The following is a 71,943-nucleotide window of genomic DNA, read 5'->3' on the forward strand; positions in this document are numbered from 1 at the left end:
ATATTAATATGGTTATATATTTTCTTCGAAAGTTCATGAGTGCTATATAAAATTAAATAGGATTATAAATAGAATTAGATATTTAGATACGGAACGGATAGTTGTTAATCCATATCCATATTCATTTTTTTTATGGATAAAGATAAGGATATCATGGAGAAATTAATGACACTTCTTTATCTTTCGAGTTGTTCTGCTAGATTAGTCGCTCAAGATCTTTGGTCTTCATCCGAATCCGATGAAAAAAATGGATCACTTCTTATGGATTTTTTGAAAGTGATTCTGATCTAGTGCATGGCCTATCGAAAGTAGAAAGCGCTCTGGTGGGATCCTTACAGACAAAAATAAGATTACTGTCAGTTTGATAATATTCGAGTGACATTATTTTTTTGGTCTAAACTAAAAAATCAATTAGATATGATGCTCGGATACGAAATTAGATCTGGATAAATATTATTCGATCTACTTTCACCCCGATGCTTGTGGATATGCTTATACAAGGGTGCCATTGGAAATAAACTTGTAAGCTGGCAATGGGACCTCAATCTCCAAGCAACAATCGAAGAGGCTCACACCCACCATCATGCCATCCTCGAGGACTCCTTTGCAGACATTGCAAGTACCCTCTCGTGACTAAAGTTGCTGCTTTAGTATCAGCCCTCCATGCCGGTGAAAACATTGTTCCTTTAGCTTGATTAGTGCTCATTTCTTCAGCGCAGAATAGAACCATAGCCTGCAGAAGAACGTCTCTCCAATGTCCAAACCAGCGCCTGCCATATAATAGGGCAAACAATTAGGGCACTTATACTAAACTCAATGGTTGATAAATTAAATTTAAGAATGATTGAATGGTGACTACGTGATAGCTCTTGCTTAGTACCTAAAATCGCTTCAATGCCATGGAAGATCTTTTTACACCCAGATCTATTGGTTTTTGGAGTCGGGTCGATCCGCTCATGATGGGTCGACCTAATCCGTTTTATTTGAAGGTAAACAACTTTTCAAGATATCTGTTGGATATCTGATAACTGCCAAAGGCAGTTGATTTCTACCTCTATATATATAGGTAGCTGCCAAAAAAAAATATTGATCTTTTTTCATATTTTTTGGCAAAAATGGTCCTTAAGTTATGATCAATAAGTATTTTTCAATTCTGTAATGACGCTTACGACTTGTGATCGACCGAAAGCTGATGATACAACTCGATTTACAACAAGTAAGTTCGTTCGGATCTATTTTGATTATGATAAATTTTCCTACATTAGTATCATGGCCTTTAGGGTTGTGTTCTAGCACAGCTATGAATTAAAATAATGATTTGGTCACTGTTTTGAGAATAATTCACATAAACTAGAGTTTTAGATCAAAAATCATAACTTTTTGTATACATGTTATTTTGATATGAAATTTACATGGATGTAGCCAACATATAGCAGAAGCTACTATAAAAGTTTCAGGACCCAACTCTCACTGTGGTGAGAGAAAAATCAAACCTAAGTTACAGGATCCAAAACTTTGAAGATTTGTAACTTTGTGTATGATGCATATTTTTATATGATTTTGGTGTCATTGGATAAATATTTTCACAAGCTTTCTGTGCATATAAAATTCATAATTTTTGGACAAGAATTGAAAAAGTTATGAGATCTGAAAATTTATTTTGGTTTCTGAAATTTTGGTGGTTTAAGAAGGAAGAAGATGAATAGTAACTTAGACTATTCCACTTGCGGTCCTAGAGAGTGTGATTCACTCTCTATTAGAGTTGGGCACTGGGCCGGGCCGCCCACGGCCCGGCACGGCCTGGCACGAAGCGGGCCGTGCCTGGCACGGCCCGCTTGCTACAGTGCCGGGCCGTGCCTGGCACGGCCCATTTGAGAGGGCCGTGCTGGGTCACAGGGTACTGGCCCGCGGGCCGAGCCCGGCACGGCCCGCTTCGGGCCTGGGCCGGCACGGCCCGCTCTAGGCCCGCGGGCCAAGCACGGCACGGCCCGCGGGCCAGCCCGGCACGGCCCATAAGGGCCTGGGCCGGCACGGCCCGCGGGCCTGGCACGGTCCGGGCCTGGGCCCGGCCCGGCCCGATAAAAATTAATGCTTCGTAAATTTTCTAAAAAAATTAATAAATATTGAAAACTAAGGATTTATGAATATAAAGCCACCTTAATGGTGGGGGGTTTGGCATAGACCCCTACCAGTTTATTAATTTAAATCAAAATGGTACATGAAGGGAGGTTTGGACCTTGGTCTGACCTCTAGAATACAATAAGAAACTAAGAAAGGGCCGAGGTTTGGACCTTGGTCTGACCTCTAGAATACAATAAAAATGTACAATTATAAAAAATTAAGAAATCTTACTAATCATCAGTGATTCAGTGAATCAGTATTCACTCTTCAGTTTTCAGTCTTCAGTCTTCAGTAGTGTTTGTATCATCATCATCAGAGGATGTTGTATTATGTCCACCTTTATCTTGAAGTCTTGCCTCAGCATCCAACCAATCCTTGAAGCAGAGAAGCATCTCCACCGTTTCGCCCGTCATCCTACTTCTCTTTTCGTCAAGAACACGCCGACCTGCACTAAAAGCGGATTCCGATGCTACCGTGGACATCGGCACAGCTAAAATATCGCGTGCAATTGCAGACATAACAGGATATTGATTTCTAACACTCTTCCACCAAGATAATACATCTAGATTCTCTATTTGATTTTCATCATATGCAGACTGAAGATCATTTCGTAAATAAAATTCTAGTTCACTACTTAAAGATGAAGAAGATGAAGAGGAACTTGAAGCATGTATGTGTCTTCTCTGTGCAATGAATGAGAAAATAGATGACGAACGAGAACTACTAGAAGAAGAAATAGAGGTTTGTATTTGTGTTCTAGATCCACGAATTTTTTCATCATATATAGCATAAATATCATAAAGAAGTTGTTTTACCTCATCTTTAGCAGATTCAGAATCTTGATTCATATTTTCAGAATATGCATCAAGTAAAATTAGCACGCCATTTAATTTAACTCTAGGATCAAATACAGCAGCTAAGTTATGCATAGGACATATCTTGTCCCAATACTCATTCCATTTAGATTCCATTAGGTCAATAATAGGCATTAAAACATCATCATATCTATGTTCTGCAAATTTTTGACTAATTATATATGCTTGTTGTAAAAATGAACATGAAGTAGGGTAATAAATACCAAAAAGAACATTGGTAGCATTATAAAAACTAAGCAAAAAATCTTTCAAAATTTTTCCTTTATTCCAATCAGTTTCAGACAATGTAAAGCCTAATCCACGATCATTAATATATGCACTTAATAAGTTTTTATATAGGTATGCATCATGTATCATGCTATATGTGGAGTTCCAACGAGTAATTACATCAAGTTTAAATTTTTTAAAATGTTTACCATGATTTATGCATAATTTCTTAAATTTTTGAAGTCTTGATCTTGAAGCATGAATAAAAGAAACTGCATTTCTAATTTTTGAAATCACATCTTGAATCATGCCCATGCCAGCTTGAACAGAAAGATTTAAGATATGACATGCACATCTAATATGCAGTAAATTTCCATCTAATATGGGATGCAATGAGTCTTTTAATAATGCAACAGCAGAATTATTATTAGATGCATTATCAAAAGTAATAGACATAATTTTATTATTAATATTATATGAACATGCAGTTTGATAAATAATATTTGAAATTTGTTGCCCAGAATGTGAAAAATCAAAAGCACGAAAAGCAAGAATACGTTTATTTAATTGCCAATCATTATCAATATAATGAGCAGTAATGGCAATAAAACAATTACTACCTACAGATGCTGACCAAATATCAGAAGTTAATGAAATTTTTACATTTAAAGTAGAAAGTGTTTCAATTAAATTTTGTTTCATTGCAAAAAAGTTGGTCATAGCTACTCTTCTAAATGTACGCCTACTAGTTCTTTTGTAAGCAGGTTGTAGGTTTAATTGAACATATTCTTCAAAATTAAAAGATTCACATAAACTAAAAGGTAATTCATCCTTAACTATCCATTTTACAAGTGCTTTTCTTTGATTTTCATGATTATATGCAAAATTACCTACAAGTAATCCCCCTTGTATATTAAGGGTACTTTGAGTTTGAGCATGAGAATCATACATCCTATGACTCTCTTGATGTCTTTTTAAATGCCCTGTTCCCCCACTACTACTAGAACTATAAAGTTTGGCACATTTTTTACATCTAGCTTTCCAGACTCCATCAACCATAACTCTATCAAATTCATTCCATACAGCACTAGTCCTCTTACGAGAAGAGGTTTGATCTTCACTCGGTTCACCAGTTCTAGAGGAACTAGGAACATGGGGTTGGGGATTAGTTTCTTCTCCCTCAGAAACAGGAATGCCAAACTGACTTTCCTCAAAAGATGACATATCTATGATTAATTCAAAAAATAAAAACTAACCGCAAGGAGGAATTGAGTAGAGGGTCGGAGGGCAGAGGCAGAGCCGAGATTCCGAGCTTCCTCTTGTGCTCTCAACAGAAGCGACCTTCTCTTCTCAACAGGAACCTCCTCTTGTGTAGCACTTGAACAAACTAAAAATTAAATTGCTAGAAGAGCACTTTAGAAGAGAAAAATAATAGCAGTAGAGAAGGAGAGAATGAGAGGTTTGGTGTGGTGAGAATGAGGGAGGAATGGGCTATTTATAGAAGCCCAAAATTTTTTTTCCCAAAATACCCCTCAATTCAGCCGTTATTGGACTGTTGGGAGGGGTAAAATGGACTTTTTTCCGAAAATAGCCGTTGGAAACGGCTATTTTCCTCCCCCCTCTCCAGACGGGCCGTGCCGGCACGGCCCGTCTGGAGCCGTTGCGGGCCGTGCCAGGCACGGCCCGTTTGACGCCGTTGCGGGCCGTGCCTGGCACGGCCCGTTTGCGCCCATGGCGTGCCGTGCCCGGCCCGGCCCGCCAATAGACGGGCCTGGGGCCGGGCCAAGCACGGCCCGTTTAGTCCTTTGGCCCGGTGGGCCTGGGCCGGGCCGGCCCGGCACGGCCCGTTGCCCAACACTACTCTCTATCATAGAGACATCAAAATCAAATTTTGACCACACCAATGGACTCATCTCAATTTACTAGATTTTTTTTGTGTCATTTATTTTATTTTTCTGAACACAAAATAAATTATTATTATTTTTTGTTTTGGAATGAGAAGAAAATGGAAGAAAAATTATTTTTAGAAATTATAAAAATTTTGAAAATTTTTTGGTGGCTTGTGGTCTTAGTATTTTCTTAAGTGGGGTAGATGGCATCTTTACCACATAGTAAAAGCAGAAAAAGAGGCCGGAGAACTGAAGCCGAGAAGCCGAATTGGAAATGGTTATTACTAAGAAAGCAAAAGCTGAGAATGCTTTAAAGGCTGCTGCCGAGTATAATAGAAGAATGTTTTTCTATGAGTTTAAGAAATTATACTACACCTTGATGTGTTATGAAATGGACTCAAATCACACAATTAGGCAATACTTTAAAGAAGTGGATAAATTAATAATGAACATTGAGATAGCTAGTTTTACTCTATTAGAAGAAAAAAAGGTTGAAGGGTTACATAGGTTTTTATTGGCCTGTTGGGCTACAATGGTTAACGATATTTGGGCTCTATTGGAGTTCCTTAAAAGGAGTACAAAGTTGTGAAACGAATTTTGTGCTATGAGTGGAAACTTGATATAGAATTTAATGTGCAAAATGATGCAAAGCGAGCTGCAACATTCTCCATTTGTTCAAATCCTCGAAGTACAAAAGGTTGCATTGGCCTATACCCTTGGATAGAAAAAATTGAACCTAAACTTGCAAATAATTTAATCAATAGGAAAATACCAATGTCTCGAAGTTTTAAAGATGGAGATTAATATATAGATATTGTTTGTGCATTTTATAGAACTTATGTATGAAGTAGGATGAAATTTGTATTATCTGTGAACGCATGTAGTTTAATGTGTATGCTATATGTGAATTGTCTTATTTGGTATGTTCGTAACTAAATGTTATGTGCATTAATTAATGTTGATTATATGGAAATATCATTTTAAGGGGGAGCTGAAATAACATTGGGATGGAAACTCTCATTTGAGAATTGTTCTTTGTGCAATGCAATTAAATACATGATGATGGAGCGTTTGTTTTACAGATGATAATTGGGAACATAGTGAACTTTCGAATCTGTACTTATGTAAAATTATCATTGATTTAATGTACATGTGCACAAAGTTAGATGAGTGTGTGTATTTTGAGTATTGATTAATGTCTTTTATTACTTAGTAGACCATGGCATCAAAAAATATAATAGCTGATCTGAATAAAAATGAAAAACTGGATGGTGATAATTACAATATATGGTACCATAAGATCCAATATATTCTTGAGGAACAACAAGTACTTGAATCCATTCATCAACAAATGGATGATCCTGGTAAAGGGAATAGTGCTCAACATATAAGAGATCTAGAGGCTTATCAAGCATGGGAACAAAAGGATACTTTAGCTCGTGGAATTTTAATAAGCTCCATGATTGATGATCTCATCTGTGAATGTGAGCAATTCCCAACTACTCATGAAATATGGGTATATTTTAAAGATAAGTTTGGAGAAACCATTGTGACCAAACTCTGATAGCTGACTATAAAGTTTGACACATACAAAAAGCATCTCAATTGTACAATTAAACAACATCTGAGAGGGATGGCTAATATGATTAGGGAGTTAAAATCAGCTGGTCATGTACTCACGGATGAGCAACAAGTGCAAGCTTTAATCCGGTCTTTTTTCGATAGTTGGGAACATATGAAGATAAATCTAACCCATAATGATAGCATAAAGACCTTTGTTGATACTGTCCACCATATTGAGCTAGAAGATGAGCGACTTGGAGCAGCAAGGGCTCCTAGTCTTGCATATGTGGTTGAAAATGATGCATAGGGAGTTTCGGACTCTAATCGTAAGCGCGCTAGAACAAGGGCAGGAAGGGAAAGGAGACTGGAAGAGGATCCAAAAAGAACAAAACTGATCACCATAAAGATGGCAAGCGTTTTGGCAAAAAGAGAGACAAGACCAAAATAAGGTGTTACCATTGCCAAAAGTTGGGCCATTTTGCTTGTGAGTGCAACGAGCTGAAGAAGCTAACATCATTAAACTTTGCTTCTTATGGTGTTGTTTATGTTTCTAGCTCTGTTATGTTAGTGGAATTTAATCCTATGTGGACTGTAGACTCAGCAGCCACTGACCATATAGCTAGAGACTAAGAAGCATATGTGGAGTACCATTGAGTGGGAGCTGGTACAAGGTAGATACATGTGGGAAACAACTCTAGAATTGCAGTTAAGGGTATTGGCACTTGCAACCTCATGTTGCATAGTGGTTGAACCTTATACCTATATAATGTTCTTTAGGCACCGGACATGCGATGGAACGTGGTCTCTGTTTCTATTCTAATAGGTTTAGGATATAAGCTTGTATTTGATGGATCTATGGTAAACTTATTTTATGGTACTATGTTTCACGGATCTAGATATTTAAATAATGGTTTGATAGTTTTTGATGTGGATAATATATCGAGTTATATTAATCCTAGTTGTTTTTCGTTAATAGCATCTTCTACTAATCAAGATGATTTGGATGCTAATATTTGGCATGCTAGACTAGGACATATTGGGCAAGATGGAATAAATCGACTAACTAGAGAATGTCTCCTTGGGATGCTCTCTAAAGTTAATTTGCCCACTTGTGAACATTATCTAGTTGGAAAACAACGAGAAAACCATTTGGCCAAGGATCCAAAGCCAAATTTCCATTGCAATTAATCCATTCAGACATCTGTGGTCCATTGAATGTGAGGGTGAGGGATGGAGTCTCATATTTCATTACATTCATAGATGATTTTACACATTATGGTCATGTCTTCTTGATTTCTCATAAGTCAGAAGCACTAGAGTGTTTCAGATATTACATGAATAAGGTTGAGAATCAATTAGATAGAAGGATTAAGACATTAAGGACTGACCGTGGATGTGAATATCTATCTGATCAATTCAAAAAATCATGTAATGAAAAAGGGATAATTAGATAATTAACTATTCTTGGTACAATACAATAGAATGGTGTAGCCGAACGAAAGAATAGGGTATTATTGAAAGTGGTTAGGTCAATGATAGCCCAAGCAAATTTACCAATGTCCTTTTGGAGGATGCTTTGCTTACCGCAGCCTACATTGTTGACCGTGTACATTCTAAATTAGTACCTTCCACCCCATATGAGCTATGGACAGGTAGAAAACCTGACTTAAGTTATTTACGACCTTGGGGGTCAGCTGCCTATGTTCTTAATTTCTCTAGAAAATATGGTAAATTGGGTTCTAGAGGAAGGAAATATATCTTCATAAGATACTCAAAACACTCCCAATGGTATGTGTTTATTAGAGAATAGACTGATGGAAGTGTAACTGAAATTGAATCACGAGATGTTACATTTTTGGAGGATGAATTTCCTAGTAGGGGTGAGATTAACAAAAAAGAATCCTTATATGAAGTGGTGGACAATGGTACAAATAATGAATTTATTGAGGAGCAAGAGCAATTGCTTTAACCACTTGAACCAAGTGGGGGTACCATACCTCGAGATGAATTTTATTTATCTGAAACCTAGTTACAATGGAGTATGCAAAAAAGTGTTCCCCAGTGCCGATTTGAAATCAAAGAGAAAGTTTATATGGTAACTCTACAAAATAATGAAGTGCCCAAATCAGTGACCGAGGCACTCTCATGCTTTGCGAAGGACGAGTGGAAGAAAGCAATGGAAGAAGAAATTGAGTCAATGAGATCAAACTAAGTATGAGATTTGGTTAATCTTCCATTAGGGCGTAAGGCCATAGGGAACAAGTGGGTTCTCAAGATAAAATGCAAAGCGGATGGATCCATTGAAAGGTATAAAGCTCGCTTAGTAGCGAAAGGCTTTACCCAATAAGAAGGGATAGATTCTGAGAAAACTTTTTTGCCAGTTGTAAGATTTACTTCCATTCGATTGATTTTAGCCATCGTAGCACATATGGATTTAGAATTGCATCAAATGGACGTTAAAACATCTTTCCTAAATGGCGAGTTGGAAGAAGAAATCTACAAGCAACAGCCTGTAGGTTTATTCCTTCTGGCCAATAGCACAAAGTGTGCAAATTAAAGAAATTTATATATGGCCTAAAGCAATCATCAAGATAGTGGTACTTGAGATTTCATAAGGCAAAAGCTAGATGTGAGTTCTTGGTTGTTTGTTGTGATAAAGAGCATTTAGAAGTGGAACTCAAGTTAGGCATTGGAGTATGCCCGAACTAAAGTCTGTAAGATGTTTGTTGAAAAAAATGACATACGCTTAATGGGGACAGAGAATAACACCGTAGCACTTGATTCATACCATGTGTGCTATTTCGACCAATAAAAAAAGTGAGAGAATGGATCCCTGCTTCCTCACTGTGTGAGTCTTTATGAGCTTTTTGTATAACCTCATATGATACTCTTATGACTTTTGATTGTTTGTTTATATTTTAGTTTGATATTTGCTACTTTAACGTGTTATCTACAGCTATGAATGATTCGGCTATATGAGGCATGCCTAGAAAAGCAATCAAATTGAAATTGAGATATTCGAATAGGAAAGAAAGACTATTTTGCTTTGCATCCTTACTTATATTCACCACCGGGACAATTATATCGTATTTGAGAAAGTTAGGTATAATTGTGAATATATGCAGTGAGAATGATTAAGCATGCTTTCATATGGTTTGAGGGATCAGATATGCTAAAAATCAATGTAAAGAGATAAACATGAGGTATGGTGAGATATAACTTAATGCTCTTAATTGGTGAGTTGTTATGTATCCCTAATAGGTGCATAGCATAAAAGCTCAATTTCATACACTCACTTGTCGCACGACTCACTTACAAAGTATAAATTGCCATGAGAGAAATATGAAAAAAGATCTATATTGCTATGGAGATCGTGTCAAGCCCATCATGTGCGAGTGAAAGATATTGGTTCTTAGAGTCGGGTCGATCCGCCCATGATGGGTCGACCCGATCCGTTTTATTTGAAGGGAAACAACCCTTCAAGACACCTATTGGATATGCCAAAGGCAGTTAATTTCTGCCTCTATATATATAGGCAGTTGCAAAACAAAAAAAAATAGAGCGATCTTTCTTCATATTTTTTAGCAAAAAGAGTTCTTGAGTTGTGATCAACAAATATTTTTTAATTCTGTAATTATGCTTACGACTTGTGATTCGACCGAAAGCTGGTGATTCAACCCGATCTACAACAAGTAAGTTTGTTTCAATCCATTTTGATTATGATAAATTTTCCTACAAGATCCATGCAAGGTTCCATCTCAAGTACTACCCCATGGGCATTTGCATTTATATCCAGAGAATTTATTAATTTATTACAAATAAATAAAATTGAATAGCTGTGCAGATCTACTCACAAGAACAACATAACTAAACCAATTAATGAATTAGATGTTGTACCTTGGCAACTAATGGAGCTATCAAGATTGGGATTCCTAGCATACCCTCTAAGCAATTGCTAGATATTGACATAATCAGACACATTGCGAGTGCTACGATTTTGATCTTGTTCTTTTTAAAAGAGAAATTAAAAGTAGGATACCCCAAGTATAGGGTGTAGCGAAGTAATATTCTCGGTGAGTCCGAGATTGTATCCACAGGGATTTGACTATGAACAAAAACTAAAGGCTAATTTATATTCAGCTTGGGATAACTAAGGCATCGGGATTCAACTTAGTACTTCTTCATGCATTTCTTTTAATCACCTATTACCTCAGTTAGATCTGAGTGAAGACCTAACTGAAAAATAAAGCGGTGAAAATCATAAATAAATGGATCTTTATGGATAGTATTGCATTAATTTTACTTTGGACTACAGGGATTTCTAAGCATCTGTTATACCCTGAGGGAAATAACAGATCAAACAAATGTATAAGTTTAAAGTAATTCCTAAACATTCACTGCACATAAATGATATTAAAATTTTAATTGATGATTAAAAGAATACATGAAAGAATACTAGGCTATTCCCTAGCCTTAGCTAAGAGAGATTTAGCTATCCATATGAGATGCAAGCATTTTTATAAAAGGAATTAGCATAGAATAAATAAAATAAAGCATAAATCCCTTTCTTTTCTTTCTTTGGTTTAGAAAATAGGGCACTCTGTTTTCTCTCCGTGGCCTCTTCTCCTCTCTCGCTCGGCTGGGAAAGGTGTGGATGTTGGCTCCCCCTTGCTCCGTGTCCTTCTCCTTTTCCTTCACCGGATGATCCCCAAAAATGGAAGGCCTCCTCCTTCTCTTGCCCGGCTGGGAAAATCGGAAGAGGAGATGCTCCCGGATGGATCCTGCTGGCCGCCCTCTCTCTTCTGTCGGCTGCTTCTCGCCTCCACCCGATGGTTCTCCTCCTCCTCCTTCTTTGCTTCGTCCTCCCTCTCCTTCATCCGTCCTCTCCCTTTGGTTCCTCCCCCTCCTTTTATAGACACCTTAAGCCTGTTGAAGGTGTGGCTGGGAATACGGATCGGGGTCGCAACTGAAACGCATGGATTTGAATGCAGAACCCGTGGCCTCCCTCTGTTTGCTTGAGATGCGGGATGAATGAAGTTGAATCGACTTTGGGAGATCGCAGAAGCTGGAACGCTGCTGAGGCGGGATGCGGATGAGATGCCACGCTGCTTGGAAGATCCACGGTCGGTTGGGAAGATGAGATTGGAGCATTGTCTGTTCGTTGGAAGCCACGGACGATGGGATGAAGGAAACGTGGATGACCGTTGGGAAGCTCCTCACGGCCGCTGGCTCGAACAGATGGAATGTGGCGACGGTTGGGAAGCTGAGAAGACTCCTCTAATGGCTGGAATTCATTTGCTGTAAAGGAAGTGGAGGGATGTTGAGAAGTTGAAGATTTGGGCAGATGATCGGATGCCGCTTGGAATACGTGGGACGCGGACGGTTTGGGAGCTGTTCAGCTGCTGGGATGAACCGAACGGATGCATGGAATACGTGGATGGCCGTTGTGGATGAGCTGGGATCTTCATGATGCGGGCACTAATGCTAGCTGAATCAGCTGGACGCAGTGATATGGATTGCATGATGGATGACGGGCAACGTGAGGCTCAGATGAGACGCTAGGGATTTGTTAAGCACGGGCTGCCAGGCATTGAGCTCAAATCCAACGATATTGGGTCTTTTGAATTACATGCACCCAGACACAAATAAAACATTAATTAATCAATTTTATTAATAAAGATTAGCTATAATACTAATTAAGATAATATGAAAATTTTACTTTTGTACTCTCATCAGCGAGCACCTATGCACAGGCACCTCCTTCCTCTAGGCATGTCTTTTTGATTCATTACGAACATCCACCGCATTTAGATAGGTATTGGATACTTATGCCAAATCCAAAAACTCCTATAACACCTCTCTAATCTTTTTAGACGAGTTCTTGAGTTGATACCGATGAATTTGGGGGTATTGTAGTACATGCTCATTTAGACTGACAATGAATAGATCGTGGTGTTTGTGAATAGATTTCTAATACTTATGATTGCATTTAGAGCATTTTTGATTGGAGAGAGTTGGGCTATAAAATGAGAAATTAAATGAGTGACTTCCACTCTAGTTGGTGAGAGTTCCATCCCTATTCCTATTTTAGTAGGAATGGAAATGTCCCAATCCTCCAAAATCCAATCTTGGATCTCCTTGCAATATCTAAATCTATTCCATCATATTTTGAAAATTTGATTTTCCAAAAATATTTCTCTATTTGATGGAATTTCCAAAAATGCCCTAATCAATTAATTCTGATTCTAAGTCCGATTCTAGTTACGAACCAAACACATTAGGAAATATAGCCATTCTTATTTCCATTCTAATCCATTCCAATTATGGTTCGGTCACGAACTAAATGAACCCTTAATGAATTTGAAGCCTTAGCTTGGCTAGGATGCAAGGGCTTAAATAGTGGGGAGCATGTGAGGATCCATGCATGTGAGAATATATTTAGTCCCATATTGATTATATACTAGGTACATCTTGGATACTTATACAAGGTCAAAGAATTCAAATAACATATTTTGGCTATCCTTTTTAGATGAGATCCTAGGTTATTACATGAGCCTTTAGCTTAATAGACAGCAATCAAGCATTTGAGTTCTGATCCTTTGTGATGCATGTTTTGCATTAAAGTGCTATATGTATAGGTTCAAATAATCGCTACATCATCCATCTCGGAGATGGATGGCTATGGATTCTAAGCATGACGCATTAAGCTATAATTGTTAGTCTTTGATGTGGATGATATAGCAGCTATCCAAGCCTATACAGAATCTCAGTAGTGTAGATACCGACTACAAGTGTTTTGGTGTGGTATCTTACAAAAAAAACCTAAGAATGGTGTCAAGGTACTTAGATCTTAGGATAGAGCTGAGGTTGGCTAGAAGCTGAGAATTTTGTTGGTATTTTATTAATAAAATTTTGCTGCAATTCTCTCTTCAATATTATTTTATTTTTGTAACACATATTTTTGTGGTGTTGGTGTTTGTGATCCTAGGCCGACTCATTTGGTGTTCATCATAAATCATACATAATGTGGATTTTTTCTATGACGGCCGCCTAGCAGTAGCCAAAACCTAAACAAGTGCCACGAGGGCTTAACACGTGCTCTCTGGTCGAGCAATGTGACACGCAATTGCTCGTGAACGTGCCACATCGGGAGCCACTGCCACTGTGTCGCACTCTGATGGTCCCAAAGTGGTCGGACACGCCAGAGATGGTGAAGGGTGAGTTGAAGGGGAGGGAGATGGTGGGGACCGGCTTCACCTAGCAGGGACTCAGCGATGTTGATTGGGTGGATCCAAGGTTATGCTAGGACTGGTGACGAGCCCCCATTGCTGCAGAACATTTGTAATCTGTTGAGGAAATGTGCGGCTACCCAGGTCACCCATGTATATCATAAGGTGGATGAGGCTGCTGATTGGGGTGCATCGTCTGTTGCATAACACTCTGGTGCCTGGAGTTGCAATGGCTATGAAGACTTCACCATTCCCTCCCCCTCGACAACCTATTTTTTTTTTTACTTTTTTAGATGTATCCATATTAGGACTGTATGATATATCTAGTTTACCAAAAAAAAAAAAACATGCCATCAACCATGAAAAAGATAATAATAAGACAAGCAACGTTGATATAGGATGTAAACCCCTCCCACCCTCGAACCTGACCCTAATATACCCTAATGCATGTATGTATGTATATATATCTCTTCATAAATTCTTTTCTTGCGATAAAAAAGAATGATTTGTTTAAAAAAAAATTGATTTTTGCAATTTTAGCTTACCGGATCTATCCAACCCATCCTATCCTATGCCAAGACTATTTATTCCACTCTGCCCTGCCCCAAGGCAAGTTTAGGATGGATATAGATAATGGTCCATACGATGTATACTGTATCCAGTGCCATCCCTAATAAGGGGAGGTAACAATTAACAAATAGAGGAAGGTAAGTCATGTGTATAGGAAGAAAAAAAAATTGACGGATTTTTGCAATGAAATCCTGACCGTTGGAAGTCCGATCATTTTGGTTTTGTAGTCTCTCTTATCTTTGCCCGAGTTTCTAGAATGTGAGAATTTTTTCTTCCATCTTATCATCCGTCCTTAAAAGTAGATGATTGCCTCGGACGTTCTTTGCATGACTTTCTGGAATTTTGAATTTTCTCTTTGCTTTGGTTGATAGAATGGATAGAAGAAAATCTGGTTTGCCCTCCGATTCCATTTGCCGTTCGTTCCTGTCTCCCGTTTTCAATGGCTCTTCTCTCCAGGACCTCCCGCCTAACCCTTCTCTCCGGCCACCGGGCGGCGGCGGCGGCGACTAGGATCCCGGCGGCCCTCCCGTACTCGCCGTCATCATCGTCGTCCTCCTCCCCGGTCTCGGATCCCCGGGCGGCGCAGCCTGCGCCGACGACGGGGCTGTCAAAAACGGCGGAATACGTGATATCGAAGGTGGACAGCCTGATAAACTGGGCTCGGCGGGGATCGGTCTGGCCGATGACGTTCGGGCTGGCGTGCTGCGCGGTGGAGATGATGCACACCAGCGCCTCCCGCTACGACTTCGACCGCTTCGGCGTCATCTTCCGCGCCTCCCCCCGCCCGTCATGATCGTCGCCGGCACCCTCACCAACAAATGGCCCCCGCTCTCCGCAAGTATGCGCCTCTCCCCACCCCTTTCATACGCCATTCTTCACCTCTTCTTCTTTGTTTCTTTCTTTCTCATAGCAATTCTTTGTCCCTTGTTTCATCTTTTCTATAGCTTTGCTTGAGGTGGTCGATGACCGTGACTCATCGTTTCGTTTTGGCTATTGATCGGATGCTACGTTAAAAGAAAATTTTTCCTTAGTTTTGGGTTTTCAAGCATATAATTTAGGTTTTTTTTTTGTTTTTTTGCTTGAACACATTAAATTTTTTATGAATACCTTCTCAAAATTGATATTTATATATATACTCTCGTAAAACATTTTCTTTTGCTATTCTACCTATTTTTTATTCTTATTTTTGCTTATGTACCTATATCTTCTAACGCCGTTAAAAAATTAACGGTTTCAAATTAAAATGACTAAAAAATTCTTAATGGATAAATATATAAAAAGGAATATTTATAAGGTGATCGCAATGGAAGATAAAAAATAATTTTAAAATTTTATTTCATTTCAATTAAAATAAATATAGTTTTTATTAATGATATTAGAAGAACCGTTATATTAGGAATATTTGTGTAAAAACAGTATTTTATAAGAGTACGGATATAAATATAAATTTTAAGAGAGTATTCACGCAAATTTAAATTTTTAGAAAAATATTCATGCAAAAAATATTCTATAATTTATTCACATTTAATTAAATCCTATTATAATAGCAGTTTAGTTTGAAACTTAGAGTTTATAACCAACAGAAAGCTTCCCTTAAAACTTTTTTTTTAAAGTTATTAATGGAAAATGATGCGTACAGTTTGAGCACTAAACCCGAGCCTAGAAATACTTCCCATCCAAAAAAAGAAAAAAAGAAATCTAGAAACCATCATATATCTTTTTATTTGTGTCCGAGATATATAACAATTAATTATTTTCCTAATTTACAGGGTTTACGACCAAATGCCTGAGCCTCGCTGGGTGATTTCTATGGGCAGCTGTGCAAATGGTGGCGGATACTACCATTACTCATACTCTGTAGTTCGTGGTTGTGACCGGATTGTTCCGGTTGACATCTATGTCCCTGGATGCCCTCCCACAGCCGAAGCTCTACTTTATGGTGTTCTTCAGCTCAAAAAGAAGATTTATAGACGACAGGATTTTCTTCTCTGGTGGACCAAGTGAATCTTTTATGCCCATTCACAAGGGGTCGTATGATTTGTTACTTGGCTTCTGTTTCTCCTATGCAACATTGAAAAAAAAAAAAAAAAAACCCAATGCTCATGTTGCTGCTAAATACTGCGTAGAAATTATGATGAAAGATTTCTGGTTTGCAATCACCATATCCATCTGAGAAAACGAATGTCTCTAGTATCTTTAATTTGGATTGTATCCATCACTAGATGTTGCTTGCCAAATTTTTGCTCGTAGCTTCTGATGAGCAATGCATAAATATGTATTAATGAACTTTTGTGAAGCTGCGGTCTTCATCTGTTTCCAGCTTTCTTCTCATGACTTCTATGTCAACTGCTGCAGTATCTCTAATATTTACTTGGTTATTCATTTGCTGCAGCCTTTTCTCCCTAAATTTGCTTTGTTTACTAGGAGATTAACCCATTGATCCAGGAATGGAGACGCTGCTATCAGTCCTCTGTTTATTCAATAATTTATATCCACCTTATCAAATGTTTCCTCTAGAGATATTATTATGATGATGATGCAATGACTGTTGAACTATCACTTCTTCTACGAGTTCAATAATGAAAGTTGATAGCTGAATCGGATAATTTTCATGGTTAATTATGGTGGATCGTAGCTAGGATCTCCTTGTAAGGTTCCCACCTGAAATGATGAGGAGCACAAACAAAAGTTTGAATTGGTATTGAAATGATGAGGATCTTGGTTTTATAGCTAGTTGTATGGATTATTTTTTTAAGGATTAAAAAGCTTGCGAGTTCTGGGCTTTATCCAGTGATGAAAAAAAAAAAATCATATCTTATACAACTCGCTCCTAGATGATGTCGTGTAAGCTATGACTGTGACATATCCCTCTTATTTGCAAGTGTTTAGTTTGTGATGAAGAAGGAAGGCCAAATGAGTTTTGGAACACTCTGTTTCATGTTAAACTAGTGGACACAGATGAGGATATTTGTTGAAATATTTGTAGAAGAAGAGAAAAATAAAAAAAGAGAGAAAAAATTGATTTTATTTTTCTGTTCCATTACATTCGATACATCTCAAAAATTATATATATTCGTATACAGAGTCCATATAAGAAAAATAATATAGGTTGATATAAAATTATGCTAATTAAAAAAAAATAATACTCACTGATATAAATTACTATATGATTTCTAAAACCACTCAAATAAAATTATGCTAATAAAGAAAAATAATACTAACCGATATATAATCATGCTAATAAAAAAAATTATTATGAATTGTTACATGATCACTAAAATTATACTAACAATATCAATACATATACACCCAAACTACTGCATATGAACCTGGAATGGTAGCCTCAGAGCATCCTTTTCCCTTCCTATGTGCGGACAACGGGAATGTAAAAATAGAGCACGCAAGAAATCAGAAATTGCCCAAAGACAACAAACCGCGATTTTAAGAGGAAAAAACCAAGGGGGAAAAATCCTCGAACCAATGTTCCTAGTTTGGAAGGATCAAAGTGCACACAGCTGGATGCACTTTGGAACTGCGTTGCTCTCAAACTTGGAAATGGAGATCAAATCGGATTTTGGCAAGATACTTGGCTTGGTTCCATCCCACTGTCATCTCTCTTGGAGGATCATCACACAAGGACGGTTAAGGTAAATTTATCCATGATATCTCATTGGAGGTGGACATCCTTGTTTTGGAAAATTAGATATCGAGGTCTTTTAAATAAAAAGGAGGAGAAGCAGCTCCGTATTCGTCTCTCTCATATCGCTGATGCTCCGGTGTGGAAGGTTGCTAAGAGTGGTATATTATTTATGGATTATTACTATAACTATTTAACAACGGAGGTTTGGTTGGCCCCTGCAGTAAACCATTTGGAAAGTGAACATATTTACAAAGAGGCTAATGGCTTGGTACATAGCCAAACATTCCGGAGGCCCTTGAGGGTTGGAGAAAAAAAACTGCTTAGAGCACTTCAAAATTTATTGTTCTTTGACTTTTTTTTGGATGTATCCATACTAAATATATATGAGCCATCCATTTTAGCGGAAAAAAATAAAACATTTCAGAGTAAAATTTTTATCTGGCTTGTCTTGAGAAACAAGTTGCATACAAAAGAGAAGAGATGGCTACCTCTATGTTGTTGCTATTTTAGCATATAAATTTTATTTTTAAGAAAAGATGGCTATCCATTTGATATAATTTTCATCCACTCTCCATGGTATATGTCTGATCATCAAGAATAATATGCTATCATTTCTTATTATTTTTATATTATATTGTATTAGATAGCTTGATAGCCTGTTAGCACGTGCATGGCATGTGCCTAAATTCCCTAGTTCCTGTATAAGCACAAATTCCGTATCGGATTCGGATCCGGGCCTGTACTGGAATCGGTCCAAACATTACTCGTTTACCTGCCGACCGCCTTATGGGATAAGAGGCGGTTAAGACTATGGGATAAGAGCGCTCGAGCTGCCCTACTCGGCGACCCTAAAGGCCTAAACCCTTTTCCCCGTTTCGATCTTGAGAGGGGAGAGTGGCAGCAGCGAAGAGAATCCAAAAGAAACCCTAGATTTTTTCCGAGGAGGAGGGAGGAGCGGCTTCGAATCGGTAAGACTCCATCAGTTCGATCGCTTCGTAGATCGTTAGTGAGAAGTAGGTCTAGGTTATTGTCTCTACACCGGGGATTAGGGTTCCATGCTATTTTTAATCATTCTCCATTTTCGATTTTGTATGCATTTCTCTTCGTAGATTCTTGTTTTTGGTTATGTGGATAGGGAAAGAGGAGGAACAATCAATAGTTCAGCCTCCATCTTAGTCCGGGATTTTATTTTTTAGATATTTCTGCGTAGATCCTTTCTGAATTATTGCTTCGGGAATGCTTTTAACTCGAATATGGGGTCTTTTTCATTGTTTTGATTGTTATTTTGATCCAATGTCTCGGTTTTACTTCGTTTCCATGTGTTATGTGGTAGGTTCAGGCCTTTGCTCGTTTTTTGAGCATAGAGGCCTTTGCTTTTCTATCACGGAAAAAAAGGTGATTTATATGGAAAAAAATGGAGAATAGTGTGTCTACCTCGTGTGCCCTTTCCTCTGGTATGCGTTCTGCTGCTTTATTCAGTTTATTTTGTGTGTTATTGCTGTATAAGTTTTCTTTTCCTTTGTAGACTAATTAGGTTCATGCAACGCCTTTTTTGTTAATTTCTGACGTCTTTTTCTTCGACAACTAGATTTATTTCTTTTTCCTTCTTGTGGATGTTTGGATATACTTTGCTGAAATTTTGGTTGGTCGTTATATGTGCAGCTGCAGTCGGCTTTTGAGCAACCATGGCCCATCTGGGAGGTGGTGCCGAAGCCCATGCTCGGTTCAAGCAGTATGAGTACCGTGCTAACTCATCTCTTGTTCTGACCACTGATTCTCGGCCCCGTGACACCCATGAACCCACCGGAGAGCCAGAGTCTCTGTGGGGCAAAATTGATCCTAAGCACTTTGGGGACCGGGCATACAGAGGGAAGCCTGCTGAGCTTGAGGAGAAGATCAAGAAGTCGAAGAAGAAGAAAGAGCGGGAGCCATCACTTGACACAGATCAGAGGAAGGACAGCAAGCGGCGGCGCATCCAGGAGGAGAGTGTCCTCTCGCTTGCTGATGATGCTGTGTACCAGCCAAAAACCAAGGAGACTCGTGCAGCATATGAAGCGCTGCTCAGTGTGATCCAGCAGCAGTTTGGTGGGCAGCCGCAGGACATCCTCAGTGGAGCAGCAGATGAGGTGTTGGCTGTTTTGAAGAATGAAAAGATTAAAAATCCTGACAAGAAAAAGGAGATCGAGAAACTCTTGAATCCCATTTCAAACCAGGTCTTTGATCAGCTCGTCTCGATTGGTAGGCTGATTACAGACTATCAGGATGGGGGTGATGCTGCTGGATCGGCTACTGCAAATGTTAATGATGAAGCACTGGATGATGATATTGGAGTGGCAGTGGAGTTTGAAGAGGATGAAGAGGAAGAAGAGAGTGATTTTGATCAGGTACTTACACGTAATAACATTTTTCTGTCCATATTTTTACCTCAATTTTCCCTTCGAATAAATTAATAAGTAATGATTGTTGCCTATATATGCTTAGGTCCAGGAAGAATCAGATGATGATGATGATGATGAAGGTCAGGAATCCAATGGTGCTGGAGCTATGCAGATGGGTGGAATAGATGATGATGAAATGGAAGAAGCCAATGAAGGGCTTATGATAAATGTTCAGGACATTGATGCCTATTGGCTTCAGAGGAAAATATCTCAGGCATATGAGGATATTGACCCACAGCACAGCCAGAAGCTTGCGGAGGACGTGCTCAAAATACTTGCTGAAGGTGACGATAGAGATGTTGAGAACCGGCTTGTGATGCTGCTGGACTATGATAAGTTTGACCTCATCAAATTACTTCTCCGAAACCGGCTCAAGATTGTGTGGTGCACTCGCCTGGCCAGGGCAGAAGATCAAGAGCAGCGGAAGAAGATTGAAGAAGAGATGACAGCTATGGGTCCAAGCCATACTGCCATCTTGGAGCAGCTGCATGCCACAAGAGCATCTGCAAAGGAGCGCCAGAAGAACTTGGAGAAGAGCATAAGAGAGGAGGCTAGGCGATTAAAAGATGACCGTGGCATCGGGGATGGGGATAGGGATCGGAGGGTCATTGACAGAGATATGGAGAATGGGTGGTTGAAGGGCCAGCGCCAGTTACTTGATCTCGATAGCATTGCTTTTCATCAAGGTGGCCTTCTGATGGCAAACAAGAAGTGTGAGCTCCCTCCAGGATCTTATCGAACTCCTCACAAGGGCTATGAGGAAGTCCATGTGCCAGCTTTGAAGCAAAAAGCATTTGCCCCTGGTGAGGAGCTCGTGAAGATATCTGCGATGCCTGATTGGGCACAACCAGCCTTTGAGGGGATGAAGCAACTGAATAGAGTGCAGAGCAAAGTTTATGAAACTGCCCTTTTTTCCCCTGAGAACCTACTTTTGTGTGCTCCAACTGGTGCTGGAAAGACTAATGTTGCTATGCTCACCATTCTTCAACAGATTGGTTTGAATAGAAAGGATGGGGTTTTAGACAACAGTAAATATAAGATTGTTTATGTGGCACCAATGAAAGCTTTGGTTGCTGAAGTTGTTGGAAACTTGTCTCATCGCCTGAAATCTTATAATGTAGTTGTAAAGGAACTCAGTGGAGACCAGACACTCACTCGCCAGCAGATTGAAGAAACTCAGATTATTGTTACCACACCTGAAAAGTGGGACATTGTCACCAGAAAATCTGGGGACAGAACGTATACACAGCTTGTGAAGCTGCTTATAATTGATGAAATTCATCTTCTACATGATAACCGAGGGCCAGTGCTTGAAAGTATTGTTGCAAGAACTGTTAGGCAGATTGAGACAACCAAGGAACATATTCGACTTGTTGGCTTGTCAGCTACTCTTCCAAACTATGAAGATGTAGGACTATTTTTACGTGTTGATCCGAAAAAGGGTCTTTTCCATTTTGACAATAGTTATAGACCCTGCCCTCTTGCACAACAGTATATTGGTATAACTGTCAAGAAACCTCTGCAGAGATTTCAGTTGATGAATGAAATCTGTTATGAGAAGGTTATGGCTGCTGCAGGAAAGCATCAAGTTCTTATCTTTGTTCACTCAAGGAAAGAAACAGCCAAGACTGCTCGTGCAATAAGAGACACAGCTCTGGCTAATGATACATTAGGTCGGTTTTTAAAGGATGACAGTGCAAGCCGTGAGATTCTTCACAGTCAAACAGAATTTGTTAAAAGCAATGATCTCAAAGATCTCTTGCCATATGGTTTTGCAATCCATCATGCTGGAATGGCAAGGGTGGACCGTGATCTTGTTGAGGAGCTTTTTGCAGATGGGCATGTACAAGTGTTGGTTTCAACCGCCACTCTCGCATGGGGTGTTAATCTACCGGCACATACAGTAATCATAAAGGGGACCCAAATTTATAATCCAGAGAAAGGAGCATGGACTGAACTAAGCCCTTTGGATGTCATGCAGATGCTTGGTCGTGCAGGAAGGCCTCAGTATGACTCGTATGGAGAAGGCATAATCTTAACAGGACATAGTGAATTGCAATATTACCTCTCACTTATGAACCAGCAGCTTCCTATTGAGAGTCAGTTTGTATCAAAATTGGCTGATCAGTTGAATGCAGAGATTGTTCTGGGAACAGTTCAGAATGCTAGAGAAGCGTGCACCTGGATTGGGTACACTTACCTGTACATTCGCATGCTCCGGAATCCTACTCTTTACGGTTTGCCAGCAGATATATTGGACAGAGACAAAACATTGGAAGAAAGAAGAGCAGATCTGGTAAGGCTTATCATTCCTTCACCCCCCCCCCCCACCCCCCTCCCCTTGCTCTTTCATATGCATGTAATCCTCACCATTTTTTGATAAACCTGGATGTAGTTGGGTGCCATTTGAACGTAGTCTGTCAGTGTCAAATGAAGAGTCTGCATAACTGGTTTAGGAGGGAAAAAGGAGAACATCTTCTGGCTGGGAGTGTCTATTTCTGTCTTTCGTTGGCTTTCAAACAAAGCATCATGTTTCTGTATACCAATTTACACGTTTGTGGAACCTTTTAATAAGGGTTTATTGTTAGTCCTGTGATGTGAACGGTACATTGCAGTTTAGAACTAGCATATTGTACAGAATTATGCATTGAAAGCCATATGATTCTATCACCCACTTGACTTCTTCACTTTTTTAGATCCTAATGAAATAGGAACTTGATGAGTCGATCCGCCTACACGTCTTGCTTTTACTTCTATATCGGGAGTTACTCCATGTATTGCTTGACGTTTTTTGATCAGCACATTCCCTGTTACCAGTATTGTTCTCTGCTGGCAGTTTCGTTGCCTAAAATAAGGTGTTTTTTTAGATATTGATGCATATGGTTTCTTGCTATGAAACTCTTTTATAAGGGAGTCTTCCACTTGATGTTGTTGGACATTTTCTTCAGTTTGTATTACTTCTGTTACATCCTTTAGTTTTTGTATGCATAAATTTTGTGATCCTAGTCCTAGTGTGGCAGAGATACTTCACTGCGATTTTTCATTGCTTGGTTGCATTTGGATCTCATGGACTGAGTGCAGCTTTTGGTTGTTAAGTTTTATAGGAGTGTCTGTTTGTTTAGTAGGAACATGTTGGGAGCCATACCTTTACATTTCTCTTTGTTAATTTCTGTTTGTTTTTGTCTGCTGCAGATACATTCTGCTGCAAATGTATTGGATAAAAATAATTTGACCAAATACGACAGGAAGAGTGGGTACTTCCAGGTGACCGATTTAGGTCGCATTGCAAGTTACTATTACATAACTCATGGGACAATATCCACGTATAATGAGTACCTGAAGCCGACAATGGGTGATATTGAGCTTTGTAGGTTATTCTCACTCAGTGAAGAATTTAAATATGTGACAGTGAGGCAAGATGAGAAGATGGAACTTGCTAAGCTCTTGGACCGTGTGCCTATTCCTGTCAAAGAAAGTTTAGAAGAGCCCAGTGCAAAGATCAATGTTCTGCTGCAGGCATATATATCGCAGCTGAAACTTGACGGTCTTTCATTGACATCTGATATGGTTTTCATCAGACAGGTATTTGTTTTGGTTTTGTCTATTCATATATGAATTTTTATTTTCATGAATATAATTCTTTTTGCCATCTCTTTTCCTAACTGCAACTCAACTTTTGATTCTTTTTGCAGAGCGCAGGGCGTCTTTTACGAGCTCTGTTTGAGATCGTGTTGAAGAGGGGGTGGGCTCAGTTAGCAGAAAAGGCTTTGAATCTGTGTAAAATGGTCAATAAACGCATGTGGAGTGTTCAGACTCCATTGCGCCAATTTTCTGGTATTCCAAATGAAATTTTGATGAAACTTGAGAAAAAAGATTTGGCATGGGAGAGGTACTACGACCTCTCCTCACAGGAGATTGGAGAGTTGATTCGTTACCCTAAGATGGGGAGACAACTTCATAAGTTTATACACCAGTTGCCGAAGCTGAACCTTGCAGCACATGTTCAACCCATCACTCGAACAGTTTTGGGTTTTGAACTGACAATAACGCCTGATTTCCAGTGGGATGATAAAGTCCACGGATATGTGGAGCCATTTTGGATTATTGTTGAGGATAATGATGGTGAATACATCCTTCATCATGAGTATTTCATGCTTAAGAAACAGTATATAGATGAAGACCATTTCCTGAGTTTCACTGTGCCAATCTATGAGCCACTGCCACCTCAATATTTCATACGGGTGGTATCAGATAAATGGCTTGGCTCTCAGACTGTTTTACCCGTGTGTTTCAGACACTTGATTCTACCAGAGAAATACCCCCCACCAACTGAGTTGCTGGATTTACAACCTTTGCCAGTGACTGCTTTGAGGAATCCTTCATATGAAGCTCTCTATGACACATTCAAGCATTTCAATCCCATCCAAACTCAGGTATTTACTGTCTTATACAACACCGACGACAATGTCTTGGTTGCAGCTCCAACCGGAAGTGGGAAGACCATATGTGCAGAGTTTGCATTGTTGAGAAATCATCAAAAAGCATCTGAGGGTGTCATGCGTGCTGTATATATTGCTCCTATTGAAGCTCTTGCAAAGGAAAGATACCGTGATTGGGAGGAGAAATTTGGAAAGCGCCTTGGCATTCGTCTCGTGGAGTTGACAGGTGAACCAGCAACTGACCTAAAACTGCTCGAGAGAGGTCAGATTATAATCAGTACTCCAGAAAAATGGGATGCTCTCTCTCGTCGGTGGAAACAGCGCAAACACATTCAGCAAGTCAGCCTTTTCATTGTCGATGAGCTTCATCTGATTGGGGGAGAAATAGGTCCTGTCCTGGAAGTAATTGTTTCCAGGATGAGGCGTATTGCGAGTCACATTGGCAGTAACATCCGGATAGTAGCACTTTCAGCTTCACTTGCAAATGCGAAGGACCTTGGAGAATGGATTGGTGCTACTTCTCATGGACTTTTCAATTTTCCACCTGGTGTACGGCCGGTTCCATTAGAGATACACATTCAAGGTGTGGATATAGCAAACTTTGAAGCAAGGATGCAGGCAATGACAAAACCAACATACACTGCTATTGTTCAACATGCAAAGAATGGAAAACCTGCCCTGGTATTTGTACCCACAAGGAAGCATGCCAGGCTGACTGCGCTTGACTTGTGTACTTACTCAAGTGCGGAGAGTGGGGAAAAACCTCTATTTTTGCTTGGTTCTGAGATGGAAATGACGACTTTCATTTCAGGGATCAAGGATGACTCATTGAAAGACACACTTCCCCTGGGTGTTGGCTACTTGCATGAAGGTCTTAGTGACTTTGATCAGGAAGTTGTAACACAGTTGTTCCTTAGTGGAAGGATCCAAGTTTGTGTTGCAAGCAGCTCTCTGTGCTGGGGAAGGTCATTGCCAGCGCACTTGGTTGTGGTTATGGGAACCCAATATTATGATGGCCGAGAGAATGCTCATACTGACTACCCCATCACTGACCTGTTGCAAATGATGGGTCATGCCAGCAGACCTCTTATAGATAATTCTGGGAAGTGTGTTATCTTGTGCCATGCACCTCGCAAGGAGTACTACAAGAAGTTCCTTTATGAAGCCTTTCCTGTTGAGAGTCATCTGCATCACTTTCTGCACGACCATTTGAATGCTGAAGTAGTTGTTGGAGTTATGGAGAATAAGCAAGATGCTGTAGATTATCTCACTTGGACTTTCATGTATAGGAGGCTTAACAAGAATCCAAACTACTATAATCTGCAAGGTGTTAGCCACAGGCATCTTTCAGATCACCTTTCTGAGCTCGTGGAGAATGCACTGAATGATTTGGAATCAAGCAAATGTGTTGCTGTTGAAGAGGATATGTACCTTAAACCTCTGAATCTTGGCTTGATCGCTTCATATTACTACATCAGTTACACCACAATTGAGCGATTCAGTTCATCTTTGACTCCAAAAACTAAGATGAAGGGCCTTCTGGAAATCCTGGCATCCGCTTCAGAATATGCACAGCTTCCAATTAGACCTGGTGAGGAGGAGTTGATTAGAAAGCTGATTAACCATCAGAGGTTTTCCTTTGAGAACCCCAAATGCACGGATCCTCATGTTAAGGCAAATGCGCTGTTACAAGCTCACTTCTCAAGGCACACGGTGGTTGGGAACCTAGCAGCAGACCAGCGAGAGGTGCTCCTATCTGCTCATAGGTTGCTTCAGGCAATGGTTGATGTGATCTCTAGCAATGGATGGCTTAGCCTTGCTCTTTCTGCGATGGAGGTGAGCCAGATGGTGACCCAGGGCATGTGGGAGCGTGATTCAATGCTTCTGCAACTTCCCCATTTCACAAAGGAGTTAGCCAAGAGATGTCAGGAAAATCCAGGAAGAAGCATTGAGACTGTTTTTGATCTAGTGGAGATGGAGGATGATGAAAGACGGGAACTCTTGCAGATGTCTGATTCTCAGCTGCTTGACATTGCTCGATTTTGCAACCGCTTCCCCAACATTGATATGACATATGAGGTGTTAGACAGTGAAGATGTGAGGCCGGGGAAAGATATTACTTTGCAGGTTACCCTGGAACGTGATCTAGAAGGGCGATCTGAGGTTGGATCAGTTGATGCTCCAAGATATCCGAAGTCCAAAGAAGAAGGATGGTGGCTTGTGGTGGGCGATAGTACAAATCAGTTACTAGCTATAAAAAGAGTGTCGCTGCAACGGAAAGCCAAAGTCAAGCTTGTTTTTACTGCCCCTTCAGAAGTTGGAAGGAGGACATACACGATTTACTTCATGTGTGATTCCTATCTCGGCTGTGACCAGGAATATAATTTTACTGTTGATATTGATGATGCTGGAGGTGATGGGGGTAGGAGCGACTGATTTATTTCCATGGTGGCTGAAAATGTTGGATGTTAGTGGAGCCTTATCGAACCCTACTTACTACGTAGTTACATAGTTTGCGGTGAAATGGTTATATTTGGTCTCTAGCCTTCATTGGTCGTGATTAAGATCTACATGTTCACATTATTGTTGTTTCTTAATGCATAATGAAGTTTGGTTTGTGCTATTTGCTTGGTAATTTTCTGGGTCTTTTATAGACTGGATGAATTTTCTTTTAGTATATTGTTGTATTGGGATAAAGAAGGTAGTAATTGTTGCTTGTTAATGTCTTGCCAAGAAGATGATGGCTCTGGCTGAGATGGTTTTGTCCTGCGTTACGAATTCATCCATTTTGTTGTGGCTGGCATTTTTTCCCAAGTTGAAACTGTATTTGGTTCTTAATTTGTCATATTCTTAGTTATGAATGTGTATTGTACTACGTTCTTTCTGAGCCAGATGCAACTTACGTCTGGGAAGATATCATTTTGAGCCGCGGTTCCTTATGGTATAAAATGTTTTGAGCAGTGCCGTGCTTCTGTCGTCTGAGCTCGTATGGATGGTTCTGTATTTGATGCAGACTGATGGATGATCTAAAAGTCTGGTCAATGATGAATGTTGAGAATTTGGAGTGAGTTCTCCAAACTTCGGAGCTGATGGCAAATTTCGCATCTGCAAGATTTTATGGCCATTTTGGACTCGAAAGTCTTGAGAAAGCATTATGCTAGCTAAAACATCTTCTTTTCAGGCATTTTGACCTGAGTTTTTGTTACAATTTTTCTATAAGCTTTTTATTTGCGATTTCCCAGGTGCAATGTTTATTTATTTAAATTTTCTTTTAAACAAAAGAGATCATTACAACCTACTGCTAGTGGCGGCAGCAAGCCCTCTAGATTGAGCCTCTCACGAAACTCAGAATGCTCAGCTTTGATATAGAAAAGCTTATTATGATATTAGAAGACTCTGATTAAGTGGGGGAAGATGCCTTGGCTCATGATTTAGAGCACAGAGGTGGAAAAGATTGATAAGGTGCTTGAAGGATCCATCTGATTGCACATCATCCTCTATCTATTCCAAAAACTACTGGATTTCCATGTTTGTTGGATCAATCTCCACCATTAGGGCGTCGTGGGTGCTTTGGTGAACCATAACTTCAATATCAATGTGGAACACCACAAATCAGACTGGCTTTGATGTCAAATAGTGCATTTTTTCTATCCGAGAAAGATCTATCTAACAAGGGAGCAGCAGTAAGATAGGAAGAACAAAGAACTCTAATAGAATGATAGAGAACATACTAGAAATTCTATTCAATTGAAGATGCTCTTTATAGTGGCTAGGTATCCTTATTCATAGTTGTAGAATTTATTGAACCGACTGATAAATATAACCATATTTGTTTCTTGTTAAAAAGATAGAAGAGTTTTAGAAATAAAGAAAAAAGTAATATTTGCTACGTTATGCTAGGATTTGATTTTATGGAAATGTGTAAAGTTGTTGCAGGAATAAAAAATGTTCCTATAATATGCCTCTTTGACTAATTTTGGTATCAGCTTCTTCAAAATTTATCTAAATTTTACTCACACTCGCATTATTTAATTAAATATTTAGGACTAATTTCCAATCTATTATAGCCTTTTAGAATTGATTTTGGCCCGAAGCTAATGTTGAACCCTTTTACCCCTTTGGCCAACCTTTAATATGTATTGGTTCAAATATATGTCAATCATATGCACCGCTCTTATTCATGGGCGGATAGATGTGTGAATCAACATTCGAAAAAAAAAAGAAAAGAAAATATGAGTGGATTTTCTATAGCTTAGCACTGTTTGAAAAAATGAGGTGTATTTAAAAGAACAATGTAAGTGAGTCGCTGTCATGCTTACACACTAAACATTATTTGAAGTTTGTATTGCAATCACCTCTGCTATCTTGGTCATCAGAAGCTATCTTTCAAAATAGTCGTTGATGCAAATGTAAATAGATCAGTCTATGAACTTTAATAGAATACTAAGAATGTAGGACTTTTTAATAGTTATTCTCATAATGTAAGAAACTTTTATGCAAAAATCATTAATTTTTAACAAAATCAAGCACAATTCATCCAGCTACCAGCTTAGAAAAGTTTTGGTTCACGCATGCATATGCGCCCTTTAGATAAGAACTTTTCTAGTAAGTCAAGTGGTACAACTCATGGGGACACCATATCATTATAACATATTATTAATTTCCATTTATCATCATCACGTGACGCGCACGTGACTGAGCCTATTAATTCATTGGCGTTGCCGAGACCAGAGGCGGGATAGGCTTCGTTTGAATTCAAACCTCTCTCTCTCTCTCTCTCTCTCTCTCTCTCTCTCTCTCTCTCTCTCTCTCTCCCCCCCCCTCCCTCCTCCTCTCTCGTCTCGGAGCAATGGAAGACCCATCCATGTCGACGGATCCGGAGACGGCGTTCTTGGCCTCGAAGCAGGTGACGGGGAACGAGTGGGAGCTTTACAAAGAGAACGTCCGGCCTCTGAAGCGCGGCCGCAACGTCCAGATCCTCAACCAAGCCCTCCGAGCCCAGCACGACCACGGCCTCAAGAAATCCCTCCTCCAGACCCGCAGGTCCCTTTCTTTCCCTTGGTTTTGGAGGTGATATAGGGGGTTCATAGAGATCTTTGGTCTGATACCTCTTCTTTGTTGAGGTCAGGGGGATGATCCAGGCCATCGAGGAGTACAAGGGGGAGGATCCTCTTCAGCCGTGGCTCGAGTGAGTGATTCTTTGCTTCTTGAGATTAGGGTTTCTTGGTTGGTTGAAAGATTCCATCAGTCACCTTGATAAAGATGGTATTTTTAACCGTTTCTTTTGGTGGATTATTGGGATAAATAATATTAGAAAGAAATTATGCCTTTTCTTTATTTGGATATCTATCGTTCTTGGTGTACGGAGATTTGATTGAAGTGGGCGATCAGAAGTTCTCAAATCACTGACAAAAAATTAGTCGTCTTTAAAGAAGATCGTCACAAGCTGGTTCTATTAGTCATCCTTAATTTCCGTATTCACTAATCTCGTTTTGGCCATTTTAAAATTTCTTTTGTGATTTTGTAGTTGCAATTGGATTGAAGCCTAATTTTTCTGGTGCTTGAAAGAGGGGGAAAAGTTTTTTAATTTTTTTCTGTAAAAGATTAAGATTGCATGCTTTTCCATCTGATCTTACTTGACAACTAAAACTGAGATCTTGTGTTGCATCCTATGAAGCTGCATCAAATGGGTTCAAGAGTCATTTCCCAGTGGAGGCGAGTGTTCAGGGCTCATTGTGATTTATGAACAATGCGTGCGTGCGTTTTGGCATGATGACCGTTACAAGGATGACCTACGCTATCTTAAAGTGTGGATGGAATATGTAGGTGCCGTGCTAACTTTCTTAACTCCCGTTTCATTTTTCTCTCTTTTTTTCTCTCTTTTTAGTATTGGAGGTCCATACAGTGCTGCCTTATATATATGTACGTACAATATGTATGTATGTATGCATGCATGCATGTACTAAGTATGTACTCATGCAAGCATATTCGAATGTATGCATGTATCTTTGTATTTTTGCATGTATGTATGTGTGTATGTGTGTTTATGTAGATATGTATGCACGTGTATATGTATGTTGAATAATTTCGATCGGTTCATGACCACATTTCAGGCAGAGAACTGTGCTGATGCTGAAGTAATATATAGTTTTCTTGAGGCAAACCAAATTGGGCAAAGCCATTCTATCTATTACTCCTCATATGCGTTGCACATGGAATCCAAGAATAAATTGAGAAAGGCTGATGAGATCTTCAATCTTGGTATATCAAGGTGACTCCTACAGAACTCCAATATAATTGCTTTGTGCATTTTGTTCATTTTCTTGTGGATAATAAGTCTTGATATTATATTTAGAAGCCATTAATGAAGAGTAGATAAGTCTAATCAGCTAGTTGATTCAGATAACTATCCTTTTTCAGGTGTATGTAAAATAAAGAAGAATGACAAATTGATGTCAAATTAATTGGAATAATCTACTCATGGTAAAAACCTTCCAATAAAGCACTGTATCAGGAAGAGAAGCTAGAAGTTAATCACCATGACAATAGATAAGTGAACATGGTTCCTTCATCTTTCCCGCCTCATGTATGGCGTTGACAAACACTACTACTTCTGATGCTTATTGAATTGTCCTTTCAAAGATCATCTTTTATTTGGGTTTCAGAACTTCTGTGTGTGGGATCCCGTCAAGTTGTGGCCCACATTGACAAATGGCATCAATATAGTCCAAGTGGGAGAATATTGGATCCTGTTTAATTAGAGCCTACATTTGACAAGTGTCAATTGTAAATTCTGATGATCTCAAGGGCTTAAATGATATTTTACAGTGGTGAAGAGTCATCTTGATGAGGGGTGACTCTTCACAGGTGTAACCGCCTATGGCGTTTGGTCTCTGGAGAAAGCTATAAATAGCCTGTCAGACCCCTTCTCTAATACACGCATTAAAAGCTCTCTCTCCAAAAGACTTTTCTGCTAATCTCTATTTAGATTAGAGTTATTTTCGGTTGATCGCGATTGCGGATCAGATTTTACGCATCTTAGAGTTTTAAGATGGATTTAGCGAATCAAGGTATGATCCTATTTATTGAAGTTTAATTTTCATCAATGGTATCAGAGCGGGAATAAATCCTAAATCCCAAAATAGATCAAACCCATTTTGTTTGAAAAACACAATAAGTAGAGAGCCCATGTTATTTAGACAAGTGAATGTAACTTTGGTTAAGCGATGTGGGACTAAACCTCTACCTTGAGATGGAGGCCCCTTACCCATGTCACTTAAACTAGTGGATGCTACTCTTGGTGGGCAATGTGGGACTAAACTCTTCACCCATCGTGCCTTCTTTGAGAATGGAGGAGAAGAGTGTGTTGTTAGGGCTCTTGGTTATACCAAGACCCGTGACAACCCATCCCTTCGCTCCCACTGCCCAACTTGGACTGAGAGAACCAACCTCCTCCATAGGCCCCACATGCAAGTAATTGGGAAGTCAGAGAACCAGCCTTCTTTGTTTTGGTTCTTAAATATTATATTCTTCCCAACGTAATCCATCTCTCCTTTCTCTTCTTTGAGATGTTCGGATGAAAGACAGTAAGAAGAAGATAATGAGGGGAGAAAGGGGGGTTTGGGGCAGTTGGTCTCCCCTTTTTTATGAGGTGGCCGGAGAGGCCACCAATGGCGGCCGTGCCACCGTGCAAAGGGGAGGTCTTCTTCCCGTCGGCCTTCAAAAAAGAAAGGAGAAAAGAACTGCATTTACTGGCAGTTCTCCTGTCGATCGCCGGCGAACCAACGGTCGGATGCATGGGGAGAAGGCGGCGGGCCGCCGTCCAAAGGATTTCGGCGGCCGCCGCCATCGTTTAGGCAAGAAGGGGTCATCGGTTTTGGCCCCTTCTCCTTTCGATCGTGAGTAGGAAGAAGAAGGCATTAAGAGGTTTCGGGTTTTTGGGTTGAATTACCAACAGTTCTCCTCTCGATCGCTGGCGAACCAGCAGTCGGATGCATGGGGAGAAGGCGGCGGGCCGCCATCCAAAGGATTTCGGTGGCCACCGCCATTGTTTAGGCGAGAAGGGGTCACCAGTTTTGGCCCCTTCTCCTTCCTATCATGAGGAGGAAGAAGAAGGCATTAAGAGGTTTCATGTTTTGGGTTTCAACCCGAAAATCCGAAACCTGAATTCGTTTGGCCAATAAATTGGGATTTGTAGTTATGACCCTGATAGTATATTATTTCACAAAAGGGACTTCCATAATTTATTTTTGAACCCTATAAGAAAATTTCATTACATAAAGGTCCTCAAATATATTTATTTGGTCCCTTTACTAAAGTTTCATTACAGAACAGTACTCTGATAATTATGTATTGCTCCCTGTAATGAATTTTATTGCTTAAATGATCCATTTGGAGGCCATTTTTATGATGGATCATAATTATTTAAATTGTTCATTGTTTTCATGATAAAGGGGTAATACATGCATAAGACAAGCCAAAGCATCTTATGTAGGAAAGACAAAGATGATTAAATTTTTTGCATATTTGTCGTGACGAGCCAAAGCATTTCATAAATTTTTGAATGCTTTAATTTAGTCAATAAAAGATCTTTTATCATTTTATCACCATCTCATGAAATTGAACACTTGCATCATACATAATGATCCGGCCCCAAAGGAAAGTCATTATACAAGGTTAATGATGGGATGAAATAATGTTATTAGTATGATATTTATGATTAAATCTTTTTGCCCAAAGATCTTGAATTCTTCATTAATATTGAACGATATCTAGTGAAAATATCCATTGAATAACGGTGTCTAAGAAAAGCTTGTCAAAAAGGCCTACGTGCCTAAGAAAGGCTGGTACTTAAGTGAGCCTAGTGTACCACCATCGATTTGGAGCTGATCTCGCTGTTATTTTTTGGATTTTTCAACTAGACATCTAAAGTTCATTAATTATCATACTTAATGCATTAGTTTTATCATAAATGGGTAAATCATGTAAAGATAATTTTTGATTTATTTACTAAATTGCTAATATGGGTTTGTAATTTAGATAAGGTTTTAGCGTAATTATAACATGCATATTGATAGTAAGCATATGTTTTGCAGCTTTATTCTCGACAGTTTTTTCTCAATCCATATCACGCATCCCAATACTTAATGGTTCAAATTTCTTGAAATGGAAAAAAAGACTGACATTTACTTTAGGGTGCATTGATATTGATCTGGCACTTCGTAAGGACATGCCACCTGTCCCCACGGAGAAAACGATGTCGGAGAAGAAAAAGTTGCATGAGAGGTGGTAGCGGTCAAACTGCTTAAGTTTTTTACTCATACAAAATCATATCTCCAAAAAGATAAGGGGCTCAATTCCTGATTGCAAAACTGCAAAAGAATTCTTAACAACAGTGGAGGAGCAATTTGTGAGTTCAAAGAAAGCCCTTGCCAGTACTCTAATTTCAATATTTGCTTCCTTAAAGTATAATGATAATGGTGACATACGCAAGCATATTATGGAATTGCGTGACATCACTGCCCAATTAAAATCATTGGAAGTAGACATGTAAGAGACTTTTCTTGTATACTTTGTTCTTAATTCTCTGCCTATGAAATATGCACCATTTAAGATCTCATACAACACACATACAGAAAAATGGACTATGAATCAACTTCTAGCCATGTGTGTTGATGAGGAGAAGAGAATAAAGCAAGAGAGGCAATAAAGTGTTTATCTCACCTCTCATAAGAAAAAAGGACATAAGAAGATCAGTGGTACCAGCCATCATATTCCTGTTAAGAAGAAGAAAATGAAAGTATCAGCCAAAGTGATTGACAAAAGGCAAACAAAGTGCTTCTTCTGTAGAAAACAGGAACATTTGAAAAAGGACTGCACCAAGTACAAGAAATGGCTCGAGAAGAAAGATATTTTTCTTTTTCCATTGCTTCCGTCAAGTTGTGGCCCACATTGACAAATGGCATCAATATGGTTCAAGCGAGAGAATGTTGGATCCCGTTTAATTAAAGCCCATATTTGACAAGTGTCACTTGTAAATTCTGATGATCTTAAGGGCTTAAATGACATTTTACAGTAGTGAAGAGTCATCTTGATGGGGGGTGACTCTTCACGGGTGTAACCACCTGTGGCGTTTGGTCTCTGGAGAAAGTTATAAATAGTTTGTCAGACCCCTTCTCTAATACACGCATTAAGAGCTCTCTCTCCAGAAGACTCTTCTGCTAATCACTGTTTAGATCAGAGTTATTTTCGGTTGATCGTGATTGCAGATCAGATTGCACGCATCTCAGAGTTCTAAGATGATTTTAGCGAATCAAGGTATGATCTTGTTTATTGAAGTTTAGTTTTCTTCACTGCGATGATGGTTACTGGATGTCTGTTCCCAACAAATTAGAAATTTCTGGGCAGTTTCAGCTGAAGCTTTGGGCAAAACATGCAGGAATGCTCTGAATTTAATGCTATTAGTCACTGCCGCAAAGCCTGTCATGGGGGCTAATTCAGTGAAAGAGAGAAAACGTATGATGCTGATGCACAATCCAACATTATTAATATAATCTGATATTTTCTAAAATATTTTTTCACAGCCTAATGTTGCTGAAACCAAAGAAAACCTGTCCGTTTGTTATGTGTTTTCTTCTTATATCTAATTATTTATTATTGTTTATTCTCACATCCTAGGAAAGCAAAACCATTGGAAAAGTTAGAAGCTGTGTACAGGACATTTCTTGTACGAATAACCAAGAAACAGGGTGCTGTTGATGTATGACATTCAATGCTCTCATTCTTTAATTCTTTGTTTGATCATTTTTCAGCATGTGGTCATTTTTTTTGCTTGATATAGGATGAACAACCAAATAATCCCTTGCCAGTTCGAAGCTTTGGAACTGTCCTGACAACAGGAGAAGCTAGTAAGTTTTCATAAAAAATTTAGTGATTTGTACATGGCAATACTAACCTGATTCCAAAATGCCAGGAAGACAGCCTGCAGAAAATTCTGATCTCACGAAAAGGAGGACAAAGCTACAGAGGTGAGCATCTTTTCAGTAGTAAGGGTCAAGTTCTGCCCATCTAACTGGTAGTTAAACCTTTATTTGCAGTTTTATAGACAAGGAAAGGTTTAATTATTCATCATTTCACCATAGTTCAGTAAGCAGTGCCTTTCTACATCTATGAAATATGGTTGCTCCACTACAGCCCATTCACTTCGAGAGTTCATTTTACTCAAGCCACAGCAGACAATATACATTCATCATAACCACTTAATTTCATATTCTCTCTCTTTATGATTTTCTCTAAACTCTGTATATTACAAGATACCAAATTGATCACTGCAGAGTTTATTATCGTTATATGAACCTTTCAATACGGAGTTTGTTTTTTGGTACAATCTGGTTATGGGAGCACTCCTGTCAGTAGTTATAGTGATAAAACTGAAAACCTTTAATGTTTTGCGGTTCTGAAACTTGAGTCACAATCCATGAGAAAATCATCATTTGAAATATTACATTAATCTAAATTGCACCTTAAATTCTTATATGTTTTTTTTACCTTATGTCCAATGAAATGTGACTTTGTTGCTTTTGTTTAAGCTCTTTTTTAGTTGAGTTTCTTCTGAATTTTCTATATTATATGTTTTTCACTGCAAATCTTAAAGCCAGATCATGTGTGCTCATACTCCTTGTACTTATCAAACTCTTTGTTTTGTAAAATCACAAATCTAGAATTAGTATTTTAGCATTCCTATTATGAAATCATGCTTGTGAATGCCTGCTTATTTTGTCGGATATTTGCTTTGTAATCTCAAAGATCCAAGTTGATTTATTTTGTTATCATATTCATATTTTTGTGCTTCCACAGGCTTGATTCTAATAGACCCCTTTCTATTTACAATGATGCTAACTCTGGAGCAAGTCATCACTGCAATAATGATGAGAGCAAGGAGAACTCCTGGCACATTCTAGGAACCCGATCAGACCGGAATAAGGAAAATACTTCAGTCCCTGCCAAATGGGTCTCGTATAAGGTTTGATTCTCTCTGCTCAAAGTCTATTTGGTTTATCATGTATGTTTCAGTTGGTATAACTTTTAAATAATTTCTTGATTTTTAACCATCAGATTCCTCAGAAAGTGAGTACTAGAACAGGGCTGGCAACATCAAGCACTCGTATTGAGGTGTATATTGATGAGGAACGTGCAGAGTATGTCATTCCCGAAACATTAAAAGATTTCATGCTTGTGCAATTAGATTTTTATTAAAAAGACTCAGCACTACAGAACTAATAGACAACAAGATAAAAGAATTGTTAGTGATGTTATAAAACAAATGAATAGAGTTATTGAAGTGATCCTAGCATAAGCTACTCTAAACGAAGTAGGTGCATACTATGGAAGGAAAAAAATAGGTAACTCAAATCCACTCAGTTTCTATTATAGCTGTGTCTAGATATTATTAGCAAGGATCCTAAAATTTCCTTCATCAAGATATATGCATTCTTATTCTGTATTTTGTATCTCATTGTCAATTTTGTACTAATTCGAGTTTTGTCTGAACAGTTCTCCATCGATGGATGTCGCCAAGAGTTGCAAGCCTTCTGTATTGAAGCTTAGAAAAGCAACTAGCCAAAACCTCAAGAAGTAAGCAATAGATGGAGAGTTTCTTTTCTATTTATTTTTTTTGTTGTGGCTGACATTCTGATTCAGCTTTCTGCTTACCTTGAACAGGGAAACTGAACTGTTGAAAGAAGATCCATTGCGCAATTTCCCTCTGAATAGTCTGCGATAATTTGGATCTGTGTTTCAGCATCAATCCGACATGTCTGTACTCTTATGAATCTGCTTACCTTGTCCAAGGAAACTGAACTTCTCGAAGAAGATCCATTGCACAGTTTCCTTTGAATTGTCTGATATAATCGGCGTCTTTCAGTACCAGTCGAACAAGTCTGCTTTCTTATGATGGTGTTATGTTGTTGATTGATGATTTGTGTTTTTTTTCTTCCATTTTTCTCTTTTGTTCATGTTTTCATGCATCCAGCTTTTATCTCCAAATCTGGTTACATTTATATTTGTCCAGGGAATCTACTTTGTAAACTTTGTGGATGTTATGCTGGCACTATTGAATTATTGATTCAAATTTTATTTTTTTTCCTTCAATGTAGTGTCTTCTGGGAAAATATCTACAATGGTCTCCTTACAGAGTTTGTATACCTTGCACAAAAGGTTAATCAGATTGACACATGAAGGATCCATATTAAGCAAGCAGATATGCTGCCTTAAAATATGAGACTCGTGCTCTGAAATTGAGTCCCTGGTACCATTACTCTTGGGCCTGTCTCCATGGTTGGTCCCTTGGTAAGGAACAATTTCTCATGTATGATCTTCCTGCATGTTGTCTACATAGTAATATAATGCTTCAAAATTTAGATATAGCATATGTTGCTGGAAATTCGACCCGGGGGTGACCGCAGGCTGAGGAGGAGGAGCTCCGGCTGGTTGTGCGGCGGCGGACAGTTGTCTCCGGCAGACCTGCAAAAGCATGTGGCCGGGGGTTTCGGCGTAGGCCCTCCGATGCTTAAGTCAGAGAGAGGCTTTTTGTGGAGAGAAGTAAAGTATGGATGTATTTTTTTGGCTGGGGGAGAACCAAAGAGTCCCCTGCCTAGAGCTCTCCTCCCTTTTTTATAGGAGGGGGTGTAGCGGTTATTTGTGATTAAGCGTGATTGTGCGAATCAATGAATTACCGTAAACGGCTCGAGATTTCGGGCTAGCTGGCGATCCATTGAGATTGTGTGCATTCAATTGTTGACAGCCGTTGAGGCGGAGATCGCGGAATTTGATCCTGGATATGGAGGGCTTGATTTTCGGTGGAGTAGGGAGGTCTACTTCTCTCTTTGATTGGGTCTTCCTTGGCCTTGAGGTCAATCAGGCTTAACTCTGCCGGGATCATGCCTGCCAAGGTCATGCGGAGATCGAGGTCGTGAGTTCTGGGGTTGTCGATGCCGAGACGGAGCGCTCTGAGGTCGGGCGCTCTGAGGTCGGAACTGCTGAGAGTATGCTTTCTGTCGTCACGCTCGTCATCAAGTGTCAGTGATTTGACCATGTGTTTTGAACGATCCATTTTTCCCCTAACATTCCTCCCTGACTTCCGAGTTTGAGCCGTTTCCAAGCTTGGGTGAAGGAAGTAGGTATTTTTATCATGCTGGCGAGATCAGGCGGATTTAAATTGTTCCATCATTTTGAACGCTTTAGGGCATCTTCAATGAGAGCACGAGGCGGCGGTTTTTTGTTTTTCGAGGCGGTTTCGAGCCGTGGGTTCATGATGAGGCTTTAGTATTCGACGTGACGCCGCTTTGATTCTGATTTTAAAGGGATGATCTAGGTTGATACGCTGGTTCGATTTTTGAGGTCGGCACGTGGCACGATCTAGATGGGAGGCGTGGCTTGCCCTTATCGATCTGAGCCGTTGGGAGGGTCTATATAAATCCTGGCCTGGTCCTAAAATAATCTTTATTCAGCTGTCGTAGCTTTTGTCTTCTTCCTCTTTCACTTTCTTCTTCTTTCGATCGTTATTCAGCTTTCTTCGGGGGTGATTCAAGGTGTTTTTTTGGGCGATTCCTCTTGGTTCTTCGCTTTTGTCCGTTAGCCTTTCCAGCAAGGACTACGGTAGGTTGTTCTTCTCATGTCCGCTTGGAGGACTGTTAGTCCTCTTTTTTTTTGTTCCTCCATTTTTCTTCTTATTTTCAATTCTGTGAGTGAGATAATGTCGGGCAACACTTCTTCCTTTGCTGGGGCTTCTTCTCGGGGGACGGAGCTCGGGCTAGAGGTGAGCCATGGTCCAGATGGGGTCGGGTCAAGCTTGACCAAAGAAGAATTGAGCACGATTCGGACCCAGTTCTTCTTTCCTCGCGAGTTCGAGTTTGAGTTCATGGGACCGTCATACCGAGTTATTAGGCCCCCTCCAGGTCGGGTTGGAGTGTATGTGGAGACGCTTCGGGCCGACCTGAGGTGCCCCCTGCACGAGTTCGTGAATGAGCTCCTGGAGAGGTATCGCCTCGTTTCAGCGCAGCTTGCTCCGAACTTGTGGAGGATAATCATGGGCTTCTTGTCCCTCTGTCTTGCTCACGGGATACCGAGCTCGGTAAACGTTTTCCGCAGGTGTTATATGTTGAAAACTAACCCCGCGGATGGGGGATGGCTATACTTCGCCCTTCGGGGAGGTAGGCCGTTGTTCTGAGGTGCTCCTACCTCCATCCGTGGATGGAAGGAGAAATTCTTCTTTCTTTCCTTCGAGCGTCCGTGGGGGTTTAACCCATCGAGGGGCCAGCCAATAGTCAAGGCCAACAATAGGATCCCCGAGCTGACCGTGAGCGAGCAGAAGATCCTCGCGGCTCTTCGCGGTCTGAAGGGGGATATCTCTCTGAATGACCTTCTGAGCGAGGAGGCTTTGGTAAACGTTGGCCCGAGCCAGGCTCGCCTTGAGAGTAAAGGTGGTTGTACTGCTCCTCCCTTATTTCGTCGTCCTTCATTTTATTTATTTTCTCTTATTCTTTTTTCTTTTTCTCTCTTTTTTTTTGGTGTCGGTCTAACACTTGAGTTCTTTCTCCTTTCAGACATTGCAGGGATGGTGACCAGCAACGAGGCCCTTCTCGCCAGATACAAGAAAAGGGCAGCCGAAGCCGGAGCGGCTCGCCCCGTGCCCAAGAAGAGGGCTAGGCCGGCCTCGACCTCTGCTCCTATAGAGGTTGAGGACCTTGAAGCCGAGACTTTCGAGCTCGTTCGGAAGAATAGTAAGAAGAAGATCGGAGAGCGTCGACTGGAGGAAGCTCCCCTTGTTGAGCGCGCAACTTCTTTCGCGGCCGCAAGAGATCTAGCGGCCCAAGCGTGCCCGACCTCGGTTCCCCAGTGGCCCAATCGTGCCCGACCTCGGTTCCCCAGCGACCCTGCCAGGTCGTCTGCTTGCGACGCTAGGGTTCTGAGGCAGGCAGCGGTCTCGGGGTCCCGAGCTCCTCTCTTCATTTTTTGCCTAGTTCTTCAAGACCCAGCCTCCCGAGTTCTTCAAGGGTTGACATCCCGAGCTCGTCGAGGGTTGGAGGTTGCTCCGAAAGGAGGCCCTTCTACCCGGAGTGGAAAACATTCTATCCACTTACAATATAACAAAAGGAGAGAGAGGAAATTAATGTCCTCTTCCTCCGCATGTAGAAAAGGAATAAATAAATCAATCAAATTACGTGGCTGTGGTGGCATGTCTAGTCGATGGAGTGGAGCCTCCCAGCTTGGAGGCCTTTAGGATCTGCATAAGCTGTGCCAAACAAGAACGTCGATGAGAAAAAAAAAGAAAGAGAAATTTTTTTTTTTGCTTTTATTTAAGAAAGCTCCGCGGGGCCAATTTATCGTACTTGCTCAGTGTGCCCCCCTGCGGAGTTCTTACTTTTTCATGTCTAAAATCCGGTTCATCCGTAAGACAATCTCCGACGCGACGCGCAACGCCCCATGCAAATCCGATCTAGTGACGTCACTCGCGAGGTTGTTCGCTGCGTGTTTCTCCCAGTTGACCAAGCCGAGCTCGAAGCTGGCGGCGTCGGCAATTTCGTCGACCAGACCTACTGCTCCGCCGTTCGAGTAAGTTTCTTCCTGCTTTGGTTTTCATATCCTTCTAAGTTTTCAATCTCGGCTCATTTTCATTTTCGTTCCCCACAGCACCTCCACGAAATCGATATGCTGGTTGCCGTGGCGTCCGAGAGTCAGAACCAGACTCAGAGGAGCCAAAAAGGGCAGGAGGATGCTGAGAGGAAGCTCGGTGAGGCCGAGTGGAGGGAGGCCACCGCATGGATGGAGGCTGCCGAGGCCGAGCTTTGGTCTACAACCGAGCATCTTGAGGAGGAGGAGGCGGTGCATGCCCTTGCCAGGTCGACACTTCATGCCTTCGAGGCACACCTAGCCGACGCCCAGTCCAAGCTCGCGGGCCAGAAGTACAAGGCGGGGGTCCTCCGGCTGAAGATCGAGCAACTCGAAGCTCGAGAGAAGAAAGTGCTGGAGCAAGCTCAAAACACGGTGCAGATTTTCCGCGAGTCGGCCGAGTTCTGGGAGCTGATGGAGGAAGAGGCGGTTGACGGGCTCATCTGCGGCTTCGAGGATTTTCGGAGGTAGATGCTGAGGATTTTCCCCAAGCTCGATCTCCATAGTCTTCAGCCTCGTTTAGGGGTCGCTGTGGACGATGGCGCACCCGGAAGTCCCGAGGATGACGACGCGCTCGATAGTGCGCCCGAGAGCCCCGAAGGCGAGACTGAGCGTACGGTCGTTGAGGCCGGGATCGGGGCGGCCGAGCAGGTTGTTCGCGAGGCCCCATCTGGAGAAGCTGCCGAAGGTGCTCCTGAAGAAGCTTTTGAGGCTGCTCCTAAGGCCGCTCGCGAAGCTTCAGCTGAGGCTGCTACGGATGCTTGCGGAGACGGGCCTGCAGAGGATCCCAGGATTACTCCTGCAAGGGATCCCGAGGTGGTTCTTGTGCACGACTTTGAGGTTGACGCCGAGACCATCGCCGCTCCAGAAATGCCTTAGGACTTAGTTTTTTTTTTTTTGTAAACAAGGTCGGCCGCTGCAGCCATTGTGCGGCCAAGTGGATCGGCCTCGGGACCAAAATTTTGTACTTAGCCTTAGGGCTCCTCATTAATGAAATGCATGCTTTTTTCAATCTCATTGTGTCTTTGGACTTGCTTCCACTTGTGCTTTCGACGAACCCTTGTCTTCGACCACTTGAGTTGAATTTCACGCATTATTCGTTTTCACAGGTGATTCTAACATTTTTGGAGAATTCCAATGAGTCTTTGGGCTTCGATTCTTGAAGAGTTTTGCTAAGTCTTTGGGCTCGGCTTTTGTTGTAGCGCGAGTCAAGGCTGGGCTATCATTCGGCCGTTGAAACTTGAGCGCTCTTCGATCTGTAGTTTCTGGCTTAGGTGTTTCGGATTATAGCTCTGATTTTTGTTTAGCAGTACCCGAGGTCGAGGGAGACTGAGCTCGCGATTGACGCAGCGGGCTGTCTCGAGCTTAGTCGAGACGTCATTTGGTAGGACCCGAGGTCGTCACGGCGGGTCATCTGGAACTTGGTCAAGGCATCCTGGGCTTGGTCAGGTCATCCGAGCTCGGTCGAGGCATCATTAGATTTTCCCTAAGGACTCGAGTCATCTCAGGAACATCCTGGAGTTCACAAGCAGATTATCATTAGAAGAAGTGTTGTATGATTAAGAGAAAAATTTTGAGAAATGCCTCATTGGCTGTGTTTTCAAACAACGAAGACCCTTAGAAGGGCTTCACTGATAGTACATCTGGAGATTCTCGGAGTGCCAACTTCGGAGAATGGGGGTCCCATCAAGAGACTCCAACTTGTATGCTCTATGCTGTTGGACTCGAGCAACTCGATATGGTCCTTCCTAATTCGGGGCAAGCTTCCCTCGCTCGGTAGGTTGAGAAGCCTCAGCTTTCTTCAGTATGAGGTCTCCTGCTTTGAATAGCTTAACCTTCACTCTGGAATTGTAGTATTGTGCTGCTTTTCATTGGTACCTAGCCATGCGGATTCGAGTGACTTCCCTCATTTCTTCAAGGACATCTAGGTTGCCTCTGAGCTGTAGTGAGTTGGTGGCTGTGTCATAGCTCTCCACCCTTGGCGACGGAAGCCCGATTTCCAAGGGAATGACTGCTTCAGTTCCATAAGCCAGGTTGAAAGGGGTTTCACCAGTATGGATTTGAAACGTAGTTCTGTAAGCCTAGAGCATATTGTAGAGATCTTTGACCCATTGTCCTTTGGACCTGTCGAGTCTAGCTTTTAGCCCTTGAAGGATAGTCCGATTTGTCATCTCCGTTTATCCGTTGGTCTGAGGATGGATGACCGAGGTGAAGCGATGGTCGATGTCGAGCTCGGTGCAGAATTTTCTGAAGCGGGCATTGTCAAACTGTTGGCCGTTGTCGGATATGAAAATGCGGGGGAGCCCAAACCTGCAGATTATCGATTTCAGACAAAATCTCGCATCTTTGGCTCGATGATTTGGGCCATTAGTTCAACCTCAACCCACTTGGGGAAGTAATTGATGGAGAAAATAAGAAATTTTTTTTGTCCGGTGGCTTGGGAAAAAGGTCCCAAGATATCGATTCTCTATTGGGCAAACGGTTAAGGGGCACTAATTGAGGTCAGCGGGACTGAGGGTCGGCGCTTAATATTGGCATTCCGTTGGCATCCCAAACCTGCAGATTATCGATTTTCAGACAAAATCTCGCATCTTTGGCTCGAGAATTTGGGCCACTAGTTCAGCCTCAACCCACTTGGTGAAGTAATTGATGGAGAAAATAAGAATTTTTTTTTGTCCGGTGGCTTGGGAAAAAGGTCCCAAGATATCGATTCTCTATTGGGCAAACGGTCAAGGGGTACTAATTGAGGTCAGCGGGACTGAGGGTCGGCGTTTAATATTGGCGTTCCGATGGAGATTAAACAACCTCTTCATGAGAAATACCTTGTTTGATGCTGAGGGTTTCTCGTACATCCGCGACAATGTTGCCATCAACTCCATCGTCGTCTTCTCATTTTTGATGCTGAATGCCACTTGGGATGCAAGTGACAATCTAATGGTGCCGAGCTTCTTCCGATCGAGGACCTTCCAGTCTTCATCGGGCATCTTCTCTGGTTTCTTCGCTCTACCTCCAAGAGGTAAATAGAGATTCTTATGGTAAAGGTAATCCTCTATTTGCATCTTCCAAAACCCGAAGTTCGTGCCATTGAACTTCTCAATTCGCAACTTCCCTTCATCCACCATCGCAGAATACCAATAGCTCTGATACCACTTGTTGGCAGCGCCTGTGCCGGAACCCACTCACACCGGCACCACCACCAACGTCGGACAAGCAAAGAGAGAATAAACGGATAAGCACTCTCTCGCTCCCTCGACACCGGACTCAAAGATCACCTCTTCGCTCCGCTACGAAGGGCAAAAGATTACCCCTGGTATCAATAGGGTAAAACACTCGAGCACCGCAGCGGATTATCAAACCAATGGAAGAAGAAGGAAGAAAATAGCAAAGCAAACACATAGATGTAAAGAGGTTCGGCTACAAGTAGCCTACGTCCTCCACCGCTCTAAATCTCAATTAGGATAAACTGATTACAGAGATAGCACACACCCGAACGATCACAAGCGATCGCTCTACAAGAGATTCACACAGAATTCCCTTTGCACAAGAAGTAGGATTCCAATCCTTTTCTTCTCTAAAACCCTAGCCTCACAAAAAACAAACAAGAGTCTCTCTCAAAATATATTGGAATCACATCCCTAGGGCTCTCATGAGTCCTATATATAGTCTCAAGACCTTCAGATGATCATAGCCGTCGAAACGCCACCAAAAAACACCAAAGGAAACTCGTCCGTATGATTTCCCGTGAGCTCGAGTCGACTCGACTGTAGTTTGAGTTGACTCGGGCACGTCTGGACAAATCCTAGTATAACTGGCACGATCTCGGATCGACTCGACTGTAGCTCGAGTCGACTCGACGATGCTTTGAGTCGACTCGACCAACCTTCGAGTCGACTCTTATAGTCCAGACAGAAACATGATTTTCTCAGTCTTCTGGCTTTTCTCCTTCCGGGTCGACTCGACGGGCCTCGAGTCGACTCGACTGTTCCCGAGTCGACTCGACTGTAGCTCGAGTCGACTCTGACAGTCCGCCAGACAGAACTATGCAGAATTGATTCTCCTATAATTCTCTTCATCACCAATGGTCTCCACATACCCCAACAATCTCCCACTTGGAGACCTTGGGTATATCCTCTTGTTGTTTGGCTCTCCTCTGTGCTCCCACTGAAACTGAATCATCCTAGTGAGATAGGTACGATGCCTCCTCAACGTCTTCAAGCATGAAGACCAGCAGAAGCTGAACAACTCCTCAGCTTCTCCACCGTGACGACCTTCGTCAACATATCTGCAGGATTCTGACTTGTATGAATCTTCTCCAACTTGACGAGTCCCTGCTCGAGCAATGACCTCACGAAGTGGTACCATATGTCAATATGCTTCGTCCTCGAATGGAAAGCTGAATTCTTCGCTAGATGAATTGCACTTTGACTATCTGAATATAACATGCAATCCTTCTGCTCCTTCCCAAGTTCCTTCATTAAGCCCTGAAGCCATATTAGTTCCTTGCACGCCTCTGTGGCTGCCACATACTCCGCCTCCGTAGTCGACAATGCAACAACTGGTTGCAACCTGAAAATCCAACTGACGGCTCCACTGCCCAAGGTGAACTAGTACCCCATCGTGCTCCTCCTGCCGTCCAAGTCCCCTGCCATGTCTGAGTCCACAAAGCCCTGTAACCGGATCTCAGAACCTCCATAGCACAATGACATGTGCTCCGTGCCTCTCAGATACCTCAGTATCCATTTGACCGCGCGCCAATGCTCCAAGCCTGGGCAGCTCATGAAGCGACTCACAACTCCCACTGCTTGAGCAATGTCTGGTCTCGTACACACCATAGCGTACATCAAGCTTCCCACCGCCGATGCATATGGGATTTTTGACATATTGAGCTCCTCCATCCGCGTCTTCGGACTTTGCCCTTTTGAAAGCTTTAAGTGGGCACCCAGTGGTGTGCCAACAGGTTTGGCACCCTCCATGCAGAATCTCCTGAGTACTCGGCTGATGTACTCCGCCTGAGATAGTCTGAGGATATGTTTAGACCTATCTCTGTTGATCCGCATCCCAAGGATCTGTTTCGCTGCTCCTAGATCCTTCATTGCAAATTTTCTTGACAGCTTCAGCTTCAATTTTGCGATCTCATGCATGCTAGCTCCTGCAACTAACATGTCATCAACATATAATAGCAAGATAATGTAAGATGCGCCGAAGTCCCGAAAGTAGCAACAGTGATCCTCCTGACATCTCTTGTATCCTATCTCAAGCATGTAATTATCGAACTTGAGATACCATTGCCTGGGCGCCTGTTTCAAACCATAGAGGCTTTTCTTTAATTTGCAAACCAAGTCATCCGTGCCAGCTGCAATGTATCCCTCCAGCTGCTGCATATATATCTCCTCATCGAGATCTCCGTGGAGAAAGGCCGTCTTCACATCAAGCTGCTCTAAGTGAAGATCCTCTACTGCCACCATGCTCAGCACCGCCCGAATAGAACTCATCTTGACTACAGGAGAAAAGATCTCCGTGAAGTCGATACCTGCTCTCTGCTGAAATCCTTTTACAACCAGCCTGGCCTTGTACCGCTTCTTCCCATTTTGCTCTTCCTTCAGCCTGTAAACCCATTTGTTTGACAGTGCTTTCTTCCCCTTGGGCAGATCCACCAAATCCCACATTTGATTCTGCTCCAATGACTCCATCTCATCATCCATGGCCAACTCCCACTCCTCCCTGGTATCAATCTCCAATGCCTCCGTGAAGCATTCAGGTTCGCTATTATCTGTGAGCAGCAAATAACTAAGAGTCCCATCATACCTTTGAGGAGGCTTTCCATGAGTACTATGAGTGGACCTTCTTAGTTGTGGAGAGGGTGCCAATACTTTAGGTTCTTGCTCTGACTGAGTCTTCTGACCAGAATTTGTAGACTCCTCTTCAGGATCCACAAAACACGGCTCAACAGGTTTTGTTTCTGATTCAGTGCTCTGCTGCATTTTCTCATTAAATACCACATCATTACTACGAATGATCTTCCTGTGTTCGGGATCCCAAAGCCGATACCCAAACTGTTGACCTCCGTATCCAACAAAAATGCACTTCTTTGATTTGGCATCTAGTTTGCTTCTTTGACTGGAATCAAAATGGACATAACTGGTACAACCGAATACTCGTAAGTGCGCCAAATCAATCTTCTTCACTGTCCATGCTTCCTCAGGAATCCCAAATTCAAGTTTCTTTGATGGCCCTCTGTTGATCAAGTAGGCAGCAGTGTTAACTACTTCCGCCCAAAACTGCTGTGGCAATCCAGCATGTATCCTCATACTTCTGGCATGCTCATTAATTATTCTGTTCATCCTTTCAGCAACTTCATTTTGTTGTGGTGTTCCTGGAACTGTCCTCTGCCTGACAATCCCAGCCTCTGAACAGTAGTCCTCAAACTCCCTGCTACAATACTCACCACCGTTGTCTGATCTCAGGCATTTCAACCTCCTTCCTGTCTCGAGTTCTACCATTGCATGCCATCTCCTGAAGACCCCAAATACCTCTGACTTGTGCTTCAAGAAGAACACCCAAAGCTTCCTGATAGCATCATCAATAAAAGTAACATAGTACTGAGATCCACCAATGGAAGAAACCGGTGCAGGCCCCCACACATCCGTGTACACGAGATCTAGCTTTTCTTGCTTCCGAGGTTTACCTTCTTTGTTGAATGAAACACGCTTCTGCTTTCCGAGAACACAATCCTCACAGAAGTCCATCTCAACACTCCTGAGACCCTGCAACTTTTCCAACTGGTGCATCACCTCCAGTCCCTGATAACTCATGTGCCCAAGTCTGCAATGCCATAACTTGGCGTCCACATCTGCTGCAGCAACTCCAATAGAGTTCTCCGTGCCGTTGGCGACATAAAGTGTTCCAACCTTCTTGCCACTAGCCACCGTCAACGAACCCCTGGATATCTTCCACTGATCAGCTGTGAAAGTAGTCTTGTACCCCTGGCTCGCCAACTGTCCAACAGAAATCAGATTCCTCTGCAGTTGAGGCACGTGCCGTACGTCCTCAAGCTCAAGTGAAGATCCAGAAATCAACTTCACTTCCGTGCTTCCCCTTCCTTGTATGGTGCAAGGCTCTCCATCCCCTAGGTAGACTTTGCCGAAGTCTCCCTTCTCATATCCTCCAAGAAGCTTCCATTGGGATGTAGCATGGAAAGACGCGCTCGAGTCTATCACCCAAGACTCGTCACAGGTAGATAAAGATAGAACGAGGGCATCCATGTCACCGTCTTCAGCAAGATTTGCCAGATCCTTGCTGACTCCTTCGGTGTGGTCGCCTTGCTTCCCTTTAGGAGATTTGCAATCCCTCCTAAAGTGCCCCGTCGTTCCGCAGTTCCAGCACTTCGCTCCCTTGTTCTGAGGTGCTCGAGACCTGCTGGATCTCGACTTCGAGTCGCTTTGAAATCGACCGTCCTTCTTTTGTCTTTTCCGGTCAGAGGTGTTTAGTGCACTTTCAGACGACTCCGTAGCTCCAGAAGATTTTCTTCTTACTTCTTCACTCAGAAGCACTCCCACAACGTCATCAAAGATCAACTTCCCCGTCGCCGAAGAGTTGCTCTCCGCCATCACCAGGCCCTCCCAGCTATCAGGCAATCCGGAGAGGATTAGCAATGCCCGAATCTCATTGTCAAAACTAATCTCCACTGACTCCAACTGGGCCGTGAGTCCATTGAACTCGTTGAGGTATTCTGCTACGCTGCCGCCATTTTTCATACGAAGATTAAACAACCTCTTCATGAGAAATACCTTGTTTGATGCTGAGGATTTCTCGTACATCCGCGACAATGTTGCCATCAACTCCATCGTCGTCTTCTCGTTTTTGATGTTGAATGCCACTTGGGATGCAAGTGACAATCTAATGGTGCCGAGCATCTTCCGATCGAGGACCTCCCAGTCTTCATTGGGCATCTTCTCTGGTTTCTTCGCTCTACCTCCAAGAGGTAAATAGAGATCCTTCTGGTAAAGGTAATCCTCTATTTGCATCTTCCAAAACCCGAAGTTCGTAACATTGAACTTCTCAATTTGCAACTTTCCTTCATCCGCCTTCGCAGAATACCAATAGCTCTGATACTACTTGTTGGCAGCACCTGTGCCGGAACCCACTCACACCGGCACCACCACCAATGTCGGACAAGCAAAGAGAGAATAAACGGATAAGCACTCTCTCGCTCCCTCGATACCGGACTCAAGGATCACCTCTTCGCTCCGCTACGAAGGGTAAAAGATTACCCCTGGTATCAATAGGGTAAAACACTTGAGCACCGCAGCGGATTATCAAACCAAAAGAAGAAGAAGGAAGAAAATAGCAAAGCAAACACAAAGATGTAACGAGGTTCGGCTACAAGTAGCCTACGTCCTCCACCGCTCCAAATCTCAATTAGGATAAACTGATTACAGAGATAGCACACACCCGAACGATCATAAGCGATCGCTCTACAAGAGATTCACACAGAATTTCCTTTGCACAAGAAGTAGGATCCCAATCCTCTTCTTCTCTAGAACCCTAGCCTCACAAAAAACAAACAAGAGTCTCTCTCAAAATATATTGGAATCACATCCCTAGGGCTCTCATGAGTCCTATATATAGTCTCAAGACCTTCAGATGATCATAGCCATCGAAACGCCACCAAAAAATACCAAAGAAAACTCGTCCGTATGATTTTCCGTGAGCTCGAGTCGACTCGACTGTAGTTCGAGTCGACTCGGGCACGTCTGGACAAATCCTAGTATAACTGGCACGATCTCGGGTCAACTCGACTGTAGCTCGAGTCGACTCGACGATGCTTCGAGTCGACTCGACCAACCTTCGAGTCGACTCTTACAGTCCAGACAGAAGCATGGTTTTCTCAGTCTTCTGGCTTTTCTCCTTCCGGGTCGACTCGACGGGCCTCAAGTCGACTCGACTGTTCCCGAGTCAACTCGACTGTAGCTCGAGTCGACTCTGACAGTCCGCCAGACAGAACTATGCAGAATTGATTTTTCTTCAATTCTCTTCATCACCGATGGTCTCCACATACCCTAACACCTTGTTCCATTCCAATTAGAAGTGTACTTATGATCCTGCAAGATTGAAGAATCTATCCTCATGTACTGTGCTCAATCAGGGACATGCCAAGAAAAATTGCCCAAAGACACAGCAACTACCAATTCTTCAGTGTTTCAGATTATGCTCTGATAACAGCACTAATAGAATTTTGAATTATTTGTAGTTAGGGGGAACGAGACATGACTATTCGAGAAGGAAAATGGTATATAATCATCCGGTATTGGCAAGAACAGAGGATGGAAGATTGGGATAATCACTTTAAGCAGCACAGTCAATAGATGGTGAAAACAAATGAAACTTGAGAAGATGTTGCCTCCAATACATGAAGGTCTCTCATTAACAAAGGCAGGTGGTTGCCATTTAGTTAGCAGATGAAAGGTTTCAACTTCTCCAAGTTATGATTATAAAGATCAGAATCTCCATAGAATTGCGACAGGCTCATGGTTTTTGACTCTTCCAAGTTGTAGTGCTACATCATCACAAGGTGACCCACACTTGGAGCACAGAGAACAGCGTCAAAACTGTCAGCATTAATGTGTCTGCCACGTAGAGTGTGTGATGTTTGCTGTCATTTTAACAGGCTGCAAATAAGGACCCCACCGTAACCAACTGAAAGGTAATAACAAGCCTTGAGGTTCCTCGGAGGAGGCAAGCAGATTGAAACTTGAAAGGTGCTTCACTGCAGCAAGCAGGCAAGAGTAACGTGCTGCTAACGGTGAAGGACAGTTCACCCTAATTCCTGTTGGGTGATCATTTGCAGCAGGACCCCACCAACTGCCTCCATGTTTTGTTGCGTGTGGACCGTGATAGCTGCTAGGAATCTACCAAATAACTCAGATGCATCAATGACATACGATTTGTAGAAATTTCTCTATGGCATTTATTGGTTTCTCAAGCATGGTAGAACAAGAGGAACTATGGCAGGTGAGCTGTTACTATACAATCACAGTTGATGCTAAAGGTTTTGGGAAGTGTTTGGAGCAGGAGGTAAAATGGGTTGAATTACCAAGAGACAATCTCAAACCTTCGACCCGAGCCTTTGTGACGGAGAGGTGACTATAGTTGATGCTTGTATCCCATGGAAGGGGACTGAGCATATGTACTTGTTCGCATATCAGGATTAATGGTATGTTTGGTTTGCGACTGGAATCAGAAAAAAAATGTAATTTATATTTAAGGGAATGGTAGGGATTGAGTTTTGAGGGGATTGGAACATTTCCATTCAATGAGACTCTCTCCAACAAAGCAGCTAGAGTGGGAGTCACTTATTTCCATTCTCATTTCAGACTCTAACTCCTCCCAACCAATCCAAACATGTTCTAGATGGAGGGATGGAAGAAGTTGATGGACAACCCTAGACGACAGAGAATCTTACATTACAGATTCCTTCGTTGTTACAATACAAAGGAATGGCATCTATTTGGTTGCAGCACAGATCTAAACGTAGCTTAGTTGAAGGTGCCGTACAAGTTATACAGCAAAGGTACTAAAACTAGAACTCAGACCACAGAACATTTTGACCTCAAGAGTGTATTTTTCAGAAGGGGGTAGGCCGTAGGCTTTCTTAGTTGTGGCCTTCACCTAAATCCTGAACTTTGTGACCAAACTTTCAATATTGTAGTAATTATGTCATTGTCTCGAAATCACAATCTCTCCTCTTTATTTCAGAAGGCGGTTTCAAACCTACCATTTTCAAGGTCCATTCGACCTAGCTTTCAAATGACCCCACCAGGGTTTTAAATGGTGACCCCTCGGTTGTCTGACTATAAAGAAGACCACAGCATGGTTGAAGCTCCCTTAAGCCATTGCCAGATGAGTTGCACCAGGTTAGGTCGGGGATGGCGCCCGACGAGAGGCTTCCAGCTTCATTCTTATCGATTATATATTGTCCGGCTTCGAGTCAGGCTCTTCAGATTCCTTGGTTTCTTCTTTCATCATTTGGAAACGATGAAGAGAGGTGGAAGGAGAAGCAGCAGACGGCAGAGTGGCAGAACCTGCAGCGGAAGAACTCATGAGGTATGTCAAGCAAGCCAACTAGATTACAATCTACAATCCTTCAATGCAGAAGCCATAGCAGATTGTTTGGAGTTCATCAAGAAATCATCTACATCAGTAGATGGTAGTTCAGCCCCCAAAAGAGAGGAGATTCCCATTGTTAACAATGGCAGTCAGAGAGGAATGCTTGCAGTTTGAGTATACTGGTGGCCTTTTGTCCGTTTCTTCTTCTCTTCCTTGACTGTAAGCTTCCTAAAATCATGAATCCGATCTGTTTTGAACACCACCAACTCAGACCTTACTTGCTAATTTGTTTATCAGGTGAGATATAAATGTGAATTGGGATAGTCTTGGTAATTAGTTGTTGTGATCTACATGTTGTTTGCTGAAAACTTCTCTTCTTCTGGGTTTGTCGTGGAGGATGACAGTAAGTCGAGAACCAATGCGACAATTTTCACCTTCCAGGCCTTCATATTAATGGGAGATTGAAAACATGGCATGGCATGAGAATATCCGTATACGGCTTTTCTTACTACTCGCGGACAAAGATATTTACTATTTACAAAGTGCCTATCGGAAGTATTGGGAACTTCAGGACCAAGTATAAGATGGAAGTAGCCCATGCGGGAAAATACTGAAGTGGAATGACTCCTTATAATTTTGCAAGGGAGTGCTTCGTGGATACGTACCCGGAGTCAGAAAACATTCGTTTCTTTGCATAAATTTTCTGATCAGCCCACAAAATGTCCGTATAAAGTATGTCATAATAATAACGCGTTATGGTATTTAAGGTTTTAATGGCTAAATATTTAATTTTGGGTAGCTGAGTCTTGTTTTTTTTTTTTTTTTAAAAGGAAAGAGGGAGGAAGGGAGGAAGACCTCACCCGCATAGCAACCCCCACTGGGCTCCCTTCCCGCAGGAGAATGTCCGATGCTGGTAAATAAGTTTTACTCATATCTTTCCTACCGTGGATTGCTCTACGTATGAGTATGTTACACCAGCACCACCTAATTACCGGCGGACCAGATGGCGATTCCACCGGACAAACTAAGCGGGAGACATCCGGTCCCCGCATTTAATCGACGCCCGCGCGTTTCGAACCTGGGCTACTCTGGTGGAATCTTAGCTCCGTTCCAACCCGAGTCTTGTTGGGAAAATATTCTGGTAAAGAGCAGCCAGGCACTACTGTGATGAGCTTGTATATCCCTTAATCCACTAGGAAACCATGCGTAACTACGTCACTTAATTTGTGCCAAATAACACTGCATTAGAGCCTGATGATCTATTTGAAACGTTAATTCGATTGCATCATAAACCGCGCCTGCAGCAAAGCTGTTCGAAATTCTACGGAGCCATTTCACAATGAATAAAATGCAGAATCTCCATTAATTAGGAGACTGCTGCCAAATTCACGGATGGTGTTTGTTCGTGAAATAAGCTGGGCGATATCCTGCAAATTCTTGTCGAACATCAAAAGGTGGGTCTCATATAGTGGCGGGGGATATCCCCCAATATGGCTGTGGACTGGGTTGTATTTTCCGCTTGGAAGAAGGATTCATCTTATTTCATGCGAATCCACCATTGAACATTCAGTGTGCCTTGAGATATGTGGAGTGGGTGAACCAACGGTGTATTCATGAAGGAAGATGAATCCTTCTTTTGCAAGTGCTTGCTCTTTTTATCTGGTCCGAATGTGCCAAGAAACATGTTGGCTGATAAAAAGGGTGACAAATCAAATGGTAACGGGCTACAACGGATAGTAACTAAAAGATAAACTAGTTTCATTGACCGGCGAAAGAATCTTTTCTCAAAACTGTAATTTGATATTTATAAGTCTCTCCCATTAGTTGCTAAGACAGGTGTCATTATTTAGTTGTTGACACTTGTTCTTATTGATTTGCACCATGAGGGCTACTATTGTCATGCATAGTATTGAGATACATTAATTTCCAGAGCTTCTCAGCTTCTCGCTGCTTCCAGAACTCTTCCAAAACTCCAAGAACTTCAAGAACTCTGTTGCTAACTATCTTAACTAATCTAACTGATTTTTAGTTAGTTCGTTACCCTCTCTGTTAGTTGGTTATTCAATCAGTGTAATGTTATAAATAAGATATATCCTGTAAGAAGAACTTAACGAGAGAATAAAGAGAGTCTTCTTCAAGCTTCCTCTGTTTTCTCAACAATTCTCCTACCTATTTTTACATGGTATCAGAGCAATTGAGATCACTCTCCCATGTCTGCCTCCACTCGCAGCGATGCCGGCTCGGCTCCTTCACCGGCTCAGAGTGTAATGGAGGATCCGGCAAGTTCATATTACCTGCATTACGGTGACAGCACAAGTTTGCAGCTCACCTCCTTGATCCTGAATGAGGAGAATTATTCAACTTGGAGCAGGTCGATGATTATGGCCTTGAGTGTCAAGAACAAGGAAGGATTTGTCGATGGAAGCATTCCTCAACCTCCACAAAATGACCCACATTATGCAGCATGGAGGAGATGTAACATGATAGTTTCCACATGGATTTTAAACTCTATTCCAAAGGAGATGAGCACCAGTGTAATCTACATGGAAGACAATTTCATCTCTCTCTCAGAACCATGGAAGTGTGATCTCTTACTTCACCCGCTTAAAAGGACTTTGGGAAGAGTTGGCAAACTATAGACCCCGGCAGCAAAATGAGCATCAATCCAAAGAGTAGGTCATCCAGTTCTTGATGGAATTAGATGATTCCTACTCAAATGTTCGCAGATAGATCCTCTTAATGGATCCTCTACCCCCAGTTAACAGAGTGTTAGCTCTTGTGCTCCAAGAAGAAAAACAACATGAGGCTGCCATGATTCAAGGTCCTGAGGCTGCTGCATTTGTCAGCAACTCCAATGAAAGGTCAGTCAACCTTTCGCTCAATCAAAAACCTGTTCAAAAGCAAAACACTATGGGTCCATTTCGCAAGAAAGATAGACCCATTTGCAGTCATTGCGGGAAACCGGGTCATACAAGGGATAAATGTTACAAGCTTCATGGTTTTCCACCCGGGTTTCACTTCACAAAGGGCAAAGTTTCAGCAACAAATCAAACTTCTAGTTGTTTTTTAACCCCAGAATCCCCGTGTGACTTCTCTAAGCTGAACATTACTCCGGATCAGTGCCAAAAGATCCTTTCGATCTTGCAGCCCCAACTACAATCTTATGGGATGACTTCTGTCACAAAAGAAGCTCCGGAGTCTTCGGTGAATCTGGTTGGAAACTTACAACTGACAACCAATAAAACCAGAGCATCACCCATTCCAAATTTTTTAAGTAAAATCACTCATTTAATGACTGCTCTTGCTCGAAATCAAAGCCATATACCTTGGATTATAGATACCGAAGCCACAGACCATATGGTGTGCTCCATCTCTCATCTATCCACAATCACGGGAAGTATAAATGCCACTGTCAGACTTCCTACCGGTGAACGGACCTTTGCAACACACGTAGGAACTGTGAAACTCTCAGAGTTGCTCACCTTAACGAATGTCCTCTGTGTTCCAAAGTTTTCATTCAATCTTGTCTCTGCCAGCAGACTCATAAATTCACACAATTGTTGTCTGATATTTCTGCCAAAATGTTGTGTAATACAAGACCTGTTGAATTGGAGGACGATTGGATCAGGGAGACTTGAAGATGGTTTATATCACCTTCAAGTAAATGACATGCAAGCTGCAGTTGGTACTATGAATTCTCCACTGTCATTATCTCCTTCATTGTGTTCCTCTGCAAATTCAGCTGGTAGTACTCATGAATTTAACCTCTGGCACTGTAGACTAGGCCATTTGTCTTTCCCTCGACTTTGTCTGATAAACAAATATGTACCTAAGATGAACATTTGCTTGAATAACCATTGTACAATTTGCCCACTGGCCAAACAACAAAGGCTGAGTTTTCCTCACAACACCCATGTTTCAAGTACAGCCTTTGAAGTGGTTCACTATGACATATGGGGTCCCTTTCTTACAACTTCACTTGATGGTTCAAGATATTTCCTCACAATTGTTGATGACTATAGTAGAAGTACTTGGGTCTACCTCATGCAATTTAATTCACAAACTAAGGATATCATTCAGTCCTTCTATGCTTTAATCGAGACTCAATTTTCAATTAAGATAAAGATAATTAGATCTGATAATGGTAAGGAATTTGATATGAAGGAATTTTATGCTTCAAAGGGAATCATCCATCAACTTAGTTGTGCAGAGACTCCTCAACAAAATGGGGTAGTTGAGAGAAAACATTTACATATCCTTAATGTGGCAAGGGCATTAAGGTTTCAAGCAAACCTACCCTTAAAATTCTGGGGAGAATGCATCTTGGCTGCAGTCTATCTTATCAATCGATTACCGACTCCAAAATTATCTGGGCTGTCACCCTATGAAGTCTTGTTTGGCTCAAAACCTTCTTATGATCACTTGAAGGTGTTTGGTTGTCTATGTTATGCTTCAACTCTAAAGAGATTTAGGTTCAAATTTGATCCAAGAGCCACACAGTGTATTTTCATTGGTTATCCTCATGGCATAAAGGGTTATAAGCTTTATGACATTAATTCCAAAAAGGTTTTCATTTCAAGGGATGTTGTCTTTCATGAGTTTGTATTTCCTTTTGATAATACTTCCCATGATATCTCCCCTGTATTGAATTCTACATCTCAATCTTGTGACATGATATTTTCTCCATCTGTAATTTCCTATGGTCAGTCACATTCAACTAGACCCAAAGCTTACCTCTCTGCACCAAATACTGAAACTGGCACGCCCACTGGCACGCTCAATAGCACGCCTAATAATCAGGTTCATTCCACTCCTCTGTCTTCACCCCACTCCACATTAAAGCTACCAATTGTTTCTATTCCAAATCACCCTCTTAGGAGATCTTCTACGCTCAATCCTACACTAGTTTCAGGGACAACACCAGTGCCCATTTTTGCACCTACTCAAAATCTTAGGAGATCTCTTAGGATCAAACAACCTCCCTCATATTTGAGAGAGTACCATTGCAGCTTAGCATCTTCAGCTCCTCCCTCTCAATCACTCCAAATCCAGCAAGGGTCCCATGCAGAATCAGGAAAGCCCTATGATATCTCTACTTTTCTGGAGTACAACAGACTCTCCTCATCACACCGTGCTTTCAGTATATCTTTTTCCTCTTCAAATGATCCAAAGAACTATATTGAAGCATCTGCGTCCCCTGAGTGGTGTAAAGCAATGGAAGCTGAGCTGAAGGCACTCAGTGACAATCATACTTGGACCATAACTCCATTATCCAAAGGGAAGAAAGCGGTAGATTGTAAATGGGTTTACAAGACAAAATTTAAAGCAGATGGAACTGAGAAAAGAAAGAAAGCGAGGTTAGTTGCAAAGGGCTGCACTCAGCAGGCTGGCCTAGACTACCATGACACCTTCTCCCCGGTTGCTAAAATGGTCACAGTCAAAACACTACTAGCAATTGCTGCAATCAAAAATTGGCATTTATACCAACTTGATGTCAACAATGCATTTCTACATGGGGATTTAAATGAAGAAGTGTACATGAACTTGCCTCCGGGATATGAATTTCAGGGGGAGAAAGATAAGACAATGATCTGTTATTTACACAAATCCTTGTATGGGCTGAAGCAAGCTTCAAGACAGTGGTTCACCAAGCTATCTTCATTCATTATATCCCAAGGTTTCATATAATCAAAGGCAGATTATTCCTTGTTTACACGGAAAAATGAGTGCTCCTACACTGCAGTCCTTGTGTATGTCGATGACATAATCATTGCAGGGAATGATAGTTCATACATTGACAATCTCAAGAAAACTCTTGATGCAGAATTCAAGCTCAAGGATCTAGGAGTTTTAAAAAATTTTCTTGGCCTTGAGATAGCCAGAAGCTCAAAAGAAATCTCTGTGTGCCAACGGAAGCATGCTTTAGAGATCTTGGAAGATGCTGGACACCTTGGTTCCAAACTGGCGAAATGTCCTATGATACAAAACTTAAAACTAAGCAGATTTGAGGGAAAGTTGATTGAAGATCCCACAGTTTATCGACGATTAGTAGGAAGACTACTATATCTTACTATAACAAGGCCTGATTTAAATTACTCTGTGCAGGCTTTAAGCCAGTTCCTCGCATCACCAAGACAACCGCACTTGGAAGCTGCATATCGAGTCCTAAAATACTTGAAGGCTACACCAGGACAAGGTTTGTTCTTTCCATCAGATTCTGAGCTTCATCTAAAGGCCTTTTGCGATGCAGATTGGGCATCCTGCTTAGATACACGTCGATCGGTCACAGGGTTCTGTATATTCCTTGGTAAATCTCTCATTTCATGGAAATCAAAAAAGCAGCACACCATTTTCCGATCTTCTGCAGAGGCGGAATATTGTTCCATGGCCTCCACATGTTGTGAAATTCAGTGGTTAATCAATCTTCTCAAAGATTTTGATATACAATATACCAAACCGGCGCTATTATTTTGTGATAATCAGGCAGCGTTACACATTGCTGCTAATTCAATGTTTCATAAGAGAACGAAACACATCGAGATTGATTGCCACATTGTGCGAGAGAAACTTCAACTGGGAATAATTCGAACCCTTCATATTTCAGGAAGTCTACAGCTTGCTGATTTGTTAACAAAGGCACTTGGAGCAAATCGGTTTCATGTTTTGATTCGCAAGTACACAATCTATACACTCCATCTTGAGGGGGAATATTGAGATACATTAATTTCCAGAGCTTCTCCGCTTCTCGCTGCTTCCAGAACTCCAAGAACTTCAAGAACTCTGTTGCTAACTACCTTAACTAATCTAACTGATTTTTAGTTAGTTCGTTACCTTCTCTGTTAGTCGGTTATTCAATTAGTGTAATGTTATAAATAAGATGTATCCTGTAAGAAGAACTTAACGAGAGAATAAAGAGAGTCTTCTTCAAACTTTTTCTGTTTTCTCAACAATTCTCCTACCTATTTTTACACGTAGTAGTTATATCCCTCAACTACTCTTATACTCTGAATGGTTGTACCACACCTTTTATGTTTTGGATAGTGGTATAGGTCGCGGTAACATATGTCCAATTATCCTACTCCTCCTATATTATACCTTAGTAGGCATCATTACTAGCCAACTACCCAACTATTTTTAAACTCTTCTCCGCTAAAGCTCCGTACTAAGTTAATAGCTATTGTCCTGTCAGTCTACATCATATTTATTCGGTTTGCATCCATAATGTCTCAACCTGCACCCTTTAAGGTGTATTAGCTTTTAATTCGCAGTCATCAATTTGGATGTTAGCATAAACAAAGTTTGGAATCTATTCCGTCAAAAATAGTGAAATAGATTTACATCATGTAGAAGACTTGTCCTCATTTCTTTTAATTACTATTTTATCCTTATCCCCTTTATCAGTAATCAAAAAAGTAAGAGCAATTTGATTTTTGTGATAAATTCTAAATTAAAATTTGCCATACTGGGCACCGAGATTGACTATACCATATTATATCAATACTGAATCGATACGTGGTACAGAAGGTATACCGACATTCGGTACGTCGAATCAGATACCAGTATATCTGATAGAATAGTATCAGTATATCTGATTCGGTAGTTGGTACCAAATCAGATATTAGTTGGACCCCATACTGGTACCAGTATGGCGTCCAATACCAAAACGGTGAATTTTGATTTAAACTATCACAAAGTTTAATACGCATTACATACCATGTATTTTCTTTACTTATTTCTCATACTTATTCCTCAACCTAATACGAAAATATGTCTATTCCACAAAATAGATCTATTCCTTTAACGGTGCAAGGGATATTCCTTGCTCCTCTTATTCTGCAATTCAGAAACCCAAGCGGCAAAGAACTTCGTGCCAACTAGTTTATGCTTTTAATTTGTTCATTTTAAGGTGCTCGTCCCCCTGAGTAAACACATTTAGAGGTGGCATATTAATTGGTTTATAGGTCCGCAGATTGAATGGAAAGCCTGAGTCATCTTTCTGGCCATGTACTAAGTTCTATCATATTCTGCTCGCACAACGTTTGTCTTCATGTATGTACCAACAAAATAAAAAGATTTATAGCTCATTAGGAAATGAAATGTCATGCGACCGCAAATAAACTAGTAAACATTTGTGCGCCCCCATGACCTTCATCTTGAACAATAACTAGTCACATTTGTAGTTCTCCAATGCTCTCAAGATTTTTTTTTTTTCATTTTTGTTTTGAGAAACACTCTTCAGATATTTCAAATCTCTTAAAGACTTAATATTTTTCCCCCGAAAAATTAGGGCTTGAAAGTTAAAGCAAAATTAGTCATTAACGACGTGGTGAAGGCCCACACACACAGACATGCACATTTTCTACTGAAATTTGTCAAATTAACCGGGAAAACCAACAATGCATGCAAGTGACTTATGTATTAAAATAGCTCATAAAATTGGACTAGATTACATTGTTTAGAACCTACACCAAAATTTAAACAATAAATTAAATATTAGAGAAAATAAAAAAAAAGTCGAAGGCATCGTGATTTTTTTTAAATAAAGATCTGTCCGAATTCATTGGTACATAAAAAATATAAAAAAGTCCAAAATAGTAAAAAAACATATGATAAAATTTAGTTGTTCGTAATTTTTTTTTATCATTTTTGACCCTTGGATTCTTGCATGAATCATGCGTTTTCATTTGTATTGTATATATATTTCGACTATGCGCCGACCTTCATGTATTTTATATTAAAAAGTAATAATCTTTTTTTTTTTTGAAAATATATCAATGTTCCATAGAGATGGCCCTAGCTCTCTATGTACCATGAAACTTCTTCGGTTTTAATAAAGGCCCAAAAAATAACAAAAATAGAGTTTACATTCTCTTTTCTTTTATTAATGATCCATACCTCATAAATTAAGCTATATAGCATCTATTTATAATAATAGTAAGATCTTTTTTTTTACAATTTAGATTGGATTCATCTCTTAATTTGAATAAAGCTAGGTCTCCAAAAATAAACATAAATAGTAGAAATAAATATAAAAAAATAAAATTTTATAGAAAATAGATCTTGTCTTTTACATTAACTTTGTTTTCTATCTTTTTGTCTAATTCTTTATGGATTGTAGATACGCTCGATCAAAATCTTTTCTTAAAAAAAAACTTTTGTTTTGACTGGCCAATTTTGGGGCCCAAACAATCAAATTTCGGCCTATTTTAAATCCTTAGAGGGTTAGTACTAAGTTATAGATCTTGAAAAGTTGCTTGATTTTTCTAAAAAAAAATTATTTTAAACGAGTATCGTATGACTAAGTTATAATTCTGAATTTTTAGTTTGGCTCGTGTATGGTAGATCTCGCTCTCAGATTCTATCTAGCCCTACTCAAATTGGCTACAGTGGTCTATATTGAGTCTGATGATCATCCTACATAAGATTTTTCCTTGTTTAGGAGCTTTAACTCTTGCTAATCAGAGTTGAAGTTCGGGAAACATCTCATGGCTGAATCATTTAGCTTTGCTCATGAGCTGACCCTTTTAACCAATCCAAAAAGACTCAATCATTATGTGTCTGCTTTTTGTGACTTTCTTCTTAATGAATAATCATCTTCCAATGGCTTTGCTTTTCTAGATATTAAATCATCTCTAGACACCGAAGACAACTTTAATACAAGATTTAGACAATCTTTTCTTCTAGTTGGAAAATCGAGATACAATCTTTAGTGAGTTGGACAATCTTCTTCTTTGGTTGTGTAAGATATTGTCACGCCCCTGCCTCTGTGAGGCACGTGAGGCACCTAGTGCCCACGTGGGGGCCACATGAGGGGGGACCGCGGGGCTCCCCTGCCAGATATTGTCCGGTTCTGAGGCTTCACGTAAGCGTCCTTCATCCCTCCCCGGTTTTGTTTTCCACCCAAAACGCGTCTGCAGGATTTGGAGACACCCGCCTCATATGCCCAGGCTCTGGAACGAGTCTTTCCGATGTGGGACTATTGGGCCTCACACCCTTCCCACCATCGGACAAGAGCCGTCCTCGGCTCTGATACCAAATATCACGCCCCTGCCTTTGTGAGGCACGTGAGGCACCTAGTGCCCACGTGGGGGCCATATAAGGGGGGAACACGGGGCTCCCCTGCCAGATATTGTCCGGTTCCGGAGCTTCATGCAAGCGTCCTTCACCCCTCCCCGATTTTGTTTTCCTTCCAAAACGCGTATGCAGGATTTGGAGACACCTGCCTATGCCCAGGCTCTGGAACGAGTCTTTCCGATGTGGGACTATTGGGTCTTACACCCTTCCCACCATCGGACAAGAGCCGTCTTCGGCTCTGATACCAAATGTCACGTGCCCCGCCGGCACGTGACATTTGGTATCAGAGCCGAGGACGACTCTTGTCCGATGGTGGCGGGGCACGAGACATTTGGTATCAGAGCCGAGGACGACTCTTGTCCGATGGTGGAAAGGGTGTGAGGCCCAATAGTCCCACATCGGAAAGATTCGTTCTAGAGCCTGGGCATATGAGGCGGGGGTCTCCTAATCCTGCAGACACGTTTTGGGTGGAAAACAAAACTGGGGAGGGGTGAAGGACGCTTGCGTGAAGCTCTAGAATCGGACAATATCTGGCAGGAGAGCCCCGTGTTCCCCCTTCATGTGGCCCCCACGTGGGCACTAGGTGCCCCGCAGAGGCGGGGGCGTGATAGATATTTTTTCATCTCATCATTGATTGAGGTAAAACCAACAGCGATACCCAACTTTGTGTAAAATTTCAAAAAGTTGCCTAATCTTTTTTGAAAAAAATTATCTTAATCGGACTCCGTATGACCAAATTGTGGCCTTGAAAAATTTAATTTAAACTCGGCATCTCAATATGATGGATCTCGCTCTTGTATCCTATTCAACCCTGCTCGTAGTAACTAGATAGCCTACATCAAATTTAGTGATCTTTCTAGATCATAGAGAAAGTTGATTTAGACTCAAAATGGTGCCGAACAATGAACAGATTAGTCTGACCTGTAGGGGAAGTGGAGCTCAAGACTGAGCTCCGCTTTGGAAAAAAATAAAAATTTTTATGCGTCTCCAAAACTTGTAAACTCAAGATATACTCAGCATGATGATATCTGTATTGCACTCTCACTGGAGCTTTGCATACTCTTCACCTCAGTGATAAGCCGTAGAGGACGCCTCAAGGACAGGGATTTGGAGCCCACAACACTGGCAGCATCCGCCCCCGGTTTGGCCTCACCAGAACCGGCAGCCATATTGCAGCTTGTATCTACCAAAGGGGGGCTTTGGAGTTGGGACCCGTCGCTTGACGCTGCATCATCCACCTTCCCATTCTGACTATTTATTTCCCTTGCCTTCCGACGAATTGAGTTGGCGGAAATAATGCGCTTGCTGTTAGGGTCGTTCGGAGCAGCGATGGAGGCAATGGGAATTGGGATTTCCACGGCATTGCCCTCGCATTTGGCTCGTCAAAGAGATGAAACGGTTGCGATCGATCAAATGGATAGCGCGAGTTATGCTTAGTAGGCTTTGTAGCTAGACTACAGCAGTTCTGCTCGAAGGCGACATGGCGACTATCATTGACTGGACCCAGCAGTGCGCCGGTGGGGTTGGCGACTACCATCTACTTCTTTGGGACATTCAGACTATGATTCATGGCGGGATGATCTTGAAGGCACATCATGTGTATAGAGAAGTCAATGGGACAACGGATTGGGTGGCTTCATATATGGCCAACAACTCTGGAGATACTCTGTAGGTGAGGAAGCATGACCTATCTGGTGCACTTCGGGACTTATTATCTTTTGATTTTTTTTTGGCCGTATCCGTACCCATTATGTATGATACATTCGTCTTAGAAAAAAAAAAGAAGAGAGAGCGTGAGAATCCATGCCAACATGTCTTTAGTATCATAACGGCTGCCTGCTACGTAGATCTTTGGATATTTATGAAGAAACACAAAAGGAATTATACATCAAGTTAGTTGTGTTGATACCCCTCAACAAAATGGCGTGGTTGAGAGAAAGCATCAACATATACTTAATGTAGCTAGAGCATTACGTTTTCAATCAAACTTGCCTTTGAAATTCTGGAGAGAGTGTGTTCTAACAGCAGTGTACTTAATAAATATAATGCCAACTCCAAAATTATCTGGTAAATCTCCTTATGAAGTGTTATTCTCCTCAAGACCATCTTATAAGCACTTAAGGGTGTTTGGTTGCTTATGTTATGCTTCCACTCTAAAAAGGGATAGGTCTAAGTTTGATCCAAGAGCCAGAAAATGTATTTTTATTGGCTACCCCCATGGCATAAAGGGCTATAAGCTATATGATGTTCAATCTAAACAAACATTTGTTTCTCGGGATGTAGTGTTTCATGAATCTGAATTTTCTTTTCAACATATTGCTTCTCCTACATTGCAGCAGCCAATTCAATCTTGTGACACCATATTTCTTCCCTCATCTGTTGTTATTCCTGAATATTCATATCCAATTAGACCTAATCCCATTGTTACACCACATACTGAAGAATGTGCTTCGAGTGGCACACCCACCGGCACGCATGATGGCACACCCCTTAAGCTAGTTTGTTTCCCTCCTTCTCCTTCACTCCCTCTTACAACTGTAATGCCAAATCAGCCTGCCAAAATTCAGCCCCTTCGAAAATCTTCTAGGCTCAATCCCACACATATTTCAAAACCTGTGCCACTACTCAATCATTCTCCTACTCAACACCTTCGAAGATCTTCTAGGATTAAGCAAACTCTACTTACCTAAATGAGTACCATTGTGGTTTGGCCTCTTCAAATCCTCATCTTCACTCACTCCAATATCAGCAAAGGTTCAATGCAAATTCTGGAGAACCTTATGACATCTCACATCAGCAAAGGTCCAATGCAAATTCTGGAGAACCTTATGACATCTCACCTTTTTTAAACTATACACGGCTTTCTCCATCTCATCATGCTTTCACTCTATCCATTTCATCATCAGCTGATCCAAAGAACTATATAGTAGCTTCTATGTATCCTGAATGGTGTGATGCTATGGAAAAAGAATTAAAGGCGATGAATGATAATCGAACCTGGACCATCACTCCATTGCCAGAAGGAAAGAAATCAGTGGACTGTAAATGGATATATAAAACCAAGTTCAAAGCAGATGGGACTGAGGAAAGAAAGAAAGCAAGGTTAGTTGCAAAGGGGTATACTCAACAAGCTGGCTTAGATTATCAAGATACTTTCTCCTCGGTTGCTAAGATGGTTACTGTTAAAACTCTGTTAGCAGTTGCGGCAATTAAAGATTGGCATTTACATCAACTAGATGTTAACAATGCGTTTTTGCACGGGGATTTGCATGAAGAAGTATATATGAATTTGCCTCTGGGATATGAGTTTTAGGGGGAGAAAGGAAGGAAGATGGTGTGTCGCCTACACAAATCCATCTACGGATTAAAACAAGCCTCAAGACAATGGCTTGCCAAACTCTCTACCTTCATCATGTCTCATGGTTTTACTCAGTCTAAGGCCGACTATTCATTGTTTGTAAGAACGAATAGATGCTCCTACACTGCAATCCTTGTCTACGTTGATGACATAATACTTGCAGGGAATGGTCTTTCATATATGAATGATCTCAAGAGCATTCTTGATGCAAGGTTCAAGCTCAAAGATCTAGGAACTCTGAAATTCTTCCTCGGTCTTGAGATAGCCAGGAGTTCTAAAGGAATCTCAATAAACCAACGGAAGTATGCCTTAGAAGTCTTGGAAGATGCTGGTTACCTCGGCTCAAAGCCTGTGAAATGTCCCATGATACAGAATTTGAAATTAAGTAGGTTTGCAGGACAATTACTTGAGGATCCTACAGTTTATAGAAGACTGATAGGTAGGCTTTTGTATCTCACTATAACAAGGCCCGATCTAAGTTACTCCATGCAGGTTCTTAGCCAGTTCATGGATTCACCTCGGCAACCTCACCTAGATGCTGCTTACAGAGTATTAAGATACTTAAAAGCCACACCGGGACAAGGCTTGTTTTTCCCAACACATTCCGAGGTTCACTTGAAAGCATTTTGTGATGCAGATTGGGCAGCTTGCCAGGATACGCGCCGTTCAGTCACTGGTTTTTGTATTTTTCTTGGCAATTCCCTCATTTCATGGAAGTCGAAGAAACAACACACTGTTTCTCGTTCCTCTACTGAGGCTGAATACCGATCAATGGCGTCTACGTGTTGTGAGGTTCAATGGCTATTGCATCTTCTCAATGATTTGGATATTCACCATCCTAAACCGGCACTGTTGTTTTGTGATAACCAGGCAGCTTTACACATTGCTGCAAATCCAGTGTTCCATGAACGAACCAAACACATTGAGATTGACTGTCACATAGTGCGCGATAAAATTCAACTGGGGATCATCCGAACTCTTCATGTATCAGGCACTATGCAGCTTGCTGACCTGCTTACTAAAGCACTCGGAACAAGCCGATTTCATACTCTGCTGTGCAAGATGGGTGTACATAATTTGTACTCTCCATCTTGAGGGGGAGTATTGAAATGTATATAAATGTATCTATTGTCATTTTTCATTCAGCCTTGACCTGGAGGAAGAAGCTTCCTTACTTCAAGAACGGAGCACCTGGGAAAACTACCCGACTAACTGTTTTAACTATTTTTAACCAATCTCAGTTAGACTGTTAGCATTTCTGTTAATTGGTTATTTAGTTGATGGGTTATTATAAATAGATTCTATCATGTAAGAACGGAGGAAGAGAATTGTCACGCCCCGAACCCGAGGTGCGGCAGACGCCGCACGACCACACGGCGGGTCGCACAGGCGTGCAAGGCAGCAGATCATATCAAAGCAGATACAGCTATTCAAAGATGACATAATTATTTAAATTGTTCAAAAGCGAACTTACAAAATTTCAAAATAACATATGCCAACATAATTCAAATGTCCAAACTAAACTAACTAAAATGCCAATAACTGAAGAATCATCCGAAAATCTAACGCACTCCCCAATCCCGTGCGATTAAGCCTCTGGATCTGAAAAATAGAGAAAATAAAATAATGAGCTACACTAGCCCAGTAAGCAACAAAATACCCCAAAGTGGGGTCAGAGCATATCAGATCAAATACAGGATGATAAAATAAATCATAAATAACATTGTTTTACTATTTTCAAAACTTATTATCATTTTTTCAAAAACTCTGATACCAGAATCTCAACATAATAGGCTATGGCCACGTAACCCAGTGGCATGGGTTGCACAAGGTGCCAAACACCACTATTATTATGCACTGGTGGTACGGTGTCCAAATACCATTATTCTAATCACCGGTGGTACGGTGTCGAAACCGGTTCCTCACAGATTACAAGTCGACAGGTCCAACGTATAATCCCCATTGGCGGGGCCAGAACAGAACAGAACAGATCATAGCCATGCTGAGAATGCATATATATATATATATAAATATATTTCATGGATTTCAGAGCATATAACATGATTTTCAAATAAAATTTAACATGTCTGACCCATTTTACTGAATGCAAAACATATATCAAAACATAATCAGTTTATTAAATAATTCAGAAATCACACTTGAAGTATTAAGTTACTTACCTCTTCTCGCTTGATTCCTACTTCAGGTAGACGGATCAGGTTCATCTGTTAAAGTTTAATTAATTTCTTGTTAATTTCAGACTAAGCAAAATTCAAAAATAATATTATTGGACATGGCCCAACAGAGCCCAAAGTTGGCCCATAATGGGCATGGCCTGATAGGGCCCATATCGGACTCGGCCCAATGGGCCCGCATAGACTCGGCTAAATAGGGCCCCCATGGTTGGCTTCTAATTGGTTCATTTCTGCAATAAAATTTATTGCAGGGACTAATATTTAATTACAGGGTAATGTTCTATAATAAGACTTGAGTGAGAGGACTAAATAACTATTGTTGGGGACTTTTATGTAATAAGTCTTTCCTATAGGGATCAAATACAAATTACTGAAGATCTTATTTCTGAAATAGCATACTGCCAAGGGCTTAACTGCAAATAATCTGTTTACTGGTCTAATGGGTTTGGGTTTCGGGTCCCGGGTTTCGGGTTCGGGTTCGGATTTCAGTTCAGGTTCAGGTTCAGGTTCGGGTTCGGGTTCGGGTTCAGGTTGGGGTTCGGATTCGGATTCCAGTTCAGGTTCGGGTTCGGGTTCTCGGGTTTGATCTGGGTTTCGGGTTCGGTTTTTTTTTTTTTAAACCGGGCCCATGTTGGGCCCACAGTGAACCGGGCCCAGATCGGGCCCACTGTGAACAGGGCCCATGTTTGGCCCTGTTCGGCCCGTAGGGTCATCTTCCTCCCCCATCCCCCCCCACGGCAGGGAAAGACCGAGAGGGAGAGCGGAAGAGGAAGGGGCGGCGGCAGCGGCGGCGGGGTGGCCGGAGGCCACCCCTCAGTCGACGGCCAGCCGGCCGCAGTGGCGGCCGGCGGTCGTTGCGGTGGCTGGGGTCGAGATCAACCGAGAATGCTCTCGGTTGATGGGGCCAAAACAGATGGAGGAAGAGGGCTTACCGGCGGTGGCAGAGGCGGCGGAGGGATCTCGGCCGAGGGAGGCTCGGTCCGGTGTCAGGCGGCGGCGGCGACGCTTGAACCCAAGGAGATGGGTCTCAGAACAGGGGGTGGCCGCGAGGGGGATCCAGGCGGCGCTCGGTCGGGAGGGTACACCGGTCGAAGAAGAGGAGGAGGGAAGGAAGAAGAGGAGGAGGAGGAGCTCGGGATGCCCTAGGGGAAGGAGTAGATGGGGCTTTATAGCCCCATCGTAACGGTTCTCCGCCGCGAAAATCGCGGTGGTGGGGCGAAATCCACGGCCGCTCGTGCGGCCGTGGGGTGACCGCGGGGCTGCCGCGTAACGCCCGCGGCGCCCCGCCCTCGCTGCACCCGAAGAAGCCGGAGGGGATCGCATCTGCGATCCCCTGCTCTGGCCCCTTCCAAAAGAGGAAGACGGGGCTGAAGTCGGCTGGGGCTGCCGACTTCAGCCCGTATCTCACATTCTCTCTCCCTTAAAAAAAATTTCGTCCTCGAAATTTAAGAGATCTATGCCTTTCAAATTTAGAAATACTCAGCCTATTGAGTAATATAAATCCAAGATCTCATTCTCCTCGATCAAAATCAGTGCGATAGATAGCTTTGGATCAACTATCAAAAATTTCAAGATTAACACTAGATAAGTGACTGAGTAAAATCTCATATTGAAATTATCATCTTGATGCATGTTCGCTCGAGGTTGGATCAGGATCGATTCACAACAGGATTGATTAAAATTAGTTGTGTTTGGGATAGAACTTGAAATGAAATAGATCTCATACACTTATCATGGTAGTGTGCTGATCCTTCAAAGGATAATGACCAACCTTAGAGTCAAATCATTATATTGCTAAGAATATGATTCACAAAATGAACATGTACTAATGATCATTAGATAGCAACGATTTATCTCAAAAATGATTTGCATCAAATCACAAAAGCAGGTCTAAGAAGACAGTATTGATACCATGATTCAATATGCCACAAAGTTTTTAACTTAAACTTATAAATCATAAGATGAGAGCAATTAATGCATGGTTTATTCAGATACTTAACAAATTAGACCATATTGGGTCAACAATCAACTAACCCGAGTCATGATACGTTCAAATTATCATTATTATTATTATTCTCTTAGCATACCCAAAAATAGCAAAGTCTATCCAAGAAATAACATAATCATATCAAGATTGACCTGAGAATCAATAGTATTCACTTTCCCTGATTAGCAAAATCTTTCATTATTGAACGACATAGTTTTTCATCATAACATGTTACTAAAACACAATCAATGTTTTTGACCAGTTTAAATTGATTCAGTCCATCATACTTTCGCTGCGCAACTCTGATCAATATTCTCCAAAATTTCTTAATGATCTCAGATTATCAACATATATATTTTTTTTTAATCCAAGTAAAATTCTATCCTTGCTTCCCAAGTATACTAGGTCATGATTAACCCTTGAGATAGTTGTCGTATTTGTACCATCATTTAATTATCAAATTAGTAGGCAAGTCTCTACCTACTATCTGAACTGGACAAGTCTTGCAGACCTGATTACTAATCATCCTACTTCCAGCCGGAGTGCTAACATGCATATCATACTTAAGCAGCATGCAAGGTAGGTCATATTTTTGCACAAATATCGATGACACAATGAATGTGTAGCACCAGAATCAATTAGTATATAAGCATAAACAGAAGCAACCGGTAGTGTACCTGACACCACAGTATTGGATGCCTGAGCATCGTGCTGAGTCAGTGCATAAATATGACCCTGTGTGTACGTTCTCCCTCCTATCTGCTGCTTAGAAGAAGAAGGCTGAGCTGACTGAGCCGGAGTAGGAGAAGCTTGCACTTGCTGGGTTCTTGTAGTTTGAGGCCTCTGAACTGATTGAGAGTCTCGTTGATTATAAGGGCACTCCTTTATCCTATGACCCTGTTGGCCACATCTGAAACATGCGCCAGATAATCGTCTACAGAGTTCTGTCTTATGGGCACCACCACATGCTTCACATTTAGACTGGTCTTGTTGAATAGTCTCTCCATAAGATCCTTGCTTTTCTGATTGCCCAGACCTATTACGAGATTTTGTTGTCCTACTAGAATTTTGTCCACTATGAGTATCATCATCTCTGCTCCTCTTCTTTTGTATTCTAACTTTTGAATCTTGTGTTTCCTTCCAGACAATTTCCATATTCTTGGCTCTATCTACCAGGTCATCATAGTTGGTTGAGTGCACTACGGCCAAACCCCGACGTAATTGAGGCTTCAATCCTTCTTCAAATCTCCTCATCCGGGACTTTGCATCTATGACGAGGGTGGGAGCAAACCGAGCTAATCTGTCAAACTCTACCTCATACTCATCCACGGTCATAGTTCCTTGAGACAGATTTAGAAATTCTCTCTCTAGCTCCCTAAGGCGACTTGAAGGGAAATACTTGGAGTAGAAGGTTGTGCGAAACCTCTGCCAGGTAAGTGCCTCCTGCTCGGGTGCCAATGTGCGCTCCACAGACATCCACCAATGATGAGCTCGGTCCTGAAGCATATAGGTGGCCAATCTGACCTTCTCTTCATCGGTGCACTCCATTGCTCTGAAGACTTTCTCCATTTCCTCTATCCAGGC

At 41.5% G+C, this 71,943-nt stretch overlaps 3 protein-coding genes and 1 pseudogene across 5 annotated transcripts; all 4 read left to right on the forward strand.

Moving 5' to 3' along the window:
• The first annotated feature begins 14,893 nt into the window (after window positions 1-14,893).
• Window positions 14,894-15,247, forward strand: LOC148714786 (NADH dehydrogenase [ubiquinone] iron-sulfur protein 7, mitochondrial pseudogene; annotated as a pseudogene).
• A 976-nt stretch (window positions 15,248-16,223) lies between these two features.
• Window positions 16,224-16,458, forward strand: LOC103696606 (NADH dehydrogenase [ubiquinone] iron-sulfur protein 7, mitochondrial-like). Its single transcript, XM_088717235.1, has one exon. The coding sequence runs from the start codon at window positions 16,237-16,239 to the stop codon at window positions 16,456-16,458; it is 222 nt and encodes a 73-aa protein (XP_088573361.1). The 5' UTR covers window positions 16,224-16,236.
• A 2,431-nt stretch (window positions 16,459-18,889) lies between these two features.
• Window positions 18,890-27,594, forward strand: LOC103722894 (DExH-box ATP-dependent RNA helicase DExH12-like). Of its 3 annotated transcripts, none has more exons than XM_039128193.3 (6): window positions 18,916-19,062; window positions 19,428-19,548; window positions 19,757-20,478; window positions 20,576-22,828; window positions 23,725-24,114; window positions 24,225-27,594. In XM_039128193.3, exons 3-6 carry the CDS (start codon window positions 19,780-19,782, stop codon window positions 27,405-27,407), a joined length of 6,525 nt encoding a protein of 2,174 aa, XP_038984121.1. In that variant the 5' UTR covers window positions 18,916-19,062; window positions 19,428-19,548; window positions 19,757-19,779; the 3' UTR covers window positions 27,408-27,594. The 3 variants fall into 3 exon arrangements, with proteins under 3 accessions (XP_008811841.2, XP_038984121.1, XP_038984125.1); XM_039128197.3 differs by having other exon boundaries at window positions 19,434-19,548; XM_008813619.6 differs by lacking the exon at window positions 19,428-19,548 and having other exon boundaries at window positions 18,890-19,062.
• Window positions 27,595-29,703: 2,109 nt separating this feature from the next.
• Window positions 29,704-38,120, forward strand: BUBR1 (BUB1-related (BUB1: budding uninhibited by benzymidazol 1)). The gene is made up of 11 exons (XM_008813620.5): window positions 29,704-30,014; window positions 30,100-30,159; window positions 30,649-30,793; window positions 31,085-31,242; window positions 35,649-35,730; window positions 35,812-35,878; window positions 35,944-35,998; window positions 36,828-36,993; window positions 37,086-37,168; window positions 37,524-37,604; window positions 37,692-38,120. The coding sequence occupies exons 1-11, from the start codon at window positions 29,821-29,823 to the stop codon at window positions 37,750-37,752; spliced, it is 1,152 nt and encodes a 383-aa protein (XP_008811842.2). The 5' UTR covers window positions 29,704-29,820; the 3' UTR covers window positions 37,753-38,120.
• Window positions 38,121-71,943: the final 33,823 nt, after the last annotated feature.

The sequence above is a fragment of the Phoenix dactylifera genome, chromosome 2, assembly GCF_051530095.1.
Source record: "Phoenix dactylifera cultivar Ajwa chromosome 2, Ajwa_hap1_PhDact_Kaust_v1.1, whole genome shotgun sequence".
Taxonomy (NCBI): Eukaryota; Viridiplantae; Streptophyta; class Magnoliopsida; order Arecales; family Arecaceae; genus Phoenix; species Phoenix dactylifera.

What these genes read in the sequence shown, in the direction of transcription:
- BUBR1 (XM_008813620.5), top strand. Translation starts at nt 29,821, where the DNA reads ATGGAAGACCCATCCATGTCGACGGATCCGGAGACGGCGTTCTTGGCC. An exon ending in CCTCTTCAGCCGTGGCTCGA is followed by an intron (nt 30,160 to 30,648) that starts GTGAGTGATTCT and finishes CATCCTATGAAG; the next exon opens with CTGCATCAAATGGGTTCAAG. An exon ending in ATTGATGAGGAACGTGCAGA is followed by an intron (nt 37,169 to 37,523) that starts GTATGTCATTCC and finishes TTGTCTGAACAG; the next exon opens with TTCTCCATCGATGGATGTCG.
- LOC103722894 (XM_008813619.6), top strand. Translation starts at nt 19,780, where the DNA reads ATGGCCCATCTGGGAGGTGGTGCCGAAGCCCATGCTCGGTTCAAGCAG. An exon ending in AAGAGAGTGATTTTGATCAG is followed by an intron (nt 20,479 to 20,575) that starts GTACTTACACGT and finishes ATATATGCTTAG; the next exon opens with GTCCAGGAAGAATCAGATGA. An exon ending in ATATGGTTTTCATCAGACAG is followed by an intron (nt 24,115 to 24,224) that starts GTATTTGTTTTG and finishes TTCTTTTTGCAG; the next exon opens with AGCGCAGGGCGTCTTTTACG.
- LOC103696606 (XM_088717235.1), top strand. Translation starts at nt 16,237, where the DNA reads ATGCCTGAGCCTCGCTGGGTGATTTCTATGGGCAGCTGTGCAAATGGT.